General features: G+C 45.5%; 2 long non-coding RNA genes across 2 annotated transcripts; one reads left to right on the top strand and one right to left on the bottom strand.

The window, feature by feature from the left end:
- The first annotated feature begins 21,973 nt into the window (after positions 1 to 21,973).
- Positions 21,974 to 71,153, top strand: LOC143769224 (uncharacterized). The gene is made up of 4 exons (XR_013214279.1): positions 21,974 to 22,287; positions 22,470 to 22,548; positions 40,269 to 40,309; positions 70,450 to 71,153. It is a non-coding gene; the product is annotated as an uncharacterized LOC143769224 (long non-coding RNA).
- LOC143769225 (uncharacterized) lies at positions 33,594 to 42,918 on the bottom strand. The gene is made up of 3 exons (XR_013214280.1): positions 42,816 to 42,918; positions 37,717 to 37,817; positions 33,594 to 33,611 (listed from the first exon to the last, which is right to left on the bottom strand). It is a non-coding gene; the product is annotated as an uncharacterized LOC143769225 (long non-coding RNA).
- Positions 71,154 to 72,089: the final 936 nt, after the last annotated feature.

The following is a 72,089-nucleotide window of genomic DNA, read 5'->3' as shown; positions in this document are numbered from 1 at the left end:
GTCTGGACCTCCCGGCATCATTTGCTATTCATAATGTGTTCCATCGCTCGTTGTTGCGGAGGTATGTGGTACCTGTGGTTCCTCCGGTTGAGCCTCCTGCCCCGGTGCTGGTTGAGGGAGAATTGGAATACGTGGTGGAGAAAATCTTGGATTCTCGTGTTTCTAGACGGAGGCTCCAGTATTTGGTCAAGTGGAAGGGCTATGGTCAGGAGGATAATTCTTGGGTTGTCGCCTCTGATGTTCATGCGGCCGATTTGGTTCGTGCCTTCCATGTGGCTCATCCTGATCGCCCTGGGGGTTTTCATGAGGGTTCGGTGACCCCTCCTTAAGGGGGGGGTACTGTTGTGAACTCTGTTTTCGGGCTCCCTCTTGTGGTCACTGGTGGTATGGTGTGACTTTTGCTTTGGGCTCCCCCTGGTGGCTTTGTTTGTTATCCTGCTGGTCTCTGGCTATCAGCTGGTTCGTTATCCTCTGGGAGGTTCCTATATAGCTCTGTTTTACTTCCTCTTGTTGCCGGCTGTCGATGTAATCAGTGCTACTCAGATTCCTTCTGACTACCTTGCTCCCAGTCCATCCAGGACAAAGCTAAGTTTTGTTTGCTCATTTTTTGATCAGCAGTGTTTATCATGTTTTCTTGTCCAGCTTGCTAAAATGTGATTTCCTCGCTTGCTGGATGCTCTAGTGGACTGAGTTTCTCCCCACACACCATTAGTTGGTGCGTGGGTTCTTGTAATCTCAGGATGGATATTTTGTAAGGGTTTTTTATTGATCGCATAGACCCCTGCTCTATTTTCTGCTTTCTAGTACTAGTGGGCCTCTTTTGCTGAATCTGATTTCATCCCTACGTATGTGCCTTCTTCTTACTTCACCGTTAATATTTGTTGGGGGCTTCTATATCTTTGGGGATTATTTCTCTGGAGGCAAGCGAGGTCTTTCTTTCTCTTTAGGGGTAGCTAGTTCCTCAGGCTGGCTCGAGACGTCTAGGAATTTTTTAGGCACGTTCACCGGCTACCTCTAGTTGTTTTGGATAGGTTCAGATTTGCGATCAGTCCAGTTACCATCTCCCTTGATCTTGTCCTTAGTTTATTCACTTGCTGGTCTATTCGTGATCCTCAGCCACTAAGGATCATAACAGGGGCCCTAGGACTGAATCCTCCATCATCTCCTCTGCTGGTATCACAGGGTCAGTCAAAGTCGTGCACCACAGTCTGATTGCTCAGGAGTCTTATCAATGGAGTAGTCAAGCACTACAGGCCACATTCATTATTTGGATTTTTTAAGTCACTCCTCTTTATTTTTCTATTGTGGTAGTCACGGACGTTTTTTTTTTTATGGGCGGGGGGGGGGGGGGCTTGCACCAAACTCGTTGAATTAATTTTACACAACATAAAATAAATATTTTTATTTTTGTATTTAATCTGTTTCGCGACATTTTAGCCCAAAAATGTTTTACAGAATTTCTGCCGTACGTAAAATCAATCCAGGGAGGGACTGAATACATTTGCAACACATTTTTTAACTTTTTGAAAAGACGCAGATGATGAGTCAGAACATCGAGAAACCCTAAATTTCGCCATCAGTGGGGAACTAAAAAGAAAAACAGACACATAAAAAAAATGACTGTAAAGGGAATCTGTCAGTAAGTTTGAACCCCCTTAACCATGTATGTGCTCATTCAGGTCACTGAAAGGTAAATGCATGGACACCATTTTATTTGCTGTCTGATGCATTATTCTGGAACACAAATGTTATTTTCTCCAATATGCAAATGAAGCATTAGGTGCTTTCTCCCACCCAGAGCACCTAAAGAAAGTCTGCCATCGCCAGGTCATTTAGATCTTTAGTTATGTACATAAGGATGAATGACCTCGGGGAGATCAAAACATCCAACACCGCGGAGACACCATCACGTGTTTCTCAACGCAGTGATCCAGAACACTGCCCCATCCCATATGGGAAATATGCAAATGCATGTAGAAAAGCCGCGGAGACACCATCACGTGTTTCTCAACACAAGCAATGAATAGCCAGGTCTTTCACCGGGAAGGAACAACCACGGGAAGGGCAGCATCCAATAAAGGAAAACCACCTATGCCAAAACATGGTATCCATCCACAGACAGCTGTTTTGGGGTATTTGCCCCTCATCATTGTGGAGTAGGAAACTGGCTATTAGGAGCAGTGCCTAGTGAAAAGGCTATGTACATAAGGATGAATGACCTCGGGGAGATCAAAACATCCAACACCGCAGAGACACCATCACGTGTTTCTCAACGCAGTGATCCAGAACACTGCCCCTATCCCTTATGGGAAATATGCAGCTTTTCTACATGCATTTGCATATTTCCCATAAGGGATGGGGGCAGTGTTCTTGATCACTGCGTTGAGAAACACGTGATGGTGTCTCCGCGGTGTTGGATGTTTTGATCTCCCCGAGGTCATTCATCCTTATGTACATAGCCTTTTCACTAGGCACTGCTCCTAATAGCCAGTTTCCTACTCCACACTGATGAGGGGCAAATACCCCAAAACAGCTGTCTGTGGATGGATACCATGTTTTGGCATAGGTGATTTTCCTTTATTGGATGCTGCCCTTCCCGTGGTTGTTCCTTCCCGGTGAAAGACCTGGCTATTCATTGCTTGCGTTGAGAAACATGTGATGGTGTCTCCGCAGCTTTTCTACATGCATTTAGATATTTAGTGTCTGTTCTTATATGTTGATTGATAGCTGATGTCATGCACCAGACATTGCCGCGTGTGTCGTGACTGCGCTGCAAAGTGCCCTCCTGAGCATATGCTAGTGTGCAATCACCACCCATCGATGCTGTACAGCAGCAGGTGTGATTTGATGTGATCAGGCATTAGATTTCCAGCTTTGCATTTGCCATTAGTTACTTTTATAAGGCCAGGTTCACATTACGTTTTTGGCATCCGTTAGACGAACTATGTTACACCGTGGCATAACGCGGTGTAATGTATTCTGTTAACGCCGCCATTTAGTCCAATGTCGGACGCATCGCTAGCGCATGCCCACAATGGGCATGCGCTAGCGATGTGCCGTCATTGAGTGACGGACCCTGGGACGCAGTGTTTCCGGGTCCATCACTGGTAGCACAGATAGAGCATCTGCTAGCTCTATCTGCGCTAGCGCGATGACATATCGGCACTTGCATTAACAGCAGCCCGTTAACGCATGTGTTGAACGGGCTGCCGTTAACGTAATGTGAACCTGGCCTTAGTAATGTAGTGAGGCAAGTGTTAAGGATGTAATGACCTGGCCAGGCAGAATTAGGTGCTCTAGGTGGGAAGAAGCACCTAACGCCTCATTTTCTTATTGATAAAATCGTGAATTTCCCAGGAATAATGCAACGGACATCAATAGAAAGGTATCAATGCAATGGTCATTTATATAAGGGAGAGAAAAACTTGCTGACAGTTTTTCTTTAAAAAAGTCTAAAAAGGAAAGATCAATAAGGCACAAACAAAATAAAACATTAAAAACTCAACAAAAAAACAATCCGGCGAGTTTTGAAAAAAACGGATCCTTTTTTTCCTCCGGATCCATTTTTCTCTCATAGAGTTGTATAAGCACCAGATTGTGCCTGATGGCCACATGTTTCATCCGTTTTTTGCCGGATCCGTCAAAAATTTCTTTTCCAGCGGAAGGAGAAAACATCCATATGAACGTCTTTTCTGTCCGGCGAAAAAACGCCCAGCGACGGTTCCAGCGATAGACGGATGAAACACGTGGTGTATTGACTGGATCCGGCTACCGATTCCGTTTTTTTTTCGCACTGAGCATGCCCCGTTCCTGCATTTTTAATTCTGGAGAGTCTCTCTCTCTCTCGGATATTAAACATAATTCTACAAAACGAGGCGGAATGAGATGATTTTTTATCTGTTCCCGACACAGATACTGTCAACGACATATAACAGTCCCTTATATTTAATTCTTAAACAATTTTCTGAATTTTCCAAAATCCATCCTAACACTTTATTATCATCACATCTAATTCGGGGTTCATTGTTAAAGGGGTTTATCCTGTATGGACTTTAATCACTTAACCACAGTATAAGAAAACAAAAAAGAAGAGATTATTTTTAAGAAAGCCCCTTTAAGTTACTAATTTATTTATAGTCGGTATTTTGCCAAAAGAGAAAAGCCACTTGTAATCACTGTTGGCAGAACATTCTTTCAGCAAACAGCGATCCCTCCGGACCCCTATGTGCACAGACGCTCGGCCAAACATGGAGGGAGGGCAATAAGACAAATTCAGCGAAGGCTTATAAACGCGTATTAAAATCCAGAGTCTGATACCTCTTACCATTTGACATCAGCCATTGGGACACATTAGATCTTCCTCTCTTAGCAAAATTGGAGGGTTTGGCAGACATTAATGTGATTGACTAACCTAAGGCCGGGGTCACACGACCGTATGTTTTCCAGCCATTATGCTAATGATAGATTGAACAGAGTTTGATCAGAGTGTAATCCGATTTTCTCGAAGGTGGAGAAAAAAATGGTTTCCCCATCTTCTTCATTCTGTCAGTCATCCGAGTGCGGTCCGATCTTTTCTACAGACCTATAGACTTAAATGGCCGAGTGTGATCCCAATTATTGGAGACAAATCATTCATGCTGCAATTTTTTTTCCCAGATCACCCGATCCAAGGAAAAACTCAGACATGTGCATGGCCCCATGCAATAACATTGGTCTGAGTTCGATCCGACATGCGGGAGCCCTTAGGGAAAGTACACAGCCCCATCCAGATAATAACTTGTATTAGCTAATCATCACCAAAGTCTGTGCTTCCCCAGAGAATGACATAGCCCACAGGAAAAGTATACCAAGAATGTATTTAAACTAACATTCCTTAAATTATTTCCCATATTTATTTTAAGTGATGGGAAAAAAAAGATTGTAGATCGTTTCTATAGATAGGCGCAGTATGTAGATGGCGAGGCTGGTGCTATAGTAACCACAGATGCTATCGGTGGTTACTGTTGAGAATAGTTATGTGCACAATTTCACATAACACTGACATCACGTGCGCAGTCCGTCTCTGAATACTGACCCTGATGAACAAGAACACCAAATAACCATATGGAAGCCACATCCGGGATCAAGCGAAAATACTGTACATAGAGGTTGCCCGGCCAGACAAAGTAATAGTGCAAAAAAGAAAACAAAAGCTAATATTTAAGTCATTGCATTACACATGCCTCATATATTCCTTGCATATGTATCCTACTTAATTCCGTAGGAAATGGCGTGATGCACACAAAGATGCACAGACAGACATAATTCAGTCATTCTTTTCCCAAAATGTACAGGATAAGTAATGTAATGTATGTACACAGTGACTCCACCAGCAGAATAGTGAGTGCAGCTCTGGAGTATAATACAGGATGTAACTGAGGATCAGTACAGGATAAGTAATGTAATGTATGTACACAGTGACTGCACCAGCAGAATAGTGAGTGCAGCTCTGGAGTATAATACAGGATGTAACTCAGGATCAGTACAGGATAAGTAATGTAATGTATGTACACAGTGACTGCACCAGCAGAATAGTGAGTGCAGCTCTGGAGTATAATAGAGGATGTAACTCAGGATCAGTACAGGATAAGTAATGTAATGTATACAGTGACTGCACCAGCAGAATAGTGAGTGCAGCTCTGGAGTATAATACAGGATATAACTCAGGATCAGTACAGGATAAGTAATGTAATGTATGTACACAGTGATTGCACCAGCAGAATAGTGAGTGCAGCTCTGGAGTATAATAGAGGATGTAACTCAGGATCAGTACAGGATAAGTAATGTAATGTATACAGTGACTGCACCAGCAGAATAGTGAGTGCAGCTCTGGAGTATAATACAGGATGTAACTCAGGATCAGTACAGGATAAGTAATGTAATGTATGTACACAGTGATTGCACCAGCAGAATAGTGAGTGCAGCTCTGGAGTATAATAGAGGATGTAACTCAGGATCAGTACAGGATAAGTAATGTAATGTATACAGTGACTGCACCAGCAGAATAGTGAGTGCAGCTCTGGAGTATAATACAGGATGTAACTCAGGATCAGTACAGGATAAGTAATGTAGTGTATGTACACAGTGACTGCACCAGCAGAATAGTGAGTGCAGCTCTGGGGTATAATACAGGATGTAACTCAGGATCAGTACAGGATAAGTAATGTAATGTATGTACACAGTGACTGCACCAGCAGAATAGTAAGTGCAGCTCTGGGGTATAATAGAAGATGTAACTCAGGATCAGTACAGGATAAGTAATGTAATGTATGTACACAGTGACTGCACCGGCAGAATAGTGAGTGCAGCTCTGGAGTATAATACAGGATGTAACTCAGGATCAGTACAGGATAAGTAATGTAATGTATGTACACAGTGACTCCACCAGCAGAATAGTGAGTGCCGCTCTGGAGTATAATACAGGATGTACCTCAAGATCAGTACAGGATAAGTAATGTAATGTATGTACACACTGACTCCACCAGCAGAATAGTGAGTGCAGCTCTGGAGTATAATACAGGATATAACTCAGGCTCAGTACAGGATAAGTAATGTAATGTATGTACACAGTGACTGCACCGGCAGAATAGTGAGTGCAGCTCTGGAGTATAATACAGGATGTAACTCAGGATCAGTACAGGATAAGTAATGTAATGTATGTACACACTGACTCCACCGGCAGAATAGTGAGTGCAGCTCTGGAGTATAATACAGGATGTAACTCAGGATCAGTGCAGGATAAGTAATGTAATGTATGTACACAGTGACTGCACCGGCAGAATAGTGAGTGCAGCTCTGGAGTATAATACAGGATGTAACTCAGGATCAGTACAGGATAAGTAATGTAATGTATGTACACAGTGACTCCACCAGCAGAATAGTGAGTGCCGTTCTGGAGTATAATACAGGATGTAAGTCAGGATCAGTAGAGGATAAGTAATGTAATGTATGCACACAGTGACTCCACCAGCAGAATAGTGAGTGCCGCTCTGGAGTATAATACAGGATGTAACTCAGGATCAGTACAGGATAAGTAATGTAATGTATACAGTGACTGCACCAGCAGAATAGTGAGTGCAGCTCTGGAGTATAATACAGGATGTAACTCAGGATCAGTACAGGATAAGTAATGTGATGTATGTACAAAATGATTCCACCAGCAGAATAGTGAGTGCAGCTCTGGAGTATAATACAGGATGTAACTCAGGATCAGTACAGGATAAGTAATGTAATGTATGTACACAGTGACTGCACCAGCAGAATAGTGAGTGCAGCTCTGGAGTATAATACAGGATGTAACTCAGGATCAGTACAGGATAAGTAATGTAATGTATGTACACACTGACTCCACCGGCAGAATAGTGAGTGCAGCTCTGGAGTATAATACAGGATGTAACTCAGGATCAGTGCAGGATAAGTAATGTAATGTATGTACACAGTGACTGCACCGGCAGAATAGTGAGTGCAGCTCTGGAGTATAATACAGGATGTAACTCAGGATCAGTACAGGATAAGTAATGTAATGTATGTACACAGTGACTCCACCAGCAGAATAGTGAGTGCCGTTCTGGAGTATAATACAGGATGTAACTCAGGATCAGTAGAGGATAAGTAATGTAATGTATGCACACAGTGACTCCACCAGCAGAATAGTGAGTGCCGCTCTGGAGTATAATACAGGATGTAACTCAGGATCAGTACAGGATAAGTAATGTAATGTATACAGTGACTGCACCAGCAGAATAGTGAGTGCAGCTCTGGAGTATAATACAGGATGTAACTCAGGATCAGTACAGGATAAGTAATGTGATGTATGTACAAAATGATTCCACCAGCAGAATAGTGAGTGCAGCTCTGGAGTATAATACAGGATGTAACTCAGGATCAGTAGAAGATAAGTAATGTAATGTATGTACACAGTGACTCCACCAGCAGAATAGTGAGTGCAGCTCTGGAGTATAATACAGGATGTAACTCAGGATCAGTACAGGATAAGTAATGTAATGTATGTACACAGTGACTGCACCAGCAGAATAGTGAGTGCAGCTCTGGAGTATAATACAGGATGTAACTCAGGATCAGTACAGGATAAGTAATGTAATAAATGTACGCAGTGACTCCTGATGCATGAATCACTGTAATAAATGTGGTACAGTTTAAGACTGTCTGGTCTAAGTTTTCATCTATAAGTTAAGGCTTCCATACACATCAAATATTGTCCAAATCCACCAATATTAGGTGTAATATGTATGGGGGTTTCCTCGTTCTCCTCCATCAGATGATGTAAGGTGAGGGAAAGATCCTGCTCATCCGATTTCTCTAAATGCTAATGTAGCGCCCCCACTGTCGCAGGGCCGAGGGGTACCCGGTACCGGGCCTCTGAGTCTCTGTTCTGGGGTTGTCACGGTGGCTAGACCCGGTCCGTGACCCTGCTGAGGGGCGTACAATGAAGGTGGAGGGGATGGTGATGATGTTGTGGTGGTGCGGTGCAGGTCGCAGTAAATAACGAGGACACCAGGTTGCAGTCTCTTTACCTCTTTACTGAAGGTCCCAGAATCCTCAGTCCGGAATACGGTTAACCGGGCTGCGCAAGTCCGGCCGGTCCGATGGCACCTCCAGAGTTCCCTTTGCAGGTGGAAATCTGTGCCTACCTTCTAGCGCTTGTGTGTTGTGGTCCTCCCCTGCTGTGCTTACGGGATAGTCCCCACAACTGTTGTGTCTGTTTCTGAAGTTCCCTCACAACTCGATTAAGATGTTCCTTTTCGTCCCCCAGATGATATGGCTAGGACGCACCCGTATGACGGGTAGGCTCGGAGGTCTTCCGGGACCCTAGCGTCGCCCCTCTCCTATTGTTGCCCCCTATGTCTTCGTAGGTGATTTGTGTGAGACAGCCCGCCTATAGCTGACTGTCCTGCCGAAGGTTTGAAGTATTGCTTGGAGCCTAGTACTTCCTCGGCGTTCCGGCCACCGGCTACGCGCCTCAGTAGGATGTTGCCTCGTCTTACAGCACGACTCCTACTGGTATTTCTCCTTGTTGCGTTGATCTCGTTTCTCACTCAGCACAATATACCTCGCTTCTTGTCCTTTCTTAGGGTACCGCCGCGATCAAGTGCAGACGTGGTCCCGTAATGTTCTTTCTGTTCGCTAGGCCTCTGTCAGGATCCCACCCCTGACAGGGACCCCCCTGAGTCTCTCCCCGCAACACCCTCTGCCACAGGATGTTGCCTGTTCGATTCCCAGTCAGCTTCTGTCTAACTTTCTGCCTAACCCCCAGTTTTACCAGACTGTGAGGAGTGGCCTAATACATAGCACCCTTAGCTCCCCCTGGAGGCCAGACTGTGAAGTGTTTTGGTGACTGTGATACCTGGTCAGAAGAACTCCTTCAATGCCATCAGACGTACCATAGCCCCCCTTAGCGGCGGAGCATCAGTACTGCAACGACCAGGACTCTGGGGCGCTGCACTAATACTTTTGCTCTTCAGTAGACAGGCCACCACCAGAGAAGTATGGCAGCAGGTCTCTCCTAAAAAGCACAGGAGTGCTCTTATGTATGAGGTACTCCGGAGAGATGGATGTTGGCCCAACAATCGGCTAAAAGCTGATATCTATCTATTGTGTATAGATGGCTTAGCATAGCTTCGGTAAATAATCCCCAGTGATTCCACCAGCAGAAAAGTGAAAGCAGCCCTGAAGTGTAATACAAACTTTAGCATTGGTACAGGTAATGCAATGTAATTTTACACATTAACTATAAAGCGTGGTTCAGAGGTGCACATGGGACTTAAGTCTACATAGGATAATGCTGGAGTCAGATGATGAGAGATAGTCTGATCTTCACTGGACAATTTATATCACTGTGCCATCTGTGTGCCCAAATTTTACATCCATGTGGCATACATCAACATTTTCAAATGTACATGTACAATCACAATTTCCTAGGTTAATACTGGAACTGTATCTGTAAAAATTAGATCCTATATAGGTGATCCATATGCAATCCATTTTTTTCTTTGCACACACAGACTTGAACGGGTGAGTCTCATCGGATACACAGAAGAGAATAATGCGTGCACTTAATCCATGTGAAGAAAGCGGTCATCTGTACAGCCCTATTGAGCTACCTTGCTCAGTGTGCTGTCCGATGTTTTACTTGCACAGCTCACCTCCGTATAATATGCCCTTCTGAACGAGTCCTTAGGGAGTAGTGGTCATCTTATCCATATGCAGCGCCCCAGAGTCCTGGTCGTTGCAGTACTGGAGCTCCGCCGCTAAGGGGGGCTATGGTACGTCTGATGGCACTGAAGGAGTTCTTCTGACCAGGTATCACAGTCACCAATACACTTCACAGTCTGGCCTCCAGGGGGAGCTAAGGGTTCTATGTATTAGGCCACTCCTCACAATCTGGTAAAACTGGGGGTTAGGCAGAAAGTTAGATCAGAAAGCTGACTGGGTTGGAACCAGGCAACACCTTGTGGCAGAGGGTGTTGTAGGGGAAGATTCAGAGGGGTCCCTGTTGTCATTGGTGGGATCCTGACAGAGGCCTAGCAAACAGAGAAGAAAGTTACGGGACCGCGCCTGCACGATATAGCGGCGGTACCCCAAGAAAGGATAAGAAGCGAGGTTCATTGTGCTGAGTGAGAAACGAGATCAACGCAACAAGGAGAATACCAGTAGGAGTCGTGCTGTAAGACGAGGCAACATCCTATTGAGGCGCGTAACCGGTGGCCGGAACGCCGAGGAAGTATAGAGCTCCAGGCCAAACTTCAAACCTATGGCAGGACAGTCAGTTATAGGCGGGCTGTCTCACCCAATTGACCTAGGAAGACACAGGGGGGGTAACAACAGGAGTGGGGCGACGCTAGAGTCCCGGAAGAGCTCCGAGCCTCCCCGTCATACGGGTGCGTCCTAACCATAAGATCTGGGGGACGTGGAAGAACATCAGAATCGAGTTGTGAGGGAACACGAGAAACAGACACAACAGTTGTGAGGACTATCCCGTGGTGCTTAGCAGGGAAGGACTACAACACACAAGCGCTAGAAGGTAGGCACAGATTTCCACCTGCAAAGGGAACTCTGGAGGTGCCATCGGACCGGCCGGACTTGCGCAGCCTGGTTAACCGTATTCCGGACTGAGGACCCTGAAGCCTTCAGTAAAGAGGTAAAGAGACTGCAACCTGGTGTCCTCGTTATTTACTGCAACCTGCACCGCACCACCACAACATCATCACCATTGCCTCACACCTATCATTGTACGCCCCTCAGCAGGATCACGGACCGGGCCTAGCCACCGTGACAACCCCAGAACAGAGACTCAGAGGCCCGGTACCGGGTACCCCTCGGCCCTGCGGCAGTGGGGGCGCTACAACTTGGCGTCACGAACAGGATCTACTTAAGCCTGATGAATCAGGTCATGTGTGCCTTGGAACTGTGATTTATTATACTTGGACTGTGACTTATTACGAAGACTGTATATTGCCACTTGCCGCCAAAAGTTCCCGCCAAGACCCGCCGCCATTGCAGTACCACAGGGAGCGCAGAGGAAGAAGAGGGGCGTGCCATGGGAGGAGACCACCAAAGCGGCGCCAAAAGTAGCGACCGCCCCCTCCGACTTCTGCTGCGAGATGACGACCTGCCCAGCAGCAGAGGAGAACCACCCCCTGATTTGCAACGGCGGGAACGAGGTGAAGAGGGAACTCGACCTTGGAGAAATGGCGGAGCCAGGTGCATGCGTTGCCGCCGAATGCCGGACAGCGATGATGAACAGCAAGTTCCCGAGCGACAGCGAAGCGATTCCGGCTTGCCCTCACCCGCCAGAGGCGGATCCACCCACCACAGCGGAAGGGTCTGAACTCCTTGGAACTGCCGGCGGAGGAGCCGAGCCTACCTATCCTGACCACGGAGCCAGCAGGTGCAGCAAGGACTCCGGTACTGCTTCCAGGAACAGTTTCTTCGCAAAGAGTCCTTTCTTTTATAAAACCAGTAGAGGGCACCTTTAAGAAGGTGCAAACTATTTACAAGAAGTTTGTAATCATGCAGTGTTCATGATCCAGCAGTTCTTTCACAATGATAAAACAAAAACAAAAACAAAAAGCAGAAGAAGGGATCCCGGGTAAACAAAGGGATCCCTTTAAGAGTTAACCCTAGTCGGGTCATAGCAGCAAAACATCAGAAGGACAAACAGTTAACTATTTACAAATGATGAAGCATTCTTGCTTACTCAGTTTCTGGCGGAGCAGGAGGCGGCCTCCTTCCGGGCCTCACCTGGCAGACGGGTCGTGATGGCGTGACAAGGACCGGTCTGGGATTCAGCAACGACAGGATTCCTCGTCGGGACACCCTCCGCACTCGTGGGTGAGCACGACCCGTAGCCACACGGTGAGCCTGGATTCCCTGGGGTTCCGCGGGGGCAGGTTCCGGCACCTTCCCTGCAGGAGGCTCGTCCTCCGACATCCCGGCAGCAGCCTGGAGTGCTACGCACCGTTGGACGCCCCGAGCTATCCAGCCAGTTTCTCCAGTTTCCCTCCTCCATCGCGTGTAGGTTACTGCATCCCCGGGTTCTAGGTCGCGGCCATACCTTCCTCCGCAGGGCTCCACCTCTTCTCGGTCGACACGGACCTGTAGTGGCTCCCCGATCTCTTGAATAACTCCCCTTCCTTTCCGGGAGTTGAAGGACACCACAACACCCCAGTGTGACGGCAGGGTCTCTTCGACGCTCGTCAGATTGACCTGGGCTGCGGGCTGGGGTCTATTCCGCCATGCGGTCATCAGGCACCGCAGGTGTTCTACCTCCGGCAGGATGCTCAGGCCCTGTGCCTGCAGCTCACACTCTGCCGCTGCCGGGATGGAGGAAGCAGGGGACACCGGAGTTAGGCGGACCTCCGTAGGTTGACCCAGCCGAGCGATCACACGAGCGTCGGCCTCAAGGCGACATGCTATCTGCCGGGCCTCGGCTGCGGCCACACACTCCTCAGACGGCGGCCAGTTGGGTCTGCCCATTAGTAGCTCCGTAAGGGCCAGTCCCTGCAACGATGGTGCATCTGGGGCTGTGTCGGGTGGTGCAGCCTCATGCTGGGTCGGGTCGTCCCCACGCGGTGCTCCCAGCGTCGCCATCTTTGCTCCCTCTCCAGTGTCTTCTTCTCGCGGTCTCTTCCGGGGGCGGCCCCGTCTCCATGGTCTCCACCCTCCAAAGAGGATGAGAAGGCGGACCTCGGCTGTTGACGGACACGTCCTCAGGATGCAAAAATGTTTAGACTGGGCGGCCATTGTCTTCCGCGCTCTTCAGCTGGTCCACGCCCACTCCACGCCCCTCTTCTTCTCCTGCGCTCTCCTCAGCGCTGTAATGGCGGCGGTTTTGGCGGGAACTTCTGGCGGCAAGTGGCAATACACAGTCTTTGCAATAAGTCACAGTCCAAGCACAATAAAGCACAGTTCCAAGGCACACATGACCTGATTCTTCAGGCTTAAGTAGATCCTGTTCGTGACGCCAAGTTGTAGCGCCCCCACTGTCGCAGGGCCGAGGGGTACCCGGTACCGGGCCTCTGAGTCTCTGTTCTGGGGTTGTCACGGTGGCTAGACCCGGTCCGTGACCCTGCTGAGGGGCGTACAATGAAGGTGGAGGAGATGGTGATGATGTTGTGGTGGTGCGGTGCAGGTCGCAGTAAATAACGAGGACACCAGGTTGCAGTCTCTTTACCTCTTTACTGAAGGTCCCACGATCCTCAGTCCGGAATACGGTTAACCGGGCTGCGCAAGTCCGGCCGGTCCGATGGCACCTCCAGAGTTCCCTTTGCAGGTGGAAATCTGTGCCTACCTTCTAGCGCTTGTGTGTTGTGGTCCTCCCCTGCTGTGCTTACGGGATAGTCCCCACAACTGTTGTGTCTGTTTCTGAAGTTCCCTCACAACTCGATTAAGATGTTCCTTTTCGTCCCCCAGATGATATGGCTAGGACGCACCCGTATGACGGGTAGGCTCAGAGGTCTTCCGGGACTCTAGCGTCGCCCCTCTCCTATTGTTGCCCCCTATGTCTTCGTAGGTGATTTGTGTGAGACAGCCCGCCTATAGCTGACTGTCCTGCCGAAGGTTTGAAGTATTGCTTGGAGCCTAGTACTTCCTCGGCGTTCCGGCCACCGGCTACGTGCCTCAGTAGGATGTTGCCTCGTCTTACAGCACGACTCCTACTGGTATTTCTCCTTGTTGCGTTGATCTCGTTTCTCACTCAGCACAATATACCTCGCTTCTTGTCCTTTCTTAGGGTACCGCCGCGATCAAGTGCAGACGTGGTCCCGTAATGTTCTTTCTGTTCGCTAGGCCTCTGTCAGGATCCCACCCCTGACAGGGACCCCCCTGAGTCTCTCCCCGCAACACCCTCTGCCACAGGATGTTGCCTGTTCGATTCCCAGTCAGCTTCTAACTTTCTGCCTAACCCCCAGTTTTACCAGATTGTGAGGAGTGGCCTAATAAATAGCACCCTTAGCTCCCCCTGGAGGCCAGACTGTGAAGTGTTTTGGTGACTGTGATACCTGGTCAGAAGAACTCCTTCAATGCCATCAGACATACCATAGCCCCCCTTAGCGGCGGAGCATCAGTACTGCAACGACCAGGACTCTGGGGCGCTGCACTAATACTTTTGCTCTTCAGTAGACAGGCCACCACCAGAGAAGTATGGCAGCAGGTCTCTCCTAAAAAGCACAGGAGTGCTCTTATGTATGAGGTACTCCGGAGAGATGGATGTTGGCCCAACAATCGGCTAAAAGCTGATATCTATCTATTGTGTATAGATGGCTTAGCATAGCTTGAGTAAATAATCCCCAGTGATTCCACCAGCAGAAAAGTGAAAGCAGCCCTGAAGTGTAATACAAACTTTAGCATTGGTTCAGGTAATGCAATGTAATTTTACACATTAACTATAAAGCGTGGTTCAGAGGTGCACATGGGACTTAAGTCTACGTAGGATAATGTTGGAGTCAGATGATGAGAGATAGTCTGATCTTCACTGGACAATTTATATCACTGTGCCATCTGTGTGCCCAAATTTTACATCCATGTGGCATACATCAACATTTTCAAATGTACATGTACAATCACAATTTCCTAGGTTAATACTGGAACTGTATCTGTAAAAATTAGATCCTATATAGGTGATCCATATGCAATCCATTTTTTTCTTTGCACACACAGACTTGAACGGGTGAGTCTCATCGGATACACAGAAGAGAATAATGCGTGCACTTAATCCATGTGAAGAAAGCGGTCATCCGTACAGCCCTATTGAGCTACCTTGCTCAGTGTGCTGTCCGATGTTTTACTTGCACAGCTCACCTCCGTATAATATGCCCTTCTGAACGAGCCCTTAGGGAGTAGTGGTCATCTTATCCATATGCAGCGCCCCAGAGTCCTGGTCGTTGCAGTACTGGAGCTCCGCCGCTAAGGAGGGCTATGGTACGTCTGATGGCACTGAAGGAGTTCTTCTGACCAGGTATCACAGTCACCAATACACTTCACAGTCTGGCCTCAAGGGGGAGCTAAGGGTTCTATGTATTAGGCCACTCCTCACAATCTGGTAAAACTGGGGGTTAGGCAGAAAGTTAGATCAGAAAGCTGACTGGGTTGGAACCAGGCAACACCTTGTGGCAGAGGGTGTTGTAGGGGAAGATTCAGAGGGGTCCCTGTTGTCATTGGTGGGATCCTGACAGAGGCCTAGCAAACAGAGAAGAAAGTTACAGGACCGCGCCTGCACGATATAGCGGCGGTACCCCAAGAAAGGATAAGAAGCGAGGTTCATTGTGCTGAGTGAGAAACGAGATCAACGCAACAAGGAGAATACCAGTAGGAGTCGTGCTGTAAGACGAGGCAACATCCTATTGAGGCGCGTAACCGGTGGCCGGAACGCAGAGGAAGTATAGAGCTCCAGGCCAAACTTCAAACCTACGGCAGGACAGTCAGTTATAGGCGGGCTGTCTCACCCAATTGACCTAGGAAGACACAGGGGGGGTAACAACAGGAGTGGGGCGACGCTAGAGTCCCGGAAGAGCTCCGAGCCTCCCCGTCATACGGGTGCGTCCTAACCATAAGATCTGGGGGACGTGGAAGAACATCAGAATCGAGTTGTGAGGGAACACGAGAAACAGACACAACAGTTGTGAGGACTATCCCGTGGTGCTTAGCAGGGAAGGACTACAACACACAAGCGCTAGAAGGTAGGCATAGATTTCCACCTGCAAAGGGAACTCTGGAGGTGCCATCGGACCGGCCGGACTTGCGCAGCCTGGTTAACCGTATTCCGGACTGAGGACCCTGAAGCCTTCAGTAAAGAGGTAAAGAGACTGCAACCTGGTGTCCTCGTTATTTACTGCAACCTGCACCACACCACCACAACATCATCACCATTCCCTCACACCTATCATTGTACGCCCCTTAGCAGGGTCACGGACCGGGCCTAGCCACCGTGACAACCCCAGAACAGAGACTCAGAGGCCCGGTACCGGGTACCCCTCGGCCCTGCGGCAGTGGGGGCGCTACAACTTGGCGTCACGAACAGGATCTACTTAAGCCTGATGAATCAGGTCATGTGTGCCTTGGAACTGTGATTTATTATACTTGGACTGTGACTTATTACGAAGACTGTATATTGCCACTTGCCGCCAAAAGTTCCCGCCAAGACCCGCCGCCATTGCAGTACCACAGGGAGCGCAGAGGAAGAAGAGGGGCGTGCCATGGGAGGAGACCACCAAAGCGGCGCCAAAAGTAGCGACCGCCCCCTCCGACTTCTGCTGCGAGATGACGACCTGCCCAGCAGCAGAGGAGAACCACCCCCTGATTTGCAACGGCGGGAACGAGGTGAAGAGGGAACTCGACCTTGGAGAAATGGCGGAGCCAGGTGCATGCGTTGCCGCCGAATGCCGGACAGCGATGATGAACAGCAAGTGCCCGAGCGACAGCGAAGCGATTCCGGCTTGCCCTCACCTGCCAGAGGCGGATCCACCCACCACAGCGGAAGGGTCTGAACTCCTTGGAACTGCCGGCGGAGGAGCCGAGCCTACCTATCCTGACCACGGAGCCAGCAGGTGCGGAGCCATGGAGAGCGGAGCCACATCGAGAGGCCACCTTGGAGGAGCCGCGGTCCGGGCTGCAGCCGATTCCAGTGTCCTTGTCAACGGAACGGATCGACACCGGTGGAATCACATCAGGCGCAGGTATGGAGGGCGCCCCTACTCCCCCGGCCGATTCTGCTCCCCCGACCGGTCCTGCTCCCCTGACCGATCCCGCTCCTGCGACCGCTCCTCACCCCAACCATAACTGTCTCCTCTCGGCGGGGTTGGCGGTGCTCACCCCCGACATGATGGGGAGGCTGGTACCTCCACTACCGACCAGGATGGGGGAAGCCATAGACGTGAGCGCAGATGGGGTGGTCCTCCGGTGGGACACCCCCTGGGCCGGGCCGGATGGAATTCGGGAGGAAGGCCTCACCCTTGCTGTGCTCACCTGGGAACAATATAAACAGTGTCTGATCCTACATTGGAAAAACCGAAAAGAGACCGAACAGACTGATCCGCTAACAGTACGACACCCAAAGCCTGCACACGGCAGGAGAGACGTAGTAAAGCGGGGAACTGTGCTGGCCTTTCACCCAAAGCGGGGTTGGGGCTCCATACAGGAACTGGGACTACCGACTGACGTCTTCGTTACCAGTTACAACGTGAAGACTCTCTGCCACAACCAATATGGTGACCCACTATTGCAAAAGGGGGATCAGGTGACCTACACCCGCCACCGGAGTGCGCAAGGATGGTGCGCTCGGAACGTCCAGCGATGTGGGCCTGAGGGGGTGTCACCTGTTGTCCCGACCATGATTGAACCAGACTTGACAGACTTTGTTACTATTGCCACTGTACGCCTTGTTGCGGCTACCGAGCTTGCAGCCAGGGTTAGCCTTCGAATCCAGACCCCGGGTGACCTGACTGCACCCGAGCGACCAACCCTTGACACTGACACCGCATCAGTCGCAGGTCAGAGACCGCCCCCTGCGCAGCCAGAAACTGAGTAAGCAGGAATGCTTCATCATTTGTATATAGTTAACAGTTTGTTTCCCGTTTGCTGCTACAACCCGATCAGGGTTAACTCTTAAAGGGATCCCTTTGTTTACCCGGGATCCCTTCTTTTGCTCTTTGTTTTCTACCTGTTTGCACAAGTTATCAAGAACTGCTGAATCATGAACAATGCATGATTACAAACTTTTTGTACATAGTTTGCACCTTCTTAAAGGTGCCCTCTACTGGTTTTACACAAAGAAAGGACTCTTTGCAAAGAAACTGTTCCTGGAAACAGTACAGGAGTCCTTGCTGCATACGGACTTGCAGCTTGAGAAGTTGCACTACCTCATAGAGACTTAGTCCCTTCTTAAAGGGGATGTTCATCAAAAGCACTTAAAGAATGATAATGTTTTGAAAGAAAGTACTGATAATGCTGATATGTAAAGGTTATATGTAGAAAGCTAGTTAAATTGTGAAAAATGTTTAATGATGTTGATAAAAGAATGAGGACAGAAAGTGAACCCGTACGGGGTTAGTTAGTGAGTCCTCCTAGGATCCATACAGAGATGGCTCAGTAATCCTGAACTGAAAGATGGATGATAAGTTCTATACCGTGTATAGTAGTGGAAAGGCAGTAGGCCCAGGCAGAAAGGGGCGGTCCTGTAACAGAAAGGAGAGGCAGTAGGCCTGGAGCGGATAGGACAGGCGGTCCTGCAGATGTAAAGAAGGAGAATGCAGAAAAGTTGATTAGCCTTATAATGTTTTATAAGAAGGTCTTTAGTGGATTTAGCGAGTACGTCCTTAAAGGCAAAGTTAAATTATTGTTCAAAAATTTTGCACTTAGTAGAATACCCGGTTGGGTAAGAAAAGTTATTTATAGTATGTTATTTAAAGTATTTAACCATGTTTGTAACGTTCAAGTGTCCTCACCTCCCATAAAGGGAAGCTCTGTTAAAAAGTTTACTTGTACTTGCATTTTCAAAATTGTATGTCTTTTTGCTGACATGTATTGTTGTTTTCTTCCCAGTCCAGGAGTACTGGATTTAACCGGGGGTGAGTGCAGCGCCCCAGAGTCCTGGTCGTTGCAGTACTGGAGCTCTGCCGCTAAGGGGGGCTATGGTGTTGTGAATTAGACCTTTTGGCTCCCTCTTGTGGTCACTAGTGATATTACACTTTGATATTCCTTCCCTTGCTTGGTATCCACCTGGCCTCGTTAGTCCAGGGGTGTCGCTATTTGAACTTCCTGGATTTTCAGTCTGGTGCCTGGCATCATTGTAATCAGATCCTTCTGTTTGCTCCTATCTGCTGGTCCTGGTTCTTTGCAAAATTAAGCTAAGTTCTGCTTTCTTGTTTTTGGTTATTTTCTGTGCTCTTATTTTTGTCCAGCTTGTACTAAATGTGATTCCTTATATTGCTGGAAGCTCTAGGGGGCGGATGTTCTCCCCCCGTGCCGTTAGACGGTTCGGGGGTTCTTGAATATTCCGCGTGGAGTTTTTGTGAGGGTTTTTGCTGACCATATAAGTCATCTTCCTATATTCTGCTATTAGTTAGCGGGCCTCTCTTTGCTAAAACCTAGTTCATTTCTTGCGTTTGTCTTTTCTTCTTACCTCACCGTTATTATTTGTTGGGGGCTTGTATCCAACTTTTGGGGGTATTTCCTCTGGAGGCAAGAAAGGTCTTTCTTTTCCCTGCTAGGGTTAGTTAGTTCTCCGGCTGGCGCGAGACGTCTAGAATCAACGTAGGTACGTTCCCCGGCTGCTGTTATTTGTGTGCTAGGTTCAGGTATATGGTCAGCCCAGTTACCACTGCCCTATGAGCTGGGTTTTATGTTTGCAGACTTCGCTATTGTCTCTGAGACCCCCTGCCATTGGGGTCATAACACTATGGTACGTCTGATGGCACTGAAGGAGTTCTTCTGACCAGGTATCACAGTCACCAATACACTTCACAGTCTGGCCTCCAGGGGGAGCTAAGGGTTCTATGTATTAGGCCACTCCTCACAATCTGGTAAAACTGGGGGTTAGGCAGAAAGTTAGATCAGAAAGCTGACTGGGTTGGAACCAGGCAACACCTTGTGGCAGAGGGTGTTGTAGGGGAAGATTCAGAGGGGTCCCTGTCAGGGGTGGGATCTTGACAGAGGCCTAGCAAACAGAGAAGAACGTTACGGGACCGCGCCTGCACGATATAGCGGTGGTACCCCAAGAAAGGATAAGAAGCGAGGTTCATTGTGCTGAGTGAGAAACGAGATCAACGCAACAAGGAGAATACCAGTAGGAGTCGTGCTGTAAGACGAGGCAACATCCTATTGAGGCGCGTAACCGGTGGCCGGAATGCCGAGGAAGTATAGAGCTCCAGGCCAAACTTCAAACCTACGGCAGGACAGTCAGTTATAGGCGGGCTGTCTCACCCAATTGACCTAGGAAGACACAGGGGGGTAACAACAGGAGTGGGGCGACGCTAGAGTCCCGGAAGAGCTCCGAGCCTCCCCGTCATACGGGTGCGTCCTAACCATAAGATCTGGGGGACGTGGAAGAACATCAGAATCGAGTTGTGAGGGAACACGAGAAACAGACACAACAGTTGTGAGGACTATCCCGTGGTGCTTAGCAGGGAAGGACTACAACACACAAGCGCTAGAAGGTAGGCACAGATTTCCACCTGCAAAGGGAACTCTGGAGGTGCCATTGGACCGGCCGGACTTGCGCAGCCTGGTTAACCGTATTCCGGACTGAAGCCTTCAGTAAAGAGGTAAAGAGACTGCAACCTGGTGTCCTCGTTATTTACTGCAACCTGCACCGCACCACCACAACATCATCACCATTCCCTCACACCTATCATTGTACGCCCCTCAGCAGGGTCACGGACCGGGCCTAGCCATCGTGACAACCCCAGAACAGAGACTCAGAGGCCCGGTACCGGGTACCCCTCGGCCCTGCGGCAGTGGGGGCGCTACACATAGAACTGAAGTTCACTGATGTGAGATTCCAAAGGGCTCGTGCACACAACCACTTTTTTTTATACGATTGCTATTTGTGGTTTTCACATATAGCACTCGTACCTATGATATTCTTTGGGGCTGTGCACATGTCCGATTTTTTTTCCTTGGACTGAATGGATCCGAGTGTTGGCTCAAAATCGGAAATGCAAGTCTATGGGTCCGTGAAACAAATCAGACTGCACTCTCCATGTCGGAGAAAAAAATTATGCCAATGAAATTCTGATCAGAATGGACCATTTTTCTTGGATGTGAAGAAATCGGTCATATGAACCTACCCAAACAGTGATACCCAAATAGTGATATCCAGACATCTCAACGCCCCTAAAAAAGATTTATTTTTCCCCTCATCTGTTCCAAAGTTCTTCTGAGAATGAGGATTGCATGATGAAACCTTTCTAAATCGATTACAACTGACATGATCCAGTGACGCCAGGATGATGCACCCATAATTATCTATACAATGTAGAAGCGAGTAGTATTTCTAATGTTACCCATAACGCGCGTAGTCAGAGGTCTTTGAAAGAACAATCAATCTCACTGTACTTTGAATTGTGAGATGCCAGGGAAAAAAATATCAGATCTCCCCCGCAGCCACAGAAATCCCTGTCCAAGCAATTAATTCCATCTGGTCCCACAATGCAGGGGGTATGAACGTGCCGCACCGCACCCCCCCACTCAGCAATTAACTACCAGTTCTGGACATGAATTGGTTAACAACGACCAGTAATACATATATATATTTTTTTTTTTACAAACAATTTATGAGTCCGGTTCATAATTTGAGCCGAATGTAAACGATCTGAAAATGTCCTTTCTTGACGGCAAAAAAATGTTTATTTAAGTGTTTGGATGTTGCATCACTTGTAATTGCTACCAGTCATTACAGGATGAAATGCAGTCCATATGGAGGAAAGTGCATGGACATGGGAAGACATGAAGGCCCTGCTCTTATCATGGGCTCGGTGACACAAAGCAGGAGGCATCCCCTAAAAACAATCGTATCGGATGTCATGGGAGATGTGACGTTGCTTTTTGCCGCTCCCCTTTAAAGGGTTCGTTTTATCTCGAAGGTGGAAGGACGGCGATTAAGACTGTCTCCATTACACTTAACAACTTTGTCCAGGGGGCCCGGGAGGTATTTGCTATAGTAATGCGATGCAGATCTGTACTGAAGAAAATGACTTCAATTCTCCAGAGGCTACTGCAAAGAGAAATATGCATGTAAGTGGTCTGGTGCCAGTCATGAAATTGGTATGCCTGAATCTTGAGTCAATTTTCTTAGGGACCTTTAAGGGGATTTGTGGATTAATGTATAAAACACTTATTCACGATGCAATGAAAAGTTCTGCAACTTTCTCAAATACTTTGTGTTTCAATTTTCCACCTTTTATCTCAATATATAGGAATTTCCTTGTTTACATGCTGTGAGCAAGAAAGAAGTCCTCACTACAATAGATTGGATAAAAGGCTGTATTCACACAGGTCAGTTTTTTGCTTTTATTTTTTAATTCCAATAAAATATTTTATTTAAAATAAAAATCATGACAAAAACTGCAACTTAAACGGATAGTGTGAATATAGCCTTAAAGTGAATCTGTTGCTAGATCAAAAGTGTCCAGTTTCTGCTCTTATTTATTTCCCGCTGCTCCCTTGAGTATGCCATTTTTTGTCTTGTTAATATCCACCTCATGGTTCCAGAGATACAGGTCTTTATATCTAGTGCAAATTTTTATGTTCTTTACTAAAGGGGTGTGGCTAACAAGAGTAATTATGCAGATATGCAGAGCAGCCTAAAGACACGCCTCCAAAGAACCCTGTGAGACACTCCCCCTTGGTTAAGATTAGAAAACCAGGCACTTAATGAACAGGCTCATCGGTCTGAAACTATATGCTGGATTTAAAAAAAAAGAGCTGAATATTCAGGGCAGCAGCAAGAACGGACCGGTCAATTCTACTAATTGCATCACTTCTTTGGAAACCTGAAGAGGTTAAAAGATTCTAAAAAGAGCGAACATATGATCAGCGAGTCGTTTGTACATTGCAGTGCACATGTTCAGTCTTTTTAGCATTTTACTGCTTTTTCAGGCAGGTTATGGATTGTAACTTAATGACAAAAATTGTCGCATCACCTACAGGTGCACATTACGTCAGAGCCGCGGTTGCTGCACACAACGATGTCCAGGGTAATTTCTCAAATCAGTCGCGTCTACAAATTGTGGTCTTGTCTGAATTGATGAAAACTGTTTTTAATACCTCAGTTCTATATGGAAGCGAATTAATTTCCATGCATGAAAGCTGAGACAGTGGTGACTGCGGATGATGACACCTCCTGTCATTGGATTTTTCGTAGATCTCCAAATCACCATCCACAATAAGGGCTGTCCCACACGTCCAGATAATTCCGGTACCGGAAAAAATCGGTACCGGAGTTATCCGTGTCCGTGTGCCCGTGAGCTCACGTAGGCCATACGTGCAGCACACGTGTGCCGCCCGTGTGCCGAGTGGGTACCACACGGAGCGTGTGTTACCCACACGTGTGGTACACTGCATCGTGCTGAAGCCGCGATATTCATATCTTCTGTGCAGTGGCGTTTGCTGCATAGAAGATATGAATAATAGTGTTTAAAATAAAGATCTATCTGTCCGCCACCCTCCCACCCCCTGTGCGCCCCCCCACCGCTGTTCTGAAAATACTCACCCGCTCCCTCGTTGGCTGTCGCTGCTTCCTGGTCTGGCCCCATCTTCTCCTGTATGCGGTCACGCGGGGCCGCTCATTTACAGTCATGAATAGGCGGCTCCACCCCTATGGGAGGTGGAGCCACATATTCATGACTCTAATCTGCGGCCCGACGTGACCGCATACAGTAGAAGGGGCGGCCAGACTAGGAAGCAGCGACAGCCAACGAGGGAAGCGGGTGAGTATTTTCAGAACAGCGGGGGGGCGCACAGGGGGTGGGAGGGCGGCGGACAGATAGATCTTTCTTTTAAACACTATTGTTCATATCTTCTATGCAGCAAACGCTGCTGCAGGTAAGATATGAATCGCGGCTTCAGCACCATGTGGGGGGGACAGCGCTTACTGTAGCGCTGTCTCCTGCACGCCACACGGACTGCACACGGAGAAGGTCCGTGTGAGGTCCGTGTTTTACACGGACCCATTTACTTTAATGGGTCCCTGTAAGGCCGGTTTCGTACGTCAGTGGCTCCGGTACGTGAGGTGACAGTTTCCTCACGTACCGGAGCCACTGACACACGTAGACCCATAAAAATCAATGCATCTGTGCAGATGTCATTGATTTTTTGCGGACCGTGTCTCCGTGTGCCAAACACGGAGACATGTCAGTGTTCGTGGGAGCGCACGTATTACACGGACCCATTAAAGTCAATGGGTCCGTGTAAAACACGGACCACACACGGACCTTCTCCGTGTGCAGTCCGTGTGGCGTGCAGGAGACAGCGCTACAGTAAGCGCTGTCCCCCCCACATGGTGCTGAAGCCGCCATTCATATCTTCCCTGCAGCAGCGTTTGCTGCATAGAAGATATGAATAATAGTGTTTAAATGAAAGATCTACCTGTCCGCCGCCCCCCCACCCCCTGTGCGCCCCCCCCCGCTGTTCAGAAAATACTCACCCGCTCCCACGTTGGCTGTCGCTGCTTCCTGGTCTGGCCGCGGCTTCTACTGTATGCGGTCACGTAGGGCCGCTCATTTACAATCATGAATAGTCGGCTCCGCCCCTATGGGAGGTGGAGCCGCCTATTCATGACTGTAAATGAGCGGCCCCACGTGACCGCATACAGTGGAAGCCGCGGCCAGACCAGGAAGCAGCGACAGCCAACGTGGGAGCGGGTGAGTATTTTCTGAACAGCGGGGGGGCGCACAGGGGGTGGGGGGGCGGCGGACACATAGATCTTTCATTTAAACACTATTATTCATATCTTCTATGCAGCAAACGCTGCTGCACAGAAGATATGAATCGCGGATTCAGCACGATGCAGGGGACAGCGCTAAACTTTAGCGCTGTCTCCTGCACGCTCCGTGTGGTACCCACTCGCCACACGGGCGGCACACGTGTGCCGCACGTATGGCCTACGTGAGCTCACGGGCACACGGACACGGATAACTCCGGTACCGATTTTTTCCGGTACCGGAATTATCTGGACGTGTGGGACAGCCCTAATACGTGCGCTCCCACGAACACTGACATGTCTCCGTGTTTGGCACACGGAGACACGGTCCGCAAAAAATCAATGACATCTGCACAGATGCATTGATTTTTATGGGTCTACGTGTGTCAGTGTCTCCAGTACGTGAGGAAACTGTCACCTCATGTACCGGAGCCACTGACGTGTGAAACCGGCCTAATGGGTAGATGTGTGATAAAAAGAAATTAATATAATAATATCACATCTGTGACCAAATGTTTGGAAAGTAAAGATAATTATCATATTAATAAATCTAGGTCCCTATTCTTAATTGACTTTGCTCCTCTTTTTTTGTCCAGTTTTGGGCCTTTTTTTGTTTGCACTGAATTGATTATTCTATTTACGCCTTTTTAAAGTGTATTTTCTATGTGCTCGCCTGTAATTTTTTGTTTTCTGCTTTGTGGACAGAGTTTAGTAATTCCAGATGTTTTCTCCTGACTCATCAATTGCTTCTTTTTAAAAAGTTGCAAAATTTGACACAATTTCTTTCCAATCCAGAGTTCAACAACATTTTGGAGCAATTTTTTTACAACTTTTTGCCACCAACGTGCAACATTTGACACAACTCAAGACATAAAGAAAAACCATTGTTGAGTTTTTGCCAAATTCCTAAATGGTGTGCTCCGTTTTAATGAATTTGGTGCCAAGTATGGCAACTAATTCCCCAAAACAAAAAATGGAAGTGACTTAACAAACCCCAAAAATGATGAATAATAACAAAAGACTGACTGGCACTTCGAAGCTAGTGTGAATCGGTGCATACTAGGAGCAGCCACCTCCATATACAATAAGCAAAAGAAGTTCCACTCTGTCGTGCTAAAGCATGTAGACATGGAATATATGAAATATGAATAGCAATACTGCTCTGGATAATAAGAAAAAATGAGACGCTTAGCACATAATTTGGCCAATTCATGTATGCCCAGCAACCAACGACAAGGTGGTCTCAAACTACTGGGACCCTACGTGTCTAGTATGAATACCTCTCTTAGGCTAGAGTCACACTAGACCGTAATAAGGATGAGTGCTATGCGACAAAAAATCGCATAGCACTCAGACCAATGTTAATCTACGGGGCAGCTCCTATCATCCGTTGTTTTCTCGGCCGTATTATACGTGCGAGAGAAATCGCAGCATGCTGTCATTTTCCCCGTATATCGGCCGAGACTCACCAATGAAAGTCTATGGGTGCGAGAAAAACTCACACACCACACGGACCATCAGTGTGACTTGCGAGAAATACGCACCGGTGTCCTTTAGATAAGCCGGCAATTCAGTGCGGTGTACAGTAAAATCACACTGACAGGTTAGAATAGAATAGATAGAATAGGTATATATATATATATATATATATATATATATATATATATATACCAGTGAGATATTATATATATATATATCTATGTTGTGAATTTGGATTCTGGGCTCCCCCGGTGGCCGCTTGTGGAATTGGACTTGTCATCCTCTTTCCTGTTTCACCTGGTTCCATCAGTAGTGGGTGTCGCTATTTAAGCTCATTTCTCTGGTGGTTTCTTGCCGGTCAACAATGTTATCTGATGCCTCTCAGTGCTTGTTCCTGCTTCTAGACAACTACTAGATAAGTTGGACTTTTGTCCATGTTTGTTTTGCCTATTTGTTCCAGTTCACAGCTGAAGTTTTGTTACTGTGTCTGGAAAGCTCTCGTTGATCAGGGATTGCTACTCTGGCGTTATGAGTTAATGCCAGAGTTTAAGGTAATCTCTGGATGGTGTTTTGTTAGTGTTTTTCTGCTGACCATGAAAGTATACTATCTGTCTTCTGCTATCTAGTAAGCGGACCTCAAATTTGCTAAGACTATTTTCCTGCTGCGTTTGTTGTTTCATCTGAACTCACCGTCATTATATGTGGGGGGCTACTGTCTTCTTTGGAATATTTCTCTAGAGGTGAGCCAGGTCTTATATTTCCCTCTGCTAGCTATTTAGGTCTTAGCCCAGAGCTGGGCATCTAGCGATAAATAGGAAATGCTACCTGGCTATTTCTAGTTGCGCGGCAGGCTTAGTTCATGGTCAGTATAGTTCCATCTTCCGAGAGCTTGTCCCTCTATAGGCTTGCTATGATCTCTGCCTGCAGAGATCATGACAGTTTGACCGGCCAGTAAAGTGTTAAAGACCCAGGTTGAGAAAGGAGAGTTATAAGAAGTCTGCTGGAATTTTTTTTTTTTTTTTCCTCCAGTCTGCCTTGCTGCAGTCTTTTTTCTCTCTCTCCTCCTAATCTCTGTATGGCTCTGTGTGCACCTGACAATAATGGATCTCCAGAGTGTAACTGCGGGTTTGAATAATCTCATCACGAAAGTACAAAATTTACAAGATTTTGTGGTACATTTTTTCTCCCTCTTCCATTGAGATGGATCCCGTCAAGGTGCAAGCTATTTGTGACTGGTCTCAGCCCTCCTCTCTTAAGGGTCTTCAGAGATTTTTGGGCTTTGCCAACTTTTACCGCCGATTTATTGCTGGTTTTTCGGATGTCGTTAAACCACTGACTGATTTGACCAGACAAGGCGCTGATGTTGCTAATTGGTCCCCTCATGCTGTAGAGGCCTTTCAGGAGCTTAAGCGCCGTTTTGCCTCTGCCCCTGTGTTGCGTCAGCCTGATGTGAATCTGCCTTTTCAGGTTGAGGTTGACGCTTCGGAGATCGGAGCTGGGGCAGTGTTGTCGCAGAAAGGTTCCGACTGCTCCGTCATTAGGCCTTGTGCCTTCTTTTCTCGCAAATTTTCGCCCGCAGAGCGGAATTATGATGATGGGAATCGGGAGCTTTTGGCCATGAAGTGGGCGTTTGAGGAGTGGCGCCATTGGCTCGAGGGGGCTAGGCATCAGGTGGTGGTATTGACTGACCACAAAAATTTGATTTATCTTGAGACTGCCAGACGCCTGAATCCTAGACAGGCGCGCTGGTCTTTATTTTTTTCTCGCTTTAATTTTGTGGTGTCATACCTACCGGGTTCTAAGAATGTTAAGGCAGATGCCCTTTCTAGGAGTTTTGACCCGGACTCTCCTGGTAATTCTGAACCCACAGGTATCCTTAGGGAGGGAGTAATTTTGTCGGCCGTTTCTCCTGATCTGCGGCGGTCCTTGCAAGAGTTTCAGGCGGATAGACCGGATCGTTGTCCGCCTGATAGACTGTTTGTTCCGGATGATTGGACCAGCAGAGTCATCTCTGAGGTACATTCTTCTGCATTGGCAGGTCATCCCGGAATTTTTGGTACCAGGGATTTGGTGGCAAGATCCTTCTGGTGGCCTTCCCTGTCACGAGATGTGCGAGTCTTTGTGCAGTCATGTGACGTTTGTGCTCGGGCCAAGTCTTGTAGTTCTCGGGCTAGCGGACTGCTGTTGCCCTTGCCTATTCCTAAGAGGCCTTGGACACACATCTCGATGGATTTTATTTCAGATCTGCCTGTTTCCCAGAAGATGTCTGTCATCTGGGTGGTCTGTGACCGTTTCTCTAAAATGGTCCATTTGGTTCCTCTGCCCAAGTTGCCTTCTTCTTCTGAGTTGGTTCCTCTGTTTTTTCAGAATGTTGTCCGATTGCACGGTATTCCTGAGAATATTGTTTCTGACAGAGGTACCCAATTTGTGTCTAGATTTTGGCGGGCATTCTGTGCTAGGATGGGCATAGATTTGTCTTTTTCATCTGCTTTTCACCCTCAGACTAATGGCCAGACCGAGCGGACTAATCAGACCCTGGAGACATATCTGAGGTGTTTTGTCTCTGCTGACCAGGATGATTGGGTTGCTTTTTTGCCATTGGCAGAGTTCGCCCTCAATAATCGGGCCAGCTCTTCCACCTTGGTGTCCCCGTTTTTCTGTAATTCGGGGTTTCACCCTCGATTTTCCTCCGGTCAGGTGGAATCCTCGGATTGTCCTGGAGTGGATGCGGTGGTGGAGAGATTGCATCACATCTGGGGGCAGGTTATGGACAATTTGAAGTTGTCCCAGGAGAAGACTCAGCGTTTTGCCAACCGTCATCGTCGTGTTGGTTCTCGGCTTTGTGTTGGAGATTTGGTGTGGTTGTCTTCTCGTTTTGTCCCTATGAGGGTCTCTTCTCCTAAGTTTAAACCTCGGTTCATCGGCCCTTATAGAATATTGGAGATTCTTAATCCTGTTTCTTTCCGTTTGGACCTCCCTGCGTCCTTTTCCATTCATAACGTTTTTCATCGGTCGTTATTGCGCAGGTATGAGGTACCTGTTGTACCTTCAGTTGAGCCTCCTGCTCCGGTGTTGGTTGAGGGTGAGTTGGAGTACGTTGTGGAGAAAATTTTGGACTCTCGTGTTTCCAGACGGAGACTCCAGTATCTGGTCAACTGGAAGGGTTACGGCCAGGAGGATAATTCTTGGGTCAATGCATCTGATGTTCATGCTTCTGATCTTGTTCGTGCCTTCCATAGGGCTCATCCTGGTCGCCCTGGTGGATCTGGTGAGGGTTCGGTGCCCCCTCCTTGAGGGGGGGGTACTGTTGTGAATTTGGATTCTGGGCTCCCCCGGTGGCCGCTTGTGGAATTGGACTTGTCATCCTCTTTCCTGTTTCACCTGGTTCCATCAGTAGTGGGTGTCGCTATTTAAGCTCATTTCTCTGGTGGTTTCTTGCCGGTCAACAATGTTATCTGATGCCTCTCAGTGCTTGTTCCTGCTTCTAGACAACTACTAGATAAGTTGGACTTTTGTCCATGTTTGTTTTGCCTATTTGTTCCAGTTCACAGCTGAAGTTTTGTTACTGTGTCTGGAAAGCTCTCGTTGATCAGGGATTGCTACTCTGGCGTTATGAGTTAATGCCAGAGTTTAAGGTAATCTCTGGATGGTGTTTTGTTAGTGTTTTTCTGCTGACCATGAAAGTATACTATCTGTCTTCTGCTATCTAGTAAGCGGACCTCAAATTTGCTAAGACTATTTTCCTGCTGCGTTTGTTGTTTCATCTGAACTCACCGTCATTATATGTGGGGGGCTACTGTCTTCTTTGGAATATTTCTCTAGAGGTGAGCCAGGTCTTATATTTCCCTCTGCTAGCTATTTAGGTCTTAGCCCAGAGCTGGGCATCTAGCGATAAATAGGAAATGCTACCTGGCTATTTCTAGTTGCGCGGCAGGCTTAGTTCATGGTCAGTATAGTTCCATCTTCCGAGAGCTTGTCCCTCTATAGGCTTGCTATGATCTCTGCCTGCAGAGATCATGACATATCTATATATATAGATATATATATAAATTAATAATAATAATAATAATAAAAATAATAATAATAATAATCTTTATTTTTATATAGCGCTAACATATTCCGCAGCGCTTTACAGTTTGCACACATTAAATATATATATATACATATATAAATAAATATATATATCTATATTTATATATATATATTTATATACATGTATATATATATATATATATATATATCTATATATTTAATACAGAGATAGATAGCAGAAAAGCCGGTAATTCAATTGTCGGCTTTTGCTAAATCATTACCGAACCCGACACGATATGAGACATGGTTTACATACAGTAAACCATTTCATATTCGTTATATTTTTACATATCCCTCACTACTAATGTTAGATGACATTAACGCCTTATTACCCCACATGCCAATGCCACAGGGCAATGGGAAGAGAGTGGCCAAGTGCCAGAATAGGCGCATCGTACAGATGTGCCTTTTCTGGGGTGGCTGGTGGCAGATGTTTTTAGCCGGGGGGCAATAACCATGGTCCCTCTCTAGGCTATTAGTATCTGCCCTCAGTCACTGGCTTTCCCACTCTGGCGGGGAAAAGTGTGCGGGAGCCCACGCCATTTTTTTCTGTAAATTAACCCTTTAATTTAACACCTACAGCTCCCAGATTTTGCACACAGACACTTCTAACATTATTAGGGAGGGATATGTAAAAATCTAACGGATATGAAATGGTTTACTGTATGTAAACCATGTCTCATATCCTGTCGGCTTCGGTAATGATTTAGCAAAAGCCGACAATTGAATTATCGGCTATTCTGCTATCTATCACTGTATGAAATTGGAATTATATACTTAACAAAAAAGTGTGAAACAACTGAAAATATGTGAAAAGGGCTATTTGACCAAGAAGGAGAATGATGGGATGCTACGCCAGATGACCTGGCCCCAATCGAGATGGTTTTGGGTGAGCTGTACTGCAGAGTGAAGGCAAAAGGGCCAACAAGTGCTAAGCATCTCTGGGAACTCCTTCAAGATTGTTGGAAGACCATATCTGGTGAATGTCTCTTGAAGCTCATCAAGAGAATGCCAAGAGTGTGCAAAGCAGTCATCAAAGCAAAAGGTGGCTACTTTGAAGAACCAGAATATAAGACATATTTTCAGTTGTTTCACACTTTTTGGTTAAGTATATAATTCCACATGTGTTAATTCATAGTTTTGATGCCTTTAGTGTGAATGTACAATTTTCATAGTCATGAAAATACAGAAAAGTCTTTAAATGAGAACGTGTGTCCAAACTTTTGGTCTGTACTGTATATATAGACTATATATATATGTTTTCTACAATATTTGAGCCCATGGATCCAATTATATGTCCATTTAGCAAGCCGGCAAGAAAATCTCACCGTACGGATGTCACACGGATATTTTTGGGAGAAAAAAATCGCATCCTTGCACTGCACACGGATCGCTGCTCATGAAACATTTGTGCAATTCTTGTCCGTGTAAAATGGACCGATTTTTTTATACGCTGTGTGTGACGCTGGCCTTAGGCTGAAGTCTGAATTCCTGGGTAAATGTGGATACCTCTCTTTAAAGCCTGTATTTATGAGTAGGTGGAAGGAATCCTCTTGAAATTAAATCCACCACATGCCGAAGGGCGGAGTGCTCGGTCAGAGAGCTAACATACAAATAACAAAAGACTGACTGGCACTTCCAAGCTAGTGTGAACAGGTACATACTAGGAGAAGCCACCTACATATAAAATATACAAAATAATTTGGCCAATTCATGCATGCCCAGCAACCAACGACAAGGTGGTCTCAAACGGCTGGACTTGCATGAATTGGCCAAATTATGTGCTAAGCATCTCAATTTTTTCTTAATATCCAGAGCAGGATTGCTATTCATATTTCATATATTCTATGTCTACATGCTTTAGCACGACAGAGTGCAACTTTTTTTGTATATTGTACCCAAAAATGATGAATTGAGGCACTAGTGTTTTTAACCAGAGGCCCAGTCTTTGACAAAACTTTATGGATTAGTGGTTGCATGAGTAACAGTAGCATCTCCGTCCTCTCAGTTTCCACTTTGCGTATTTCTTACCTCTTGCATTTCCATAATATAATGTCAGTTATTTTTTTATTGAAGTGCAGTGCAGGATTGAGCAGATCTGGGGGAATATAAAGTTGCCTTCTCTCACATTTCACATTTTTCAGTGTCACTGCCCCCCGACAACGGGATACATAGGACGCTATGAAAGCTGCTACATCAAGAATTAAAACAACAGTTTAGACTAATGTCTCTATTAGGTTTTCCTGGTTGGCTGTGGGGAGACTGTGTGTGTTTTCAATCTGCGCTGGACGAGAACCAGTTCTTTCTCAGCAATAATAATAATACATTTGGGGGACTCCTTTAGCACTTTATTGGCTGGGCCTTCCATCGTACTGCTCCATTACCTCCCTTCCTCCCAGGATAATATTAGATTGTGGAAATGTTACAGAACTGGGCCTCCCACCTTGCAGAAAGTCCTGAATGGAGGAATAGATAGTCAGGAGTTTCATAGTGTCCTGATCACAGGTTTTGGGATGAGGTCATAGGATGAAGTATTCACAGTATCCCCATTCTCTCGGGCCGAGGGGAGCGCCATCCGCATCATCTTAAAAAACAATCAGGCCATGCAGGTGCTTCACAGTAACGATAACTTGATTGGGTGAGGAGTCCTGTGCCGGTTTGTGCTGCAGCTGCAAGCCTCTCACCCCGGCCAGCGTACTTTGTGCTGGCTGGGTAATAACTGTATATTTGTACAGTACCAGCAAAATACTCAAACAGTCCATTCATGATTCTGAAGCCGGAGCTGTGTTTCTACAGCCTTACGGTTTATTGAGCCTGGATTTGTTGCCTTGACATCTACAGCTGGGTGGTATCACCCATCACCCCACTGGGATTATAATGGGGCACCATGCATTTGCTCAAGACTGCAATTGGACCCTTAAAGGGAAAATATATGGCTGTCCCATATAAATATCTTTTCCCAGCATTTAATCGCAAGCAATATAAATTCAATGTAAAGTTTTCCCTATGACCAATTCTTGCAGCAGATTTCCAGCAGGGATCTCTGATTCTCAGCAGGTTGCAAGTTCTACAGTTGGGAAGCAAAACAGGAAAGAAGAAAGAAAATGTCTTGTATCCATTTACACCTGGTAATTTCATTTGTATAACGGGATACATTTACTGATTTACATTACAGTGAATGAGTTTTACAAAACTCCTATTCATCTTATTTCACTGGGTGACAACCAATATGGCTGCTAGTTCAGATCCCACATGGGTTGTCATTTAAAACTACCTAGGTTATGCAGAGACCAGAGAACGTAAAGGAAGGGAGCTCTGCTCTACAGCCATGTTAGTTCTTTTTGCCGCAATGTTGCATCATTTTCCTACAGTTTTCATATGTTGCTGCAAAAATAATGCAGTTTTTCTACAATTGTAAAAAAAAATGCAAAATGTGAACACAATGTTATGATTCCTTCATGGATGGGTACAAGATTGACTCAAACCCCTATGAAACAAATTAGAGAAAAGAGCAGCAAAAATCAGATAAAGGCGTCATATGCATGACCATATTTTTGGTCCAAGTGCGATCCAACAAAACATAGGATCGCACTTGGACCAATGTTATTATATGGGGCCATGCACATGTCCGATGTTTTTTGCCTCGCACATAACCAATGTGGGGAAGAAATGGCAGCATGCATGGTGTTTGATCCGATTATCAGATTATACTCGGCCATGCAAATCAATGAGTGTGTGGAAACCATCAGACTGTAATCGGATGACATCTGAGGAGACATTTTTTTTCTTCTTCATCTTCTCCTCACCCAGGAGAATCGGATCACACTATGCTCACATTCTGATCAGAATGTGATTTACATAATCAACTCGATTCTCTCAGACAGGCTACAGTCACACGTTCAGTATTTGGTCAGTATTTCACATCAGTATTTGGTAGCCAAAACCAGGAGTGGGTCAAAAATACAGACTTGGTGACGTGTTTCTATTACAGCTTTCCCCTCTGTTTGTTCCACTCCTGGTTTTGGCTTACAAATACTGATGTAAAATACTGACCAAATACTGATAGTGTGACCATAGCGATAGGCTGGGATTACACTTGCGAGAAACTCACACGAGTCTCGCATCTCAATACGTGGCTCTCACGACCGGAGTGTGTGGCTGCATGTATTTCTATACAGCTGAGCGCTCCGGTCCGAGTACCAGCGGCAGCGCCGGGTATTGAGATGCGAGACTCGTGCGAGTTTCTCGCAAGTGTAATCCCGGCCATAAGAGAATATACGGTGGTCTGACCCTAGCCAAAAAGAGTGGTTTATTCACCAAAGCCTCAGGGACATGCATGTGTACAGGTCCTTCTCAAAAAATTAGCATATAGTGTTAAATTTCATTATTTACCATAATGTAATGATTACAATTAAACTTTCATATATTATAGATTCATTATCCACCAACTGAAATTTGTCAGGTCTTTTATTGTTTTAATACTGATGATTTTGGCATACAACTCCTGATAACCCAAAAAACCTGTCTCAATAAATTAGCATATCAAGAAAAGGTTCTCTAAACGACCTATTACCCTAATCTTCTGAATCAACTAATTAACTCTAAACACATGCAAAAGATACCTGAGGCTTTTAAAAACTCCCTGCCTGGTTCATTACTCAAAACCCCCATCATGGGTAAGACTAGCGACCTGACAGATGTCAAGAAGGCCATCATTGACACCCTCAAGCAAGAGGGTAAGACCCAGAAAGAAATTTCTCAACAAATAGGCTGTTCCCAGAGTGCTGTATCAAGGCACCTCAATGGTAAGTCTGTTGGAAGGCAAAAATGTGGCAGAAAACGCTGTACAACGAGAAGAGGTGACCGGACCCTGAGGAAGATTGTGGAGAAGGACCGATTCCAGACCTTGGGGAACCTGAGGAAGCAGTGGACTGAGTCTGGTGTGGAAACATCCAGAGCCACCGTGCACAGGCGTGTGCAGGAAATGGGCTACAGGTGCCGCATTCCCCAGGTAAAGCCACTTTTGAACCATAAACAGCGGCAGAAGCGCCTGACCTGGGCTACAGAGAAGCAGCACTGGACTGTTGCTAAGTGGTCCCAAGTACTTTTTTCTGATGAAAGCAAATTTTGCATGTCATTCGGAAATCAAGGTGCCAGAGTCTGGAGGAAGACTGGGGAGAAGGAAATGCCAAAATGCCTGAAGTCCAGTGTCAAGTACCCACAGTCAGTGATGGTGTGGGGTGCCATGTCAGCTGCTGGTGTTGGTCCACTGTGTTTCATCAAGGGCAGGGTCAATGCAGCTAGCTATCAGGAGATTTTGGAGCACTTCATGCTTCCATCGGCTGAAATGCTTTATGGAGATGAAGATTTCATTTTTCAGCACGACCTGGCACCTGCTCACAGTGCCAAAACCACTGGTAAATGGTTTACTGACCATGGTATTACTGTGCTCAATTGGCCTGCCAACTCTCCTGACCTGAACCCCATAGAGAATCTGTGGGATATTGTGAAGAGAAAGTTGAGAGACGCAAGACCCAACACTCTGGATGAGCTTAAGGCCGCTATTGAAGCATCCTGGGCCTCCATAACATCTCAGCAGTGTCACAGGCTGATTGCCTCCATGCCACGCCGCATTGAAGCAGTCATTTCTGCCAAAGGATTCCCGACCAAGTATTGAGTGCATAACTGAACATTATTATTTGATGTTTTTTTTGTTTGGTATTAAAAAACACTTTTATTTGATTGGTCGGGTGAAATATGCTAATTTATTGAACAGGTTTTTTGGGTTATCAGGAGTTGTATGCCAAAATCATCAGTATTAAAACAATAAAAGACCTGACAAATTTCAGTTGGTGGATAATGAATCTATAATATATGAAAGTTTAATTGTAATCATTACATTATGGTAAATAATGAAATTTAACACTATATGCTAATTTTTTGAGAAGGACCTGTATAGCTTGAAAATGGCTCCATGGAGGAGCTGAAACATAGCGGGTCTCTGAAGCTTGCATAAATAGACTTCTTATTTTCTGATTTTTGGAGTGTTGCTGTCATCTGTGTGTTTCTTTTTATTAATTATGCAGATATGTAAGTGCACTGAATAAAATCCCTATAGATTTAGCCAGAAAAAGGAGACAAAAAAAATCCCAGCGCTTTGTGTACATAACATACATAACGTCTATGACTCTCCATGGTGGCAGACTACAATCAATCATTGGGACAGATTTATCAATGTATTTATCCCACTTTTTGGAAAAAGATGGCGTTTGAGTCTTAAACAATTGCTGATTACAATTGTTTATTGAGATAAAAAAAAATTATATGATATTTTTGAAAGCTGTAAGATGCTGTGTTAGAAAATTCCAACTCTGTAAATATTAATCTAGCGCCTGTAGCAATTTTGTAAACCACAGATTTTTCATTGCTGCTTTGGAAAAGTTTAATGCATAAGGATAAATTCCCATGATGAGTTTTTTACGCTGCATATTTTCAATGAGCATAAAACGCAGAGTCTAAGGCTACTTTCACACTGGCGTTAACTGCATTACGTCGCAAATGCGTCGTTTTGCCGAAAAAACGCATCCTGCAAAAGTGCTTGCAGGATGCGTTTTTTCAGCATTGACTAACATTAGCGACGCATTTGCGACGCAATGACACACGTCGCAACCGTCCTGCGACGGTTGTGCCGTGCTGTTGCGGACCGTCGGGAGCAAAAAACGTTACATGTAACGTTTTTTGCTCCCGACGGTCCGCTTTTTCCGACCGCACATGCGCGGCCGGAACTCCGCCCCCACCTCCCCGCACTTCCCCGCATCTCACAATGGGGCAGCGGATGCGCTGGAAAAATGCATCCGCTGCACCCGTTGTGCGACGGGGACAACGCTAGCGTCGGGGACCTCGGCCCGACGCACGGCGACGGGCCGAGCCCGACGCTAGTGTGAAAGAAGCCTTAGGCTACGTTCACACATTGAGCATTTGGTGATTTTTTTTACCTCAGTATTTGTTAGCCAAAACCAGGAGTGGAAAGTATAATAGAAACACATCACCACTTTATCACCCACTCCTGGTTTTGGCTTACAATTACTGAGGTAAGAAACTCACCAAAAGTGGATGGATTTATAGAAATCTTCTGCCCTTTGTGCTTCATTTTTTTCTCAGTGTAAACTGACCTGTGGTATGTGTTTCAAATCTGGATCATGTCAATTTCTCTTGTGGGTACTCTGAGATTCATGTGCAGCTTTTCCACATAGACGCATTAGATGACAAAAATCTGCAGATAAAAATGTAGACACTTAAAAATCGCAGTTAAAAAACCCACAAGTAACCTAATTTAACTAATGTGTGCAGCCATTCTGCAACATCAAAATTTCACAAAATACTCCTTGTGGAAGCAAAGCCTAATAGGCCACATGCACACATTGAGTATTTGGAGAGTTTTTTACCTTAGTATTTGTAGGGAAAAATCAGGAGAGGAACTATCAGGGGAAAAATGTAATAGAAACACGTCACCACTTCTGTATTTATCACCCTCTCCTGGTTTTGACTTAGGCCGGGGTCACACACAATGTATAAAAAAATCTGTCCAATTATGTCTGCTGAGAATCGCACAAATGTTCTCCGTATGGTGATCCGTATCTCATCCGTGTGCAATGCCAGGATGCGTTTTTTTCTTTAAAAAAGTATCCGTGTGTCATCCGTATGGTGAGATTTTCTCACACACTTGCAAAATGAGCAAATAAGCCTTTCCTGTCACCTGCCCAATGCCTGAGAATTTCTCGCAAGTCACACTGATGGTCCGTGTGTAATCCGTATTTTTCTCGCCCCAATAGACTTGCATTGGCTTTTCTCAGCTGAGATACGCGGACAATCGCAGCATGATGTGATTTCACTCGCACGTGTAATACGGACGAGAAAAAAAATGGATGATGGGAGCTGCCCAATAGATTAACATTGGGCCGAGTGTTATGGGATTTTTTTATCGCTGAACACTCATCCGTATTACGCTGTAATGCGACCCCGGCCTTAGGCCGGTTTCACACGTCAGTGGCTTCGGTACGTGTGGTGTCAGTTTTCTCACGTACCGGAGACACTGACACACGTAGACACATTAAAATCAATGTGTCTCTGCAGATGTCATTGATTTTTTGCGGACCGTGTGTCCGTGTGCAAAACACGGAGACATGTCAGTGTTCGTGGGAGCGCACGGATCACACGGACCCATTAAAGTCAATGGGTCCGTGTAAAACACGTACCGCACACGGATGTTGTCCGTGTGCAGTCCGTGTGCCGTGCAGGAGACAGCGTTACAGTAAGCGCTGTCCCCCCAGCGTGGTGCTGAAGCCGCCATTCATTTCTTCTCTCCAGCAGCGTTCGCTGGAGAGAAGGAATGAAAAATCATTGTTTTTTGATTTTTTTTGCGGTTGAAATAAAGTTCCCGGTAACCAACCCCCTCCCACCCCCTGTGCGCCCGCCCGCTGGAAATAAAATACTCACCCGGCTCCCTCGATGCTCCTCTCAGCGTCGCAGCTTGTCCTGTATGAGCGGTCACGTGGTGCCGCTCATTACAGTGATGAATATGCGGCTCCACCTCTCATAGGAGTGGAGCCGCGTATTCATTATTGTAATGAGTGGTACCACGTGACCGCTCATACAGGAAGCTGCGGTGCTGAGAGGAAGCATCGAGGGAGCCGGGTGAGTATTTTATTTCCAGCGGGCGGGCGCACAGGGGGTGGGAGGAGGGTGGTGACAAGGATCTTTATTTTAAACACACAAAAAAAAACCAATGATTTTTAATTCCTTCTCTCCAGCGAACGTTGCTGGGAAGAAGGAATGAATTCTGGCTTCAGCACCAGATGCAGGGGACAGCGCTTATCTCTAGTGCTGTCTTCTGCACGGTCCGTGTGGTACCCAGTCGGCACACGGCTGCCGCACGTGTGCCACACTGATGTGCCACGTGAGCACACGGACACACGGACACAGATAACTCCGGTACCGATTTTTCCGGTACCGGAATTATCTGGACGTGTGGGACAGGCCTTAGAAATAGTGAGGTAAAAAACTCACCGAATACTGAACAATGACCTAAGGCTACGTTCCCAGAAAATCTGCAACATCAAAAACTCACCAAAAGCTCATTATAGAATTTCGGCCTAAACATATTAATAAAATGGGAATTATGGAAGGTAATATGACGGTAGGAGCAGTTTACACAGGGTTTATTTGTAGTCTGTAACCCATGGAAACTAATAGACACAAAAACAGGGGTAACAAATTCCATTTGAAAAGTTGATCCATGCAGCGTTAAAATAAAATGTCTACCAAAGCGATCTTTATTCATCCCGAGCAGAACATTTTAGTGTTTTACACTCTTTTTTACATTTTTTAAATAGTATTCATGGCAGGACAAGTTCTAGTTTTTATTTAAGCTCTAATTTAGAGCACATATAGTACGCCTAAGGCCGGGGTCACACTTGCGTGTGCAATGCGAGAAACTCGCAGGAGTCTCTCATATCAATACCTGGCACAGCCGCCGGCACTTGGGACCAGAGTGTGCGGCTGCATGTATTTCTATACAGATGAACGCTCTGGCAGTGTCAGGTATTGATGCGAGAGAATCCTGTGAGTTTCTCGCATTGCACACGGAAGTGTGACCCCAGCCTTAGAATTCATCTTCCATTATAGAAAAAAATGATTATTCACAACTTTATTTTTTCCTTGAAAGGGAGTCTGTCTGCAGTTTTTGACCCCTGTTGGAGATGGATGGTAAGTTGTGATTCAGAAGACACCTCTTTAATCACTGTATAATGAAACAATTTATATTTTCCAAGGCTGGATTTTCATATATCAGTTTTGTCCTTCTAGTCATTTAATAAAGCCTACACTTGGGTTCACAACTTACAGATTTTACAAGCGGGTTTCTAAGAAAAAAAGCTGTTTTTCTGCACCTAAAATCTGCTCCTATTTTCCACATTTATTTATTTATTTTTTATGTATTTTTTTGTTGATGAAATACATAAAAAAATGCATCAAAACAATGCCAGGGCAGTGGCTTAACCTATGGATTAAAGGCCTCCATGGAAATAAATGAGTAAACCAAGAAGTAGCATTCCTAAAACAGAAGATGCCTTCTACAGATTGAAAAGATGCAACAAAAGACATTTTTGAGCAGATTCTGCCTCACTAAAGAAATAATAAAGAAGGATGTGGATGAGCATAAGTTTAATATTCAACCATCTTGCTGGTACTATAAAACGTTAAGGGTTTTATATTCTGAAAATCTGCACCAAATACGTACTGTATAAACCTAACCAAAGTTGGACACAATGGATGACAATGTTGTGCATGTGTCTGGAGACCACAGCCAGATTAAAAAATGCTGCTTTTTGTGATATCACTCTTGGGCCCATCTGGCACTGCAACATAGATCTAAAACCCCTTTTTATGATCCATTGTTTGTAATGGAAAAATAGAACTAAAAATAGAAGAAAATTACATCTAGTAATGGTAATGTCCAAGTATTAGGAATATGACCATTAGGATTGCTCCGAAATGTGCAACATACTTGAACACCCAAGAGAAAAACAAAGTGTCAGGTACCATTTGCACACAAGTCACCAGCAAGGCACTGGAAGCATTCAGAAGAGAGTTGTACATTGTCGGAATACCATAACCTGTATATAAATCTTCCACGCAGCTCCTGGCCTTGCATAATATAATGGATTCCAGATAGGGACAAGGGATTATAACGCAGCTTGTGTAAGGCTGGAAGGCACCAAGGTAAAAGATTACAGCTGGAGCCGCTTATGACTATTAACCCATCCCTTTACTATAACGTGGAGAATGTTGTATGTAAATTACCAACAGCAGCGGCAGTGGCGGCACAGGAGTTATATGACCACGCACTTTAGTGCTTCCCACCAGCATCTCTATTGCCAGTATTCTCTTTTCGGACCCCTACATATGGCTTTTCAACCGCTGACAGATACTATGGTACACCAAAAACACCAGGGATGTCATAGGATTGGAGCTATATGGTGGATAGTTTATGGCTGAGGAGCATATAAATATTGTACAGGACCATACAATAGGTACTTAGCACCAATGTTGCCAATATACATAAGAGAAAAGTTGGCCAACCTCACTGATTTTGCACCAACAATCCATTGTGTATGAGGGTGTCCCGACTGTCACGAGAGATAAGCCACTGCCACAAATATTGTGCCTACTTTTCGTAGCTCATTGAGAACACTTGACCACTAGACCAAACTTTTTTTTTAGCGGTCTTTGAATCTCGAGACATGGCGACTTGATGGATGAATGATCTGTAGGAAGATCGATCTTGTGCAAGCCTAGATAGGAACACCAAGGTCTTCCCCGCCATTATCTTGACAAAATCAAGCCAATGAGTTGCTGGACTTACTCTTCGCCTTGTTCCTTCTATTCTTCTGACCTTGATACCCTTCTCCAGTTATTGCTCTTTGTATGATGTGTCCAAAGTAGTCAAGTCGTAGCTTGATGATCCTTGCTTCGAGTGACATTTCTGGCTTGATATGTTCTAAAATATATTCTTTTTGCCATCCAAGGTATCGTTCTCCAGCACCACATTTCACAGGCATCAATTCTTCTTCTAGCTTGTTTATTATTGTTCAGGTTTCACATCCGTATGTTATCTCAGAAAAGACAAAACTAAGTAGAAGCCGTGTCTTTATCGCCAGTGAAATGTTCCTCATTGAGTGAAATGTTCCTTGTCCAGTGACTTCATTGTGACTTCTATTACATCGATCTGAGTAGGCTGAAGTCCTTTACAACTTCCAATTTAGCGCCGTCCATCTCAAATGTGCCCCGATCGTACCTGACAGTAGTCAATATCTTTGACCAAACTTAAGCCCCCCATACACATTATATTAATGTTGGCTGAACCTGCCGACATCAATGCATATGGTCCTCCAACACATAATTGTTGGGGAAGTTAAGAAACCAGCATGTCTAATTTTGGATTGCCGATCTTTGTCTCTCCTAGAGAACACAGGATCACTTGGCACAATGTATGGGAGAGTCAGGCAAGGTCACTGCCAGCCTAACAATCAGCCAATATAGCATTCAGCCGACTGCTGTCTCGAGTATATGGCGGGCTTTAGAAGGTAGAAGTGTCCCACTTGTCAAGGGTTAAATAAGAGTATATCAAGGGCTAAATAAGAGTATAGCATTTCTTACACATTTCAAAGGCTTGAAGCAAGCCTCTGGAAGATGAAACCATCCCACTCCTCACCTCTACACACCAGGATCCACAGCACAGGAAATATTACATGTCACACTCGTAGCTGATGCTGGAAAAGCAGACGATTTCTACGATAACATAAAAAAGTGAGTTGTCGGACACATTCGATCTTATGTGTCAGTTCCAGGCAGGAGCTAATGTGCTTGAAATATCAGCTTCTTTATTGCTGGATTTGTGGGTTAACACTTTCCTGCATAAAAATTGTAGGATGAACAGACCTCTTCAGTGTTTATAGGGTGAAAACTTTTCTTAGACTGGATATAAAGCACAAATTACAAGTACAACCTGCCGGGTATCATACACCTGAGAACGTCAGAGCATCCTGCAGAAAATAGTATGAATGAAAAAAAAATGCTACTTTTTCTGCAATTTTGCACTTTCTCACTACTTCTAAAATGCAGCTACAATAAAGCAGATCATACACTTTAGATATCTGTCAGCCTGACAATCTTTTGGCCTACAGTCATCCTTCCTGACCCCCCAATACATTTGCATGCTCGTTTAAGTGCACATTTATTGTAACATTGGGTAGACAGAAGTTAATGGTGTTCTCCCCTTTGATATTTTCTCACTAATTACTTTTGGCTATATTAAAAATAATACAAATCAAAATAATAATGAAAAAAAAAAACTCAGCTGCAACTTCCTTTCCCCCCCCCCCCCTGGGTCCACTGTTGCTCCGGTGATTGCTGACAAAGCTTCAGTGCTATGACAGGACGTCACTGCTGCTGTTACATAGTGACAGGGAACTGTGGGCACCTACAGTGCTGCAGTCAATCATTGGGATCGTTGGCTTATACCGCTGAGCCAATTGGCAGCGCTGTTGACATGATGTCACTGCTGCTGTCACGTAGTGACAAGGGACTGTGGGCACCTACCTGATCCCTCTAACTAGGGGTGCCCTAGTCTATCCCTGTCCCCCAGACTACCACGGATGATGGAGATGCAGGGATCTCATACCTAGCTATGCTCCTAACTTAATCCTTATCTGATCCCTCCCCAACCCAGGGAGGTGAGGACCAAAGTGTATAAGAAACCGCTAATGAGACAGACAGGGGTAAACAGACAGGGATAAAATAAAACTACAATCATGCAAATACACTCACAAAACAACACAGTTGGAAACAGGGGAGGTATAAGAAGGGGAAACCAAATGTGCAAACCAACTCCACTCAGAAATCTCCAGAAAAACTCTCTAACTGCCAACTCCAAACACTGAGCTTTCTCCTTCACCACCAAACCAGGAAGTAGAGCTATCACTGGAAACTTCCAAATGCCAGTGGTGAGCATATATAGAAGAGGGGAGTGGCCAACACTGAACAGCAGAGACAATTCAGGATGGAAAGCTCCAGGAGATCAACTGAACTGATTAACTCTTGCCATGAGAGAGGAAAGGAAAACCTACACTGTTTAATAGGATAGTGAAGCAGTTTTACTAAGAGCAGGAGCTTGTGTAACCTGATGCCACAATCTTCTGGCCCCTCTCGGTCACAGTATCCCCGTGCCAACTGCAGCCTGTGCATAGTCTCCGAAGCAGTGGCAGAGACGCAGCAATGGACTTGAAAGACAGCAGGTAACAACTGATTTTTTTATACAACCAGGACAAATTAATAAAAAAAAGTTGAAAACTGAGACCCCCTTTAAGCAGCTGCCAGACATCTTTGCTTGGGAACAAAAGGTTTAAGTATGTTGAAATCCAACAGGCCAGATCCTTCTTTGCCCTTACATCTGCAATTGAGCTAAAGTTGGGATAGCATTTGCGATACATCTGCCAAAATCAATGAACCCTGTGATGTCATTTTGGGAAGTATCCTTTTTACCAGGCTCCAAAAGAGCCAACGGATACAGAAAAAAATTAACCGCATATGTGTTATAGGCTCTCAGGCGACTTTAGATGATAATGTCTATCCACACTCTTGCTGACTGTTTCTAATATCAAACAGCAGAATTATGAATGCAGCACCAGAGTATAATACAGATTACTGAATAAAATTACAAGTTTTAAACTCTTCGCCTTCATTGTATGAAAAAAGTTTGGAAAACACAGGGGTATATCCTTGTATCAATATCTACACGGTTTAGTTGGATTTTGCTGTTTTTTCCACTGAAGTGAAAAGATATTTCCACCGAAAGAATCACCGTCCTCCATATGAGACTGTAAATCTCCGACAGAGCGATTTACACCTTAGACATGATGGCGATGCTCTAACTGTAATAAATGGTGGCGCCACATATGGAATACGTGACATCTCACAATAACACGCGCTGCGTGCTCCGCGGAACTGAAACAAAGTATCCAGATACAGAGATATATCCACTTCACACTAATGACAAACACATGACTACATCCACACATCATGGAGGCGGACAGAGATCTCTCCCACCTCGAGATAAGGCACAGTTCATGACAAAGATGAGACACCCAGGCATTTCTAGTGTGCACAAATTACATGACATGAACTTGACGTTCCCAATAATTCAATTTTCAAGTAGCCGCATTACTCGTAAACCTGATATAAGGAAACCATGAGCGAACATACAAAAAATATACTAAAAAACAACGGGCCCAATTCATTATTGCATTTCTGCCTTTTTTTCTAAGTTTTGGTGATTTTCACCTATTTTTCATTTGTGTCAAATTCTCCTTTCATTGCGTCCCTTCTTTTGTCTATTTTTGGACTTTTTCGTCTGTTTTTCATTTCCACCTCATTATTATTTTAATTTGTTTTTACTTTAGTTTTTGGGGGCTGATTCAGAAATTGCAACTTTTTGTCTACTTTTTGGATTTTTTGGATTTTTTCGTCTGTGTTTCATTTGCACCTCATTATTATTTTAGTTTGTTTTTAGTTTACTTTTTGGGGGCTCATTCAGAAATTGCAACTTTTTAAAAAGCCACAATTTTTTTTGCACAAATATACTCCAGTCCCTTCCATGGAGTGATTGTACGTAAATTTTGCACAACTTTTGGGACATTTTAGTTTAACATCTGAATTTTCCATATAAAGTCGAAAGTTTAAAGTAAATTTTAAAAAGCATTTTTGCTTGTGTGCAAAATTCAAGAACCGCGTGCTCCAATTCGAAGAATCTGGTGCTAAAAAACATAAACAAATACAAAAAGAAAAGTGACAAAGATAACTGAAATGATGAATCAAGCTTAATGACTTTTTGGTATCTATATTCAGACGACCCAGAGCATTATGTAACCAATTAGAATTCTCATATTTGTAAGCGAAGTACTAACTAAGATAGAAGCACTTATAAAATAGGAAAACCCTTAAAAAATAAATACCACAAAGTATTAAAATAATGCAGCAGGTGTACAAAAGGCGTTGGTTAGGACCTGAGTTTAAACAGTTATAGTATGAAAACACCGCGGTATTCGAATAATCAGCAGATGCGATCATCTCTAATACTAATATAAATGCATTAGTAGCATTTACTTGGAACCGTAAAATGATGATTATTGGTGTGAATAGATTTGTAGGATCCAGTCCATCAGCCACGTCAGTAATCTGTGGCCACTAGACAGAATCTCCAGTATGAGAACTTCTTCTTACCTGACGGCATCATCGGCTCTTCTTCTGATTAGCCGGCCTGGTGTTATGTCATCGTTGCAGTGCGACATACATGTGATGTTGCACCAGGCCGGCAAATTAAAAGAAGAGCCATGGATGCTATCAGGGAAGAAGTTGCTGGACCCTGGTCTCCATGCGAGAAAAACTGTCCGATTATTCTGATCAGACTTTGATCACAGTTTTTAGCAGTGTGACAGTTATTCTGTGGAGAGAGAAAAAAAAAGTTCCTCCACCTTCTCCTTTCTGTTAGTCTGTGAAAATCGGACCACATTCAGATGTCATCCGAGTGCGGTCTGATGTTTTTCACAGAACCCTAGACGTGCATTGCTGATTTTGATCTGAAACAAAATCTGACATGCCATCAGCGTTTTCTCGGACCACCCTTAGGTACAAGCGCTATCCTTGAAAACCACTGATAGCAGTCATTGATGTAATCGGTCATGAGCAGGAGCCCTAGCAGTGATCATTACAATCACGATGATCTGTACAAGGTTCTCCAACAATTTTTTCTGTACAGACTGTGGAAAGCAGTGACTTTTTTTTACATTTTTACAAGCTGTCCAGGAATTTTTGGACGGTTGGCCACCTTGTACATCACCTCTTTTATATTGCATCAATCCGCCACTTTCAAAGAAGCATATTCTTCAATGCAGATGGAAGGGTTAACAGAGAGCAGTAATACCCCCTCGACCCCCAATCACCAGCCATGGCACCCCTTTAAAAGGGCGGATTAGAAACACTACATGGAAACTGTCTTTGTAACAAAGTGCTGTTAGCAGGGGCCTAATTGAGCAGTGACATAACGCAGACCCTTGAAGTCCTTTGTAGCAGCGCAGGGCACTGCTGTACTCCACACGCTGCTCCTTCCTTGCCCGGCCTTTTGTTTCTTGAGCACATTGTCAACAAGTGAGACTAATGCTGCGCACTCCCTTTCTAGGCGCTACAGACAAAGTGTCGCCAGGATAACCCTGCGTGGAAAATTCTGAAGTGGAAGGGAACCCGTATTAATTAGCTTGGAAGACGCCAACCTCTTCACAAGTGTAACGCGAGCCGTTTTATTGGGGGGAAAGTGAAACAAGCGTTACATTGCTTTCAGTTAGCCCAGTAAAACAGAAGGTGATCCATACATATGTATGTTATGCTGGTCTGAAACGCTTTTTTTTTTCTAATGGTTTTCTAGGCTGAAGTCCAGATTTTTACAGTACAAAATTCCCATTGTGAAGAATTAACGGTTCCTGGAGCTGAAGACTTTTTTTTTTTTCAGTGGACTCTCCTGCAGTTCTAAAAACACATTCACAGATAATTCTGTCTGTTCTGCAAGAAAATAAGATATAGATCAAACCGGCCGCTGGTCAGGATGAAAAGTATTGGAAATTTTGGGAAATGTTGCTGGTTAGAGCAATATTCAATGGAGCATTATAAAGTATCAGCTGATTTGGCTTAAAGTAGCCTCTCTGCGCTGATGACACCCAGTTATATATCACCTTCATCTGATGTCCATGGCCAACGTTAGAAACACCATCTCTCCCGATCGTAGATAACAGTCTCTCCCTTCCAGCTTGTCTGAGTGTTCCTGTGTTCTCTATGGGGAGAGCGAAGTAAGTTACATTAAAGACGCTTCATTTCCCCTGACATAATCAGATGAGGAAAAATCAGGTGGTCCCCTATACATTAGATAGTTGGCCAATCTGCTGATTAAGGGTCTCATGATCGTATATATTCTCTGAGAGAGCACTGGCTCGGTTATGCTAATGACACTCCGATCAAGCTCTGATCCAAATGTCAGCTTAGTGTGATCCAATTCTCTCAGATGAGAAAATCGTATCACGTGTGGAGAAGACGGAGATCATAATTTTTCCATCTTATACATTGCCTGTGTCTGTGCATGTCAGACTGCATTCGGATGATGTCTGAGTGCAGCCGGAATGTTTTATCCATAGAATTTAATTTTGTGCACGTAATATGATTTGGAGAGCCACTCGAAGCATGATTGAAAAAAAACACTGATCATTATAACATTGGTCTAAGTGCTATCCGAGAAAACATCAGATAGCACTCATCCAAATTATATGGTCTTGGGTCTTGAAAGTGAGTTTCCTTAAAGGGAACCTGTCACCTCAAATTGGCGGGATATTAAAATGATTTGTTACCGGTCCGATGGGCGGCGTATCCTCTTCATTTCTCCACCCTGTCCGTCCCTGTTTTCCGCAATATTTAAGGAAATAAGAGTATGCATGCGCCATAGTTGGCGGGTGCGCCATGCAGTCTTCGGTGGCGCACGCGCAGTATGCTTTGCCCTACTGCGGGCAAAGCCGAAAAACATTACTGTGCATGCGCCGGCGCACTATGTTCCGGAAGTAATTCTCTGTGTTCCGGGACATAGTGCGCATGCGCAGTAATGTTTTTTGGCTTTGCCCGCAGATGGGCAAAGCATACTGCACGAGACAAGACTGCATTGCGCACGCCCGAACTATGGAGGACACTTACTCCAATTCCAGAAAATATTATGGATGGGGTGGAGGAAAAAAAGAAGAAACACGGCCCATCGGACCGAAAACAGGGCATTTACATAGCACGCCAAATTTAGGTGACAAATTCCCTTTAACTCATTTTGCCAACAGCAATAGACAGTACAACACAGAGTACAGTGAAAAGTTTTTAATGAAACCTACTTATAAAAATTATTTTTAGTCAAAAATACATGCATTTATGTAAGAAAAAAAACAAATTCTTCTCAAAGGTGGACAACAGGGGCATAACGACCGTGGCCGCAGAGGTTGCGACCAGTACTGGTCCCATGCAGGTAGGGGACTGTGCAGGTTAATGGTCTGCTGACACCAGCAGAAACGTCAACTGGATGTGCGTAAGCACCCTATTGTTCCATGAGGTGCTGTGAGTCTAAGTTGTATGATCAAGGAAGATAGACAATCATCTTGTATTTCTTCCATTTTGTAATAATTGTACCAACAGTTATCTTCTCACCAAGCTGCTTCCCTCTTGCCCTGTTGTCCAATTAAGCCTTGTGCAGGTCTACAATTTTGTCCCTGGTGTCTTTAGACAACTCTTTGGTCTAGGCCATGGTGGAGAGGTTGGAGTTTGATTGAGTGTGTGGACAGGTGTCTTTTATACAGGTAACGAGTTCAAACAAGTGCAATTAATACAAGTAATGAGTACAGAGTAGGAGGGCTCCATAAAGAAAAACTAACAGGTCTGTGAGAGCCAGAATTTTTGCTGGTTGGTTGGTGATCAAATACTTACAGGTGCTTAGAATATCTTCAAAAAGTTAATTTATTTCAGATCTTTAATACGAAAAATGAAACTCATACATTATATAGAGTCATTACAAACAGTGATCTATTTCAAGTGTTTTTTTCTGTTAATGTTGATGATTATGGCTTACAGCCAATGAAAACCCAAAAGTCATTATCTCAGTAAATTAGAGTACAATATAACACCAGCTTGAAAAATTAATTTAAAATCCGAAATGCTGGCCTACTGAAATGTTTGTTCAGTAAATGCACTCAATACTTGGTCGGGGCTTCATTTGCATCAATTACTACATCAATGCGGCATGGCATGGAGGCAATCAGCCTGTGGCACTGCTGAGGTGTTATGGAAGCCCAGGTTGCTTTGATAGCAGCCTTCAGCTCGTCTGCATTGTTGGGTCTGGTGTCTCATCTTCCTCTTGACAATGCCCCATAGATTCTCTATGGGGTTAAGGTCAGGTGAGTTTGCTGGCCAATCAGGCATGGTAATACTGTTATTTTTACACCAGGTATTGGTACTTTTGGCAGCGTGGACAGGTGCCAAGTCCTGCTGGAGAATCAAATTTCCATCTCCATAAAGCTTGTCGGCAGAGAGAAGCATGAAGTGCTCTAAAATTTCCTGGTAGACAGCTGTGCTGACTTTGGTCTTGATAAAACACAGTGGACCTACACCAGCAGATGACATGGCTCCCCAAACCATCACTTATTATGGAAACTTCACACAAGACCTCAAGCAGCTTGGATTGTATGAGTCTCCACTCTTCCTCCAGACTCTGGGACCTTGATTTCCAAATGAAATGTGGATCGCCCCCACGTAAGGGCAATGGGGTACTCGGCACCGGGTCCTTCGGTTCGGGGGATGTCACGGTGGCCCGACCCGGTCCGTGGCCCTTGGAGGGACGTCCAATAAAGGAAAGAGTTTTTATGGTTTTGGGAAAGGTCTTTAAAGGGATAGTTCGTGACGCCACATGTGGTATTCGGTCAGGGTGACCGACGCTGCTTAGGGGTCCGCTGGGGTGATGTGATGGCATCTAGATGGTATACCTTCCCACAGGTGAAGTGAATCCCCAGGGCTTCCCAGAAGTGTAGATGGTGATGGTGGATGATGTAAGGCGCAGAGAATAACAAGGACACAAGGTTGCAGTCTCTTTACCTTTACTGGAGACTTCAGCATCCACAGTCCAGGGTACAGACCACAGTGTAGGCAGTCCGGCCGGTCTGAAGGCAAATCCAGAGTCCCCTTATCCAGGTGGAAATCAGTAGCCTTCCTACTAGCGCCTGTGTGTTGTAGTCCCTCCCTGCTGAGCAACTCGGTAAGGTCCTCACAACTCTTGTAGATGTTCTAGATGTTATTTCTTCCTCTCTGTCCCCCAGATGGTATGGATAGGACAAACCCATATGACTGATGGCCTGAGGCTTGTTTATAGGGACCCTAGAGACACCCCGACCCCCACAATTTGCCACTGTGTCTTCTTAGGTATTAAGGTCGGGCAGCGAACTTGGAATTGACTGTCCTGCCGATCTTTGAAGTAAAGCGTAGAGTCTATTACTCCCTCTGTGTTCCGGCCACCGGCTACGCGTCTCAGAAGGAGGCAGCCTTTACAGGGCAGAACTCCTTCTGGTGTTATCTCCTTGTGCTGTGACTTCGTTTCTCACCCTCTACAACACAATTCTCTTCATGTCCTTTCTTAGGATGCTGCCGCACGTGGGGCAGGCACAGCTCCGTAGCCTTCTAGCTAGCTAGGCCTCTGACAGGATCCCACCCCTGTCAGGGACCCTCTGTCTGCAGCTCCGATGTTCCTCCTTTCCCCCTGTCTACCTGACAGGTGTTGCCTGGGCAAAGCCCAGTCAGCTTCTCTCTAACTTTCTATCCAGCCCACCAGTTTTACCCTTCTGTGAGGAGTGCCCTAGTAGATAGGAGCAAGGCTCCCCCTGGTGGTCTGGAGTGTGAAGTGTGGTGTATGGATTGTGATACCTGGTAGGAAGATCTCCTTTATTGCCATCAGACGTAACATCACTCCCCCTAGTGGAAGAATGACATTACTGCAACAACCAGGACTCTGGGGCGCTGCACTTGCAAAATGTACTTTCATCTGAAAACAACACCCTGGACCATTGAGCAACAGTTCAGTTATTTTTCTCCTTGGCCCAGGTTAGACACTTCTGGCTTTGTCTATAGGTCATGAGTAGAAATGAGCGAATTTGTTCGGGTTCCCTCTGTTTGTTGGGCTGTCCATGCATGTGTCGTGACTGTGACACAGGCGCGACACATGCAGCAGATCGGCTGGCGAGATCCAGGAAGCCGGGTTCCCTCTCCAGCTTATTCGGCAAGCGCTATAGCTTGCTGAATAAGAGGGAACCCAAGCAAATTCGCTCATCTCTAGTCATGAGTGGCTTGACCAAAGGAATGCGACACTTGTAGCCGATGTCCTGGATATGTCTGTGTGTGTTTGCTCTTGAAGCAATGTCTCCAGCAGCAGTCCAGTCCTTGTGAATCTCCACCAAATTTTTTAATGGCCTTTTCTTAATCCTTTCAAGGCTGCGGTTATCCCGGTTGCTTGTGCACCTTTTTCTACCACACTTTTTCCTTCCACTCAACTTTCCATTAATATACTTGGATATAGCACTCTTTGAATAGCCAGCTTCTTTAGCCATGACCTTTTGTGGCTTATCCTCCTTGTAGACATCTGTCAAGTCAGCAGTCTTCCCCATGATTATGGAGCCAACTGAAACAGACTAGGGAACCTTTTTAAACACATAGGAAGCCTTTGCAGGTGTTTTTTGTTAATTATTCTAATTTACTGAGATAATGACTTTTAGGTTTTCATCGGCTGTAAGCCATAATCATCAACATTAAACAGAAATAAACACTTGAAATAGATCACTATGTCTGTAATGACTCTATATAATATATGAGTTTCAATTTTTTAGGTTCCTGCTATGTATAAATTGTCCGCGACATAAAAGTCTTGCGTGTTTGGTTGGCGCACATGTTGCACTAAAGAGGATGGACAATCATTAGGCCGATAATTATCTGTGCTTAATATTGTGAATCCTAACTAGGGATACCAATACCCCTTTTTGATGTTAGGCCTTTTGAGATACAATCACATTCATGGCATGGAGCAAGTATGCGACTTTATTCTCGAAATACTATGGTTGTTTCCTATACCATTGAAATGTTATAAGTATCATTATGCTATAATTATTGCTACAAGCATATATGTTCATAGTAAAATCGGTGCAGTATATACAAACAAATAGCATTGTTAAATAATGGCCCTTTGAAACTACATCTGATATCTACCACTATATGGTGTTTTCCCTTTTTGAAATCTTTGATTGTATTATGTACAGTGGCTATAGCTGTATTTTTGCTCCTGCACATGCGCGTAATCTAGGGCGAGTTGTAGGGTTGTTACCATGGCAACCCGTGGGTATAGTTTGACTTTACTATATCCTCTGCAGTGATTGCTCCTTTGAACCTTAGGTGCATTATGTACACCTTGGTTAAAGAATGTTTGCTTCCAGATTTTCAATTATTACCCTCGTTACAACTGTGGGAAGATGGAAACATAAGAGCGCTGATCGCTCATGCACTGTATACCATTTATTGTCTTCCGGATACTAAGGGTTGGCGCTTGTGTAATAATCTCTATACTACGCCGGTTTGTTGCGTATAGATACGTACAAAGCGCAGTTCGCGCATGCGCTATACACCTTTTACTGATTTCCGGATACTAAGGGTTAGCGCTTGCGCAATAATCCCCAAATTACGCCGGCTTGTTGCGCATAGATATATACAAAGTGCAGATCGCGCATGCGCTGCACATTATTCCCGGATTTCCAGAGCAAGAATTTCTGGCGCCTGCGCAATAATCTCTGCAGGACGCCAGTTTGACATGCTTAGACTCTTGCGTCGTCATTGCGGCATACACCTGGTAAGCTAACTAATAAGACTTTGTATCTATTTAAACTTGTGTAACACACCATTACTGAACCACTGACCTTGAGGAAGACGCCTCGAGCGTCGATACGCGTGGGTCGGGATACTGACACAGCTTATGGAATCCACTATGCCTGCTAGGCTTACACCAGAAGGGGTCCTCTTTTGTTAGGTTGGGTTAGAAGGAAAAAGTTCTTTCTTTCCCTTGGGTGGATACCCTATGGTTATATGTATTATTGGAATTTTCTAAGATTTGTGCACAACCTGGGTACCGCTTCGCAGATAAAAATACGGTGTTTTTGGCAGGATATATATACATTATCCTTTATTTACTGATAGTGGCATTTATTGTATATATTGTATTCATATAACAGCATGCATATGCAGCGCCCCAGAGTCCTGGTCGTTGCAGTACTGTGGCTCCGCCACTAAGGGGAGCCATGGTGCGTTCGATGGCACTGAAGGAGTTCCTCCAATCAGGTATCACAGACACCAATATGTTTCACAGCTGGGCCTCCGGGGGGAGCTAAGGGTGCTATTCATTAGGCCACTCCCCACCATAGTGGGTAAACTGGGGGTCAGGCAGGAAGTTAGTAGAGAAAGCTGACTGGATCGAACGAAGCAACACCTAGTGAGAGAGGGTGTTGTGGAGGAAGAGACAGTAGGGTCTCTGCCAGGGGTGGGATCCTGGCAGAGGCTTGGCATTGAAAGAACGTAACGGGACCGTGCCTGCTCAGAATAGCGGCGGTGCCCTAAGAAAGGATTAGAAGCGAGATAGATTGTGCTGAGTGAGAAACGAAATCAAGCAGAAGGAGAATACCAGCAGGGGCTTTGTTGAAAGAGGCAGCACCTTGCTGAGGCGCATTACCGGTGGCCGGAACGCCGAGGGAGTGGAATAATATACAGCTTTAAGCCATACTCCAAACAGCGGCAGGACAGTCAGTCTCAGGCGGGCTGTCTACCACATATCACCTATGAAGTCTTGGGGGGCAATTGCGGGAGAGGGGCGTCTCTAGGGTCCCGGAAGAACTCCAGGCCTACCTGACAAACGGGTGCCGTTCTTACTGTAACATCAGGAAGGGACGGAAGATTAGCAGAAGATCAGTTAATCGAGTTGTGAGGGAACTTAAGAAACAGACACAACAGTTGTGGGGTACTTTCCGTAAGCACAGCAGGGAAGGACTACAACACAAAGCGCTAAGAAGGAAGGCACTGATTTCCACCTGTGAGGAGAACTCTGGAGGTGCCATTGGACCGGCCGGACTTGCGCAGCCTGGTGGACCGGATTCCGGACTGAGGACCGAGAGATCTCCAGTAAAGAGGTAAAGAGACTGCAACCTGGTGTCCTCGTTATTTACCGCGACCTGCACCCCACAACTGCACCGCTACACCACCGTTAACAGCACCTATTTGCAACGGACGTCCCCCACTGACAGACAGGGCCACGGACCGGGTCTAGCCACCGTGACAACCCCAGGACTGAGATCCCAGAGGCCCGGCTCCGGGTACCCCTCGGCCCTGCGGCGGTGTGGGGGCGCTCCGCAACTTGGCGTCACGAACAGGATCTACTTAAGCCTGAAGAATCAGGTCATGTGTGCCTAGAGACTGTGATTTACTGTACTTGAACCGTACTTTATTGAAAAGACTGTGTGTTGTGTCATTTGCCGCCAAAATCCGCCGCCATTGCAGCGCTGAGGAGAGCGCAGGAAGAGAAGAGGGGCGTGGAGTGGGCGTAGACAAGTTGGAGAGCGCGAACAGCAATGGCCGCCCAGTCTAAATATTTCTGCACGGTGAGGACGTGTCCGTCAGCAGCAGAGATCCGCCTCCTAATTCTTAATGGGGGGCGGAGGCAGAGAAAACGAAACCGCTCCCGAAGGAGAGAGCGGGAAAAAGACCAGGAAGTGACCCGCGTGGAGGACGCTATGGCCAGCAGCTCCGAACCCGATAGTGGGGTTGAAGTGGAAGTCTCCCCCGACTACCCGGATGAGCCCAGTAGCCCGTCCTCCGTGGATAACACCAGATTCCTGAGAGCTGAGATGGAGGACTTATATAACCAGCTCCTCCAACTGAATGTGAGAGTCCAGGCTCCGCACCCGGTGGAGCCGGTAGAGGGTTCCCGGACATCGGAGTTCTCACCGGAAGAACCAGCGGGACCTGCTACGGAAAGTGAACTCGTACCAGCTGGTGAGTCCGCCGATCCTGTCCCGCCAGCCGAGGGTGTGTTAGTGGGTCCTGTAGCGGCACCACCTCTCCCGGGAACCCATAGACTCCAAAGCCTGCTACCAGGGGAGGAAGCCACGGGCATGGAACACCGTATGCGAGCCCCAATCACCCCTACTCCCTTGCTGTGTGAGGTCCACGCGGAGCGCACGGTGTGCCGCTGGGTGAACCCCGGATCCAATCTTATGGGGTTCCCCGGGGTGGAGACCCAGAAGGGGGAGATGGTACAGGCCTTAAGCTGGGAGGAATACCAAATCCAGCTAGAACATCGGTGGCGAGAGGAGGAGAAAGTACATCAGGCTGGGCGGGAGGCTCACCATCAAAAGGATTTGGCGGTCAAGGATCGGGCCCGCAAGGACCCCACCACTCACCAGGCCCCGCGCAGGCAGGGCATCGTCACCACCTTTAAGCTCCGAGGAGGCTGGGGCTTTATTAAGGAACCGGGGCTATATGCGGAGATCTTTGTCAACCGACGGGATGTTGAGTCACACCTTAGAGAGGGCCACCCCGATCGGGACCTCTACCCGGGGGATAGCGTTACTTACACCCGGCATTTTGGGGAAAAAGGGTGGTTTGCTCTGAACGTCTACAAGAAAGAGAAACCAGCCCCTGTAGCCAAGGTGCCACCGTGTGATCGATCCGTAACCACCCCGGTCGCCCCCACCTGTCTGATCACAGAACCTGCGATCTGCCGCATGACCCCCGCAACCACCGTAGTGGCCAAGGAAGTGCCTTTCCAAGTGACCAATGTTCCTGATGTACCAGCGCAGAAAGACGTGGGAACGCAGACCCTCATCACCGCACACGATCTGGTTGTGCAACAGACCCGCACCCATGGGGTGTACCTGGCCGCGGGAGTGAATCTGGAACCTGACCTGCCTGTATTGCAGGGGTTCCCCCGCCAGGTGGCGCCTCGTGGGGGATTCTGAATTGAATGCTCTTTTATGAAAATGTAAATAGTTACTGTTTGTTCTTTAAGTTGCTGCTAAACCCGTCCAGGGTAAACTTTAAAAAGGTGACCCCTTTGTTGACCCGGGGTCACTATTGTTGTTTTCTTGAAGTTTTGCACAAAGTTACACAAACTGCGAAATCATGGACTGTGCATGATTTGAACTTTCTTGTAAATAGTTTGCACCTTCTTAAAGGTGCTTCCTACTGGTTTTGTTTAAAGACATTTTGCGAAGATACCATTCCGGAGCCTTTGCATGGACTGGTAGGCTGAGAAGAAGAGCTACCTCAGAAAGACTTGATCTCCTCTTAAAGGGGAGGTTAGAATTGAACTTGAAAGTGATACTGTTTTAGAACAGTAATGTCGAGATAATGCTTTGAAGAAAATGTAACTATTTTTCATGGAAAAGTTATGTGTGTTTAATTTGTTTAAAATGTGAAACCTAGATAATGTTCTTTGAAGAGAAAGATGCAGAAAGCCCGTAGGGGTAGATGAAGAGTTCCGTTTAACTGAAAGTAAAGAAGTAATAACGAAGGTGAGGATAGAAGGTAAACCCTGCGTCCCCATAGAAAGTTAGTTCGTTACTAAGGACAGAAAGTAGACCCGTAGGGGTTAGTGAGTGAGTCCTTATAGGAGCCAAGCAGAGTGTGCTCCATGCTCTCAAATTGAAAGGAATGTTATGTCTATACTATGTATAGTAGAGAAAGGCAGTAGGCCCTGGCTGAACGGGGCGGTCCTGTAAAAGAAAGGAGAGGCAGTAGGTCTGGTGCCATAGGGACAGGCGGTCCTGCAGGTTCAAAGTAGGAGAATGTGAAGTTACCTTGCCCTGTAATGTGATTATAGGAAGGCCTTTGATAAACTAAGAGTGTATGTTTCTTAAAGGCAATGTTAATTTATTGTTCCAGCATTTGCACTTAGTAGAATACCCGGTTGGGTAATGAGAGTTAATTGTAGCCTGTTGCTATGATATTTGATTATGTTTTGTAACGTTAAAGTGTCCTCACCTCCCATAAAGGGAAGCCTGTTCAAGTATGCTTATTGTTTTGCACTCAACAAATTTGTATGTCTTTTTGCTAACCTGTATTGTTGTTTTCTTCCCAGTCCCGGAGTACTGTGTTTAACCAGGGGGGAGTGCAGCGCCCCAGAGTCCTGGTCGTTGCAGTACTGTGGCTCCGCCACTAAGGGGAGCCATGGTGCGTTCGATGGCACTGAAGGAGTTCCTCCAATCAGGTATCACAGACACCAATATGTTTCACAGCTGGGCCTCCGGGGGGAGCTAAGGGTGCTATTCATTAGGCCACTCCCCACCATAGTGGGTAAACTGGGGGTCAGGCAGGAAGTTAGTAGAGAAAGCTGACTGGATCGAACGAAGCAACACCTAGTGAGAGAGGGTGTTGTGGAGGAAGAGACAGTAGGGTCTCTGCCAGGGGTGGGATCCTGGCAGAGGCTTGGCATTGAAAGAACGTAACGGGACCGTGCCTGCTCAGAATAGCGGCGGTGCCCTAAGAAAGGATTAGAAGCGAGATAGATTGTGCTGAGTGAGAAACGAAATCAAGCAGAAGGAGAATACCAGCAGGGGCTTTGTTGAAAGAGGCAGCACCTTGCTGAGGCGCATTACCGGTGGCCGGAACGCCGAGGGAGTGGAATAATATACAGCTTTAAGCCATACTCCAAACAGCGGCAGGACAGTCAGTCTCAGGCGGGCTGTCTACCACATATCACCTATGAAGTCTTGGGGGGCAATTGCGGGAGAGGGGCGTCTCTAGGGTCCCGGAAGAACTCCAGGCCTACCTGACAAACGGGTGCCGTTCTTACTGTAACATCAGGAAGGGACGGAAGATTAGCAGAAGATCAGTTAATCGAGTTGTGAGGGAACTTAAGAAACAGACACAACAGTTGTGGGGTACTTTCCGTAAGCACAGCAGGGAAGGACTACAACACAAAGCGCTAAGAAGGAAGGCACTGATTTCCACCTGTGAGGAGAACTCTGGAGGTGCCATTGGACCGGCCGGACTTGCGCAGCCTGGTGGACCGGATTCCGGACTGAGGACCGAGAGATCTCCAGTAAAGAGGTAAAGAGACTGCAACCTGGTGTCCTCGTTATTTACCGCGACCTGCACCCCACAACTGCACCGCTACACCACCGTTAACAGCACCTATTTGCAACGGACGTCCCCCACTGACAGACAGGGCCACGGACCGGGTCTAGCCACCGTGACAACCCCAGGACTGAGATCCCAGAGGCCCGGCTCCGGGTACCCCTCGGCCCTGCGGCGGTGTGGGGGCGCTCCGCACATATAATTGGTTATTGAGATTTAAATATGTGGAAATGTATTGTACCATAGCTTGGCTGTGTAGTATCCGTGTGGGTATTTACCCTATATTTATGTGGACCCTTTACCTTTACCCACTTTGTTGGGCTTTTTTAAGTGTTTTTAATGTGTTCTTTGTGTGATGTGTTCAAATAAATATTGATATATTTTGTACCTTTAAGATTGTTGTGGTGATCCCAATTCTTTGATGTACACACTTTCTCTGTTTGGTTGCATTTCAATTATGTGTGCATAAGGTGATCCCCTTTGTGTATTCTAAGTGGATGGTGCCTGCTCAAACGTTGTTTAGGATATGAGTTTCACTTTTTGTATTGAAGAGCTGAAATAAATTAACTTTTTGATGATATTCTAATTTTGTGAGAAGCACCTGTATTTCCTGCAATGAAATGCAATTTAATTATTTCAAAATCATACAATGTGATTTTCTAGATTTTTTTTTTTATTCTGTCAAAATTGGCAATGTATAAAATACTTATTTTCTCCACTGTAAGTGACTTCCACACCTTACAAGGATTCTTCTGCTGCACATGTGCAGTTCTTTTACTATTTCATGAGTTATATATTTTCTGACAATCCTTGTAATGTTGAACTAAGAATGAAAACATAAGCAAGCAAGACTATTAAAATACAAAAGCAGGGGCTGAGGAGCAAAAAATATTATGGCCCTATCTATTTAGTGGCCCTCACCTTGGGATCCCTATGGAAAACTGAAATGCTGACGTGGCATTTGTCACTTCCCCTAATCTAAAGGGACCTGTCATCGTGACACGTTTGCTTTCACACCTCTCTTTCTTATCAGCTGCCACTTTAAAGAAGTGTTTGCTCTGCAGCATATGTCAATTTTGGAGATATACAAAGGCAAATCAAAAATAAATGAGTGACAATTTTTTTTATTATTTCATAGGCTAACGCTAAATTATAATTAAATGAGCCTTACTTACTGGCTGCATTGGTGATTTCACGACTACAGCACATAACCGCTGTAGCCAATCAATGGGCATACAGTGGCACGTAAAAGTTTGGGCACCCCTGGTCAGAATTACTGTTATTGTGAACAGTTAAGCAAGTTGTAGAATAAATTATCTGTAAAAGGCCTAAAGTTAAAGGTAACACATTTTTGTTTGTATTTTAGGGGGGGAGGGGAAATAAACATATATATATAGTCATATTTTACATTTTAAAAATTACAAAAAAGAGAGTGGAGGTTGGTGTATAAAGCTTTTATTTTAATTATGGTCTTGAACTGATTAAGCAGAGGGTTGTCCAGTAGCGAACAACCCCTGTAATACGTGTCCTTATATAAGGACAATATATTACAGCTACAGTTCTGTACTCCTGGTAGTCAAAATGGCACACAAAATTTGTGCCACTTCACTATTAGGAGTGGTGAAATAATACACTATGGGGGTGATTCATTTTAACCCCTTCACCACTCAAGCCTATTTTCACCTTCATGACCAGGCCAAATTTTACAATTCGACACCACTGTCATTATATGAGATAATAACTCTGTAATTCTTCAATGGATCCCAGCGATATTGAGATTGTTTTCTCGTGAGATATTGTACTTCATGATAGTCGTAACATTTCTTCAATGTGATTTGTGTTTATTTGTGAAAAAAAAAAGCTCGGAAAATTAGCGAAAATTTTGCAATTTTCAAACTGTTCATTTTTATGCTCTTAAATCAGAGAGATATGTCACACAAAACAGTTCATTAATAGCATTTACCACACATCTACTTTACATCAACACAAGTTTTGAAACATAATTTTTTTATTAGGATGCTATAAGGGTTAAACGTTGACTGTCACAGAGCTGTGCAATGGCTTCAGATGTCACACGGCTAGCCAATCACAAGTCACAATCAAGATGGCTACAGCATTACAGTGACACGCAGGCAATCCCCTCGTCCTTAGTGTCTGTGTAATAGGTGCCAAACATGCAGGGCGAGGATTGGAGTTTGAAATCAAGCATTGGCTAATGCTCGCTGAGTGCTGAGCACATCCGAGCACTCAGATAGTCTAGTGATATCCAAGTATCGCCGAGCACATCCGCTCATCCCTAAATGTGACATAAAAGCAGCAATTCTGACTTTATGGTATTCACTAGGTGAGATAAGTAGCATGCTCATTTTATAGTTTGGGTTGTTATGGACATGATGATACGAAACTGATGATATAAATAAACTATGTTATCACTTTCTTACAGTAAAATTCAAAATAATGTTTTTTGTGAGTCACCGTATTGTAAAAGTTATAACTATTTTTCGCCTTCTTTTTTTGGTTGACAAACTGAAGATTTTATTGATTTTATTTTGGGGTTCATGGATAGCTTTATATTTCATTTTTTTCTTTTGCAGTGAAATTATCATAAAATAGCAATTCAGAATTTGTTTTTTTACGGTGTTTATTGACCGGGATTAAAAGATTGTTTATTTCATCGTTTGAGTTGTTACTCTTATATGCACGGTGCTACTCAATATATATCATTTATCTATACTTTATTACCTAAACAAGGACATTTTTTTTTTTTTGAAGGATAATTTTTTTCTAAACATTTTTCTTAAGTTTGCAGGTGTCATACATAAAACCTAGCGTAAAGGTACCTTCACATTAAGCGACTTTGCAACGATAACGATAGCGATCTGTGACGTTGCAGCGTCCTGGATAGCGATATCGTTGTGTTTCACACGCAGCAGCGATCTGGATCCTGCTGTGATATCACTGGTCGTTGCTGAAAGTTCAGAACTTTATTTGGTCGTCAGATCGGCGTGTATCGTCATGTTTGACACCAAAAGCAACGATGCCAGCGATGTTTTACAGTGGTAACCAGGGTAAATATCGGGTTACTAAGCGCAGGGCCGCGCTTAGTAACCCGATATTTACCCTGGTTACCATTGTAAAAGTAAAAAAAACAAACAGTACATACTCACCTTCTGCTGTCTGTCACACGTCCCCGCCGTCTGCTTCCCGCACTGACTGTGAGTGCCGGCCGTAAAGTAAAAGCAGAGCACAGCGGTGACGTCACCGCTGTGCTGTGCCTTACGGCCAGCAATCACAGTCAGTGCAGGAAGCAGACGGCGGGGGACGTGTGACAGACAGCAGAAGGTGAGTATGTAGTGTTTGTTTTTTTACATTTACGATGGTAACCAGGGTAAACATCGGGTTACTAAGCGCGGCCCTGCGCTTAGTAACCCGATGTTTACCCTGGTTACCCGGGGACCTCGGCATCGTTGGTCGCTGGAGAGCTGTCTGTGTGACAGCTCTCCAGCGACCACACAGCGACGCTGCAGCGATCGGCATCGTTGTCGATATCGCTGCAGCGTCGCTTAGTGTGAAGGTACCTTAACACTGTGACAGGAGGAGATCACACATCATCTCTCCCCTGTCCCTGCAGCCTGACAGTTCCCCCTCTTCTTCATTACAATGGCTGAAGTGAGGGGGTGGGGGCATTTTAACAGGTTGTAACTCAGTATGAATCACAGGTATAGCTCACAGGTCCATCTCAGCTTTAGGCTGGCATCAGACAAGCATATGGCATCCGATGCGAGATGCCTCACACACAGAGGATCGGAGCACAGCTGTGGAGGAGGCAGAGCAATTAATTTCTCCATCTCCTCCATTGCTGGGGTCAGGGTATAACGCACATCACTCGGATGGTATCCCAGTGATGTGCATTGTCTCACTTGCACCCATAGGCTTATATGTGTGTGAGTGAGCCGAGACTTGGCCGAGTGTCGGTGACAATCGTAGCATGCTGCGATTTCACTCGCACCCCGGAAACGGCCGAGAAAAAATTTGGTGATGTGAGCTGCCCCATAGATGAATACTGGTCCGAGTGCTATGCAATTTTTTATCGCATAGCACTCGTCCATATTCAATGGTAGTGTGGCTTCGGCCTAATGAGACTAAAATCATTGCTGCAGTCGTGACTCAGATTAAAGTGAAAATCTTAAGTGCAAGCTGCCACTCACCTGCAGCTTTAACTTTTTTTTCTCGAAACATTTTTATTGAGCAAAGTTTTACAGCTTACAAAACAGTTGATAAAGATAATCATGTTATAAAATCACAAGATTTTTAGTACAGTTTGCATCAATCATTGTTCATGACAAGAATGCAATACCCAATCTACCCTCCACCTCCCCTCCCTCCCAGACTTCCCTCTCACCTATCTGAACTCACATTTTAATATTATATCGAGTACAATATCCAGACAATTTAAACACGAGGTGCATACAGTAAGGTCTTTCATATCTGAAATAGTAGGTCACTTTTAAAGGAGAAGTAAGTTAAATATGATGTCTCTTGACAATACCTCTGACACTACCGCTGGGCAATTAATCCATACCTATCACTGTTTGCCAAATTTTGCAATGGCCCCCCTTTTGATGTATATCTTTATTCCATCAGAATGGAACAACTCACAACCTGTTCCACTGATGGAACAATTCTTGCCAACCAGTGTTTAACTATGGTCTTTCTGGATTAATACAGTATTTTGGCTATAGCTAGTTGTAGTGGGGATGAATTTCCAGTGTCTCCTACATAGCCTACCATATACACTTTGGGGCTAAGAGATATTTGAATTTTAAAGACCTCAAAAATCAATCTACATACCTCCTCTCACAACCCAACCAAGTGCGAGCAGGGCCAGGAAATATGTGTCTGCTCCATTTCCCTACAACATGGGCATCAATCATCTGTCCTGAGGCCCATCCTGTATAGTACTTTTGGAGTTCTAAATACTCTGTATATGAGAAATTATTATGCTTGTGTAACAACTCACACGGGAAAATAAGTAAAACACTAATAAACCTGCAACTGACACAGTGGTTCCTGTACAGACTAGAGATTCTGACCCCGCAGTCTCTAGTGGTTCCTACGTAGGCTGGAATAGCCTAACAACAGACTAAACGATGAGAGCTCAGACATACAGTATGCTGCCTGCAAGGCCATCGAGTGCTTCATGTTCATCCTAAGGAACCGGAGGGCAGAACAGAGTGCAATTTACCTACAGAAGGGAAGCAATGCTGAGACAGAAAGAGATTACAGAGTGAGTTAAAACAAACCACAAAATACAAAATAATGCAATTTGAATAAGGGAAAAGTCTCTCAGGAATTATACTTGTGCCCTTCCTACAAGGTTGGTACACCCATTCCTGGGAGCTCCTATGCTAGCTCTTCCTGCAACAATGGCCCTAGCGGGGGGTTCCCGGGTTTGCCTGCTAGGCCACAAATTCTTCTGACAAAGTCCATCAAGGAATGTTGACCTTCCTGTGTACCAACTGGTCCCAAGCCCACCTATGTCCTAACCCAGACCAACCTCTGTACCGTATGTTATTGCTGGAAATGATGGCCCGGCTCACTTATATGGTCCTTCTGTAACCGCAGGTGTCCTCGTCTGGTCGACGCCTCCTTGCGAATCTTCGGTGCTTGACCAATGGCGGGTGTCTCCTAGGCCTGAGGAAGAGAGGGCTGTTTCTCAGCTCTCAACAGGCATCGTCTGGGCTCTGGGTCTTGACTGGCATACGTCGGGTCTTTGGGTCTTGACTGGTGTAGTTGTGTCTTTGGATTTCACTGGATGCCGTCCGGGCCTTGTCTGATGGCGGACAGCACCCTGCTGGCGCACACTCTCCACTGAGGCCTGACACACTGGCTTCAGCGTCGTCTCTGGCCCGCATCCACACTACTCCTCTCCTTGGCCCCAAATCCTGCATGGTTTGGTGGGCAGGACTTTTGTATCCAGGAACTCCATTATCCAAAGCACCTGACCGAGTCCCGCACATGAACTTGCTACCCCTGCAACTCTTCTGGTGATGGTTGGTTCTGCCTGGTTTCATCCAGCCAGCAGATGGCAGTCTTTCTCCGCTAATTCCACTTCACGCAGGGGCTTTTCAGGGGTACCATCGCTTCCTCTTACATTCCTCCCCCCTTTTTAGATTGCCAGTCCTCGGGTGAGTGGAGTCCTTGAGGGTTTTCCCAAGGGTTATCCGATTTTAGTCAATAGTTGGGTGCACTCTCAGATTTTCTGATCCTGACTTTGGTGATCCAAGTGGCACATAATCCAGCCTTCCTCATGACCTTGTCTCAGTGGGCTCTTCTGCTTATGAGGAACAGGGCCACAGCATATTCTAGTCTAACACTTGGGGTGGTGCTCCCTCGTTGCCCTGGGGTCTGACCTCATATACTAGATTATCCTGGTGAATCTTCCTCACTGTCTTGTATAGTACTGCTTCTCAGTGGTGATTCAGCTTATTCTTGGGTCGCGTGGCTCTCACTAGCACATAATCTCCTAGCTGGAGATGTTCGCCTGACATCAGGGCCTACCTGAGTACTCCACCTCCCGAAACTTCTGTCCCCAACAACCTTACTATCTGGAGTCGGTGTCAGTGTTCTTGGATACAGGCACTCGGACTGCTGCCCAGGCAGGGGTCTTCTGAGTCAAGCTCCAGTTCAGTAATCTCCCATCTGTTCCATTCAAACAGCAGCATATATTGGGTGTAACCGGTAGTTGCGTGGACTCGAATTTCATAGACCCATACCAACTCAAAAACAAATTTGGGTACCTTCTTCTTGTCCTCTTCAAAGGTCTGCAACATTTGTAACAAGGTCCAATAGAAGCTTTCGCAGGCCCCATTCCCCTGTGGGTGATATGGTGTAGTTTGAGACTTATCAATCCCATAGAGACAATGGAGCTCATCCATTTCTCATACCTGGAAGCAGGCCCATTGTTCGGAATGAATCATCTTTGGGCACTCATATATGCAAATTAAGTCCCAACAGATGGCCCTGGCTGCAGCTTCTGCTGTCTGGTCCCAAGTTGGTGACACCACTGCGAACTTGGTGAATAAGTCGGTCATCATTAAGCAGTATTCATAGCCATTGTGAGATGTCCCACTCATTAAGTAGTCGATCATCAACAATTCCAAGGGCACGAAAAATCAGAGGGCTTGTATAGGGGCACTCCGTTCTGGGAGTTTGTTCAGCTAGTACTAGCAACATATTTAATATTTAACTGGCCTCTTCGACTACCTGTAGCAGTTTGGACCAATACACCATCCATTGCAACCACCGAAAGGTCTTCTCCATACCAAAGTGAGTGCCTCTCCCAAGCCTCTTTAGCTAACTGCACCAGCAATGCCTCTAGAGCCACCAGTTTCCTGGTGATGTCACACTCTCTTGGAAGCTGGATTCTTTGACACAGCAAGCCATTCTTCATAAGCCTTTCCCACTGGCCCAAGATCTGCAGGGTGCTCGTGGGTAAAATTGTCCAAGCCTACTGGTTGGGCCTTTGTCTTAGTGCTACCCACTTCCTCAGCTTCGCTAGCTTGGGATCAGACAGCTGCAGGTGAATGCGCTCATAGAATCTGGGTGGGTCTGGACTCTTCTCTAGATTCTTGGGCAGTTATTAAAACCGTGGCAAACTGTCTGAAGTCTGGAATCTCGTCACCTTCAAGTTCTCAATCCTGATCTCTCTTTGGGACTGCTTGAATGACTCAGGATAGAGCATATGTGTTCTAAGATTTAGACTGGTAGGAGATCTTGTACTGATGTATTTTTTACCCCAACAAGTACTCTGCAAATTTTTTGGTCATAGACCACACCAGCGGCAGCAACTCTAGCTTAAATGAATTATAGTTGTCCAGATTCTTTTCAGTCTCTCTCAGCGACCAGCTGATATAAGCAATCACCCTTTCTCTTCCTTCCTTCACCTGGGCCAGCACCATTCCTAGCCCATACAGGCTTCTGTCTGTGTCGAGCAAGAAGGGCTGAGAGAAGTCAGAGTAAGCCAACATAGGAGTATCCATCAATGCCATCTTCAATGCCTGAAAAGCTTGCTCTTACCTAAGACACCACTAGATTGGCTTCTGCTTGGCTCCCCCTGCCATTTCTCATTAAGCAGTTCTGCAATGTTGACAAAGTCATTTATGAATCTGTGGTAGTATCCAGCCAGTCCCAAGAACGCTCTCAGCTCTCTCAGGTTGGTAGGATTTAGCCACTTCTGCATTGCAAACATCTTCTCCGTTGTGGAGTAAACTCCCACTCTGGAGACAGTGTGTCCCAGATATTCAATTTCCCGCTTAAACAAGTGACACTTCTAGGGTTTGGCTTTTAACTCATGTCTTTGAAGCCAATATAACACTTGTTCTAGCTAGGTAAGGTGATCTTGAATGTGGAGGAGTAAATGATCATGACATCAAGATATATCAGGGTTTCTTCAAAGTTTAGATCCCCAAGCATCTCTCCATCAGATGTTGGAATGTTCCTGGTGCATTTGTCAGTCCAAAAGGCATCCGGTTAAATTCAAATAGGCCCATAGGGATAACAAAGGCTGTCTTTGGGCGATCTTCAAAGGCCACTGGGACTTGCCAGTAACAACTGACTAGGTCGAAGAAGGAGAAGTACTTGGCCTTTCCAGAGTGGACAGTCATTTTTCAATCCTGTGTAGGGAGTAGGAATCCCGCAAAGTTCAAGCATTCAGCCATCGGTAACCCAAGCAGAACCTCAGCATTCCATCTTTTTTTTAACTAATACAATAGGTGCCGCCCATAGATTCTGGCTTTCGCTGATCACCCCATTGCACAGCATAAGCTAAAGCAGTTCTTTCACCTCCTGGTACATCTGAGGCGAGATTTGCCTATACCTCTCTCGTATGGAAGCAGCGGCTCTCATGTGGATCTTCTGCTATGTAGCCTGGGTATATTCTAAGTCATCTTCGTATCGTGCAAACACTCCTCGATATCGCTGCAGTAACTGTTCAATTTGCCCAACTTGTTTAAAGGAGAATTCTGTGAGACTCGTCTACAATTGCTACAAGAGATGGTGACCGGCTAGTGGCTCACTGCTGTCCTTTTGACCATCGAGTGATACCGCCAAGGTCCACGGGTTTATTCCTACAGGCATTAATTATATAGCATCGGCTCTGGTGAGATTTTCTGGCATTACGCAAATTTGGGCTACTTCTTGACCGGGTGTCTACTGCAAGCTTGGTCCACTCAAGTTTATACAACGCATGGGTACACATCCTTGTCATACAGCGGCCAAGGTGAGGGCAACTGATAGTCTGGAGATCGCTTCTTCCCCTTTTATTGCTTTAATTTGGACATCCACCTCACTATGAGCCAGCATCGGGATAATGAGTATAGACTTCCCTGCCGGCCAGCCGGCAGCATCACCGTGGGTTCCTGGGGTATCAGCACATAGAACAGAACATATTGGATAGAATACATATGATAGAAACCAGCCCCCAAAAAAACTGTGTTAGAAAGATTTTCAGGTGTGCCAGAACAGTCTTTAGCTGGTCATACAGTAGAGGCTTTAGCTTAAACTCCATCCTTGCACCACTGATGTCATTGGCCAACAATATTTTTCTGACCCAATGTACCTCAAGTCTCCATGGTTACAGACTACTAATAAACTCTGTGCGTAGTCTGATCTTTCAGCCATGTCTAAGTAAGTCTGCGGTATTGACACAGTAAACCACAATTATAACACACTGTATGGATATACCCCAAAGGCACATTTAAAAATTCATGTAAAAATGTATGTGCATTTTGGAGGACTTAATGAAAAAAACACAGGAAAATGGAGGAATTAAATTGAAAATACAAGAAGGCGGCGCTCCATAGTGTTGAGGTTTTGGGTATGAAGTAAAGGGAACTGGTCACCCTAGCGAGATGTGCTTATAACCTGGTCAATTCTGTAAAACTTCTAAATAGTGGACCTGCTGCTCCTTATTGTGTCTATTATGCATGATAGAATCTGCAGTAAGTGAAGCAGAGTAGAAAAAAAAGGAAGGCACAACCCGGCACTGCTGGAAAAAATGTGTCTCATAGCTAGAAGTGTGGTCACTTTATTGAGGCTATGTGTTTCCATATTGTACAGGTGTCTTCATCAGAACTGCGTAGGCGCAATAAAGTGACCACAAATTTAAACATGAGACATCATCTTTTCCAACTGCGCCCAGTGTTTTTTTTTTCTATACTCTAACTAGACCTCAGTGGATCTATTGAAATTCGTATTCACCAACTGATGAATTTTCCCCCAAAATTTGATTCACGTGAATGAATTTCCTGGAATCTCATTATTGGAAAGCTTGCAATTGCTGAGAAAATACATGTGAAGGTGAGGACCCCACTAACCATTAACTAAGAGATTATACTCTACAGACGAGGGAAAGGAACCTGCTGGCCATAAGAGCTTACACTCTACTGGAGAGAGAGGATCTCGCTGACCATAAGATGACCATAGGAACTTACACTCTACAGGAGAGAGGACCCCACTGTTCATAAGAGCTTACACTCTACAGAAAAGAGAAGACCCCGCTGACCATAAGAGCATACACTCTGGATGCTTACCCAGTGACTCTGGAAATCGAAAATTACTCTGTCATACAAACTGTGCTCCACTGGGACCCGCTGATCTGTGATGGTCCTGGTACTGATTACCCCTGTACAAGGTATGATCATCCTCATAGCTGCAGAACATTATGGGGAGGCCCTCGTGGCCACACAAAAAGACATCAGCACTAGAGATGAGCAAATTTGCTCGGGCTCCTTCTTATTCGGCAAGCTATAGCGCTTGCCGCATAAGCTGCTGAGGAAACCCGGCTTCCTGGATCGCGCCGGCCGATCAGCTGCATGTGTCACAGCTGTGTGACAGTCACGACACATGCATGGACAGCCCAACAAACAGGCTCTCCATGCATGTGTCGTGACTATGACACAGCCACAACACATGCAGCTGTGGCACCGATCAGCTGATCGGTCGGCGTGATCCATGAAGTGCTATAGCTTGCCGAACAAGAGGGAACCCCAGCAAATTCGTTCACCTCTAATCAGCATGCTCTCTGATGCTTTGGTATTGTGGGAAAAGGTGCCAGGCAAGTTTTCTGCGATCAACAAATCAAATCTTCACTTTAAACCGCAAACTTGTGGAAATTCTACTCTAACTCAATCCTTTGCGGATCGATCCTTTCATCTCTACTCATAACACGTTGAAATGACTTTGCAGTATCTTAAAAAATAAATACTCAAAATGCAATTAGGAGCAGACGCATCAAAGAAAGTTTTAAAATGGTTAAAAAAAAAATATGCATGCGTTTTTATACAGATTTTAGAACGTGGTCTGAGAAAATTCCTTATGCGAAGGCAGCCTTCTATGGGAACGTTTGTTCATAGAGTAACAAACGCAAAGGTTTTCTTGGTTACAAAAAAAAAGGTAATATAATGACAATGTACTATATTATCAAGATGATGGTAATTCTGTACCGTATTTGGTTAATGTCAATTTCAGTTTCGATCAAATAAAAATTCTCAATATTTACAATATTTTAGAACTGCAACTCATGGAAGAAGGGATAAGAATCCTCTATACATTTCGTATGGGGTCACCAGGAAATAGTGAAAAATCAAGCAAAGTCTTTGAACTTTCCTCAGCTTCATTCATCTCCCTGACAAGAGCCGCAGTGTTCCCCCTTCTCCTACGCTCTGTGTTCATTCACATATTCCCCATTTGGTTGTATCTGGATTTAAAAGCACGTTCCAGACTCCTGGAGATCAAACTATCAAGGAAAAACAACTTTTCACTCGTCTGGGTTTTGTCTGAGGTGACACCCAAAGCATTTATCACAACCGAGAAATAAAAAAAAATAAAAAAAATGAAGATCAGACTGAGTGGTGTTCCTGAAATCTACAAACCTGTAGGAGTATAAATAAATAGAAAATTGACAAGGGCTCCAGAGGGGTTAACCAGTGGACAAAGAACTCAATTGTTCGAAAGGATTAATATTGCAGAAAGCGATTGTAGCAACATCAGCGGTTTACATATATGTGGGGCCTGAGATGTCAGTAACAGGTGAGTCAATGACTAATTCTTAGCAGGTGCTCGGTCACAATTATCATTCACACAGGTGTTCAGTCAACGTTTTACCTGCTGCAAAGAGGACACAACAAATGATCTTTGGTCTGATGATTTCTCTGCAGTTTTCAGTACGGCTTCATATTACCCAACAGACTGCTGTGTACTTAGAATTCCATATAAAAACACATCTGAAAGAGAAAAATCATACAGTTTTGACTTTTCTTACAGGTGTAATACATTTATTTGATTTGCAAAAACTGCAACCACATTAAAAAAATCGCATGGATGTTTTTTAAGTGCAGTTTTTTCTGCAATCCAATGCCAAAATATCAAATTCAAGGGTAGAACGGCCAGTGTAGTATATCACATGCTACTATTGCTGACTTTATTCACCCTCCTTCAGGTAAGGTGCAAAGTCCCAGAATCTATGTACACAAATATCTTAACAAAATATGTGTATATGTAACATACAGTGTGCTTTTGTGTGTATAGCATAAAGTGTGTGCCTAGCATGGAGTGAATGTAACATACAGCGTGTGTCTGTGTAGCATAGTGCGTGTCTGTGCATCGGGACAGAGTGTGTGCGTAGCACAGGGTTTGTGCGTATGTAAGGCTACTTTCACACTAGCGTCGTACGACGCACGTCGCAATGCGACGTGGCGACGTATCGACGCATACTGTGAAAATGCCGCACAACGGGGGCAGCGGATGCAGTTTTTCAACGCATCCGCTGCCCCATTGTGAGCTCCGGGGTGGAGGGGGCAGAGTTCCGGACGCGCATGTGCGGTCGGAAATGCTGGACACGACACACCAAAAAACGTTACATGCAACGTTTTTTTGTTCCGACAGTCCGACGCAACACGACACAACCGTCGCACGATGGTTGCGACGTGTGGCAATGCGTCGCAATCTGTCGCTAATGTTAGTCTATGGAGAAAAACGCATCCTGCAAGCAATTTTGCATTGCGACGTGCGTCGTACGACGCTAATGTGAAAGAGGCCTAACATACATAGTGTGCAGCACGGAGTGTGTATGTATGCAACATGCATAGCGTGTCACATCCATTGTGCGTGTGTATATGGAGAAATATATATATATATATATATATATATA

Source organism: Ranitomeya variabilis, chromosome 4 (genome assembly GCF_051348905.1).
Source record: "Ranitomeya variabilis isolate aRanVar5 chromosome 4, aRanVar5.hap1, whole genome shotgun sequence".
NCBI lineage: Eukaryota > Metazoa > Chordata > Amphibia > Anura > Dendrobatidae > Ranitomeya > Ranitomeya variabilis.
This window is presented reverse-complemented; position numbering and strand designations above follow the sequence as displayed.